Source organism: Mus musculus, chromosome 15, assembly GCF_000001635.26.
Source record: "Mus musculus strain C57BL/6J chromosome 15, GRCm38.p6 C57BL/6J".
Lineage (NCBI taxonomy): Eukaryota > Metazoa > Chordata > Mammalia > Rodentia > Muridae > Mus > Mus musculus.
The window spans coordinates 81,703,620-81,774,189 of NC_000081.6; the positions used below are offsets into that span (position 1 = coordinate 81,703,620).

Below are 70,570 nucleotides of genomic sequence, written 5' to 3' on the forward strand. Positions count from 1 at the left end.
TCAGGGGCTTCAACTCTCTGGAACTGGAGTTATGGATAGTTAATAAGTAAACTACCATGTGAGTGTTGGGAACTTAACTGAATATTTCAGAGCAGCAAGTGTGCTCAACCATTATAAATATAAAATTACATGGGAGGAGAATCAGCCTCATGTCACCTACTGGAAAGGTAAGCAGGCCTCTCACCCCTTCTTCTCTGTCCCATGCCATCCTGCTGGCTTCCCATCTGAACCTCAAGACGTTTTAGAGTCTTCAGTACTTGGTTTCCCTCCCCACTGCCCCATTGTCCACACATTGTGACAGTACTGTGAAGTCTCCAGGCTAGAGTTCAAGTGCACGTTCATAGAACTTGGCTTAACCAGCTTAGCACTGCAGCTCACAGGGAGATGCTTGCCCACACCATCCAGAGCAGAGGCAGCACTGAGGGCCCAGGTGGAGACATTGGCTGCCCCTCTGACTGAGGCGGGACCCCGCCCGCCCTAGGGTCTCCATCCCTATGACACACTTGGTGTGCACACACATGGTCCTTCCACTCTGCACATGGCTCATGAGATGTGAGCTCAGGTCCTCCTGTTTGCTCGCTCTGTCCTAAGCTGGGTCGTCCCCGCTTTTGATGAAAGAAGCTTCCGGGCCTCTGCAACTACACAGATGACGTTTATTTGTGAAGCTCCCAGGCACAGCCCAGACACACAACACAACGGGAAGTAGGAGGTGGCCAAGCAGCCACTTCGGGAAGTCACAGAGCATCTCTTACCCGGCTCCATCCCTATTACACACTCCTGTCTTAGAAAACCCTCAGAGAGTAGGCCCAACATGTGGTTCAGGCATTAGGGGACCTGCCCTTCCCTCCCCAGGAGAAGAACAGGGCTGGGCCAGCCAAGGTGCTTTTTCCACCTGGTCCTAGAGCCAGGTTACCCCAGACAGCTCCCACTCCCCTGGCTGCTCCTCCAAGTCACATGGTTAAGGGCAGAGGTTTTTTTTTTTTTGTTTTTGTTTTTTTGAGACAGGGTTCCTCTGTATAGACCTGGCTGTCCTGGAACTCACTTTGTAGACCAGGCTGGCCTCAAACTCAGAATTCTGCCTGCCTCTGTCTCCTGAGTGCTGGGATTAAAGGCATGTGCCACCACGCCCGGCTGAGTTTTACTTTCTAATGATAGCCCATCTCTGATAGCCTCTGTTATTTAGGCACGGTGGACACAGCACACAGAATTCCCCAGGCTTTGGTGGGACAGGAAGGCAGGGCAGACAGGACAGCCAACGGGGCCTATGGCTAAGTTGGCCTAAGTTTAATAACAAAGCAGCTTTCTACCCTTCCCCTAGGCATCAATTCCCCACAGTGGACTTGGGTTAGTCCAGCAGGGAGATGAAGATCTGCAATCCAGACAGGAAGTACATACCCACACACACACACCAAACCAACACAGTATCAAAGGACCAATATGACACAGGAGACAAGACCCTCTCCCTTCCTCTGGTCAAAATATCCAATGGAGATGCTGGCCGAGCTCAGTCCATCCAAGACCCTCAGTCACTGGGGCAGGGCGAGGGACAAGAAGCAGCTGCCTTTAAATCTAGATGTTGTATAGCGTCTGCAGCAGATTGTGGCGGGCAAAGGAGCAGGTTTCCAGCGCGCCATTGGGCCTGTGAAGAAGACAGCTCAGTGAGTTGCAAGGACACCTTAGGATCCCGAAAGCTCTGTTGTCAGAAAGGTCCACTTTCTGGTGGGGGTGGGGTGTCCTCCGGCCTCTGCAGGGGGCTGGCCTGGGACTCTTGGGACTGACCCCACCCACGAGCCTTAGCTCAGGCAGATGGGAACACAAGGCCTCGATACTTACTTTGTCACAAATGCCAAGAGCAGGGGTGCAAGGGCCTTGGGGAAATAGTCCTGCCTCACCACGTGGTTCAACACCATCAGGGGGCCATGCAGGCTGGGTATGGCCTTGATCTTGTCTTCACTCTGCAAATAAGGGGGGGAAGCTCCAAGGTCACCTGGGAGCCCTGCTTCCTCCCTCAGTGACCCACAGAGCGGGGCAAAGCCTCACCTTGAGCAGACCCATGTGGATGAGCAGCCTGGTAAGGAAGGTGTTGGAATTGAAAGAGGAGCAGCTGAAGGCCTTCTTCATGAGGGCATCTACGGGGCACAAACAGAGTGTGGTAGTAAGCAGGCAGGAGAGGTTTAGATATACGGGTGTCCGGAGCCCCCGACTCTGGCCCTGTCAAGAGGTAGAAACTGAAGGGGGTGCAGGTACAGCTGACTGGGGTCAGAATAAGGGAACCAAGGGAAGACTCAGTTTACCAGCTGGAACACCTTCCCCACCCAGCCTCCTATAAAATGGCATGGTGACATTACCACTTTGTACTGCCTGCACATGGGGCCAGGGCGGTGGGAACCATGAGGGGAGGCTTTGGATATATTAGTGGAGAAAAGAACGTAAGTCTCTATCTGTAAATGTCCCCAGAGAACAGCCTAGGAAGAGGCCTATGTCTCTGCTCCCTCAGTGAGAGTTGGATTTGAAACAGAATGACACAGATGTCACAAAGATTCCAGGAAATAGTATTTTGTGACCACACGTGCAGTCTCTCCCACAGGCGCACAAAGGCCTCCCTGACAGGAGAACTCACTGGGTCTTACAGATTTGACTACCTGGCTTAAGATAGGCAGTGACCTGCCCTGACCCTACCTGGCCTACGTTCTAACTATCTACAACCTTATGCTTTGGGATGTTTCCCAGTGCAGAATTCAGGAGAGCATCTAGGTGTACCAGCCCCGCCCCTCCCCTTACCGATGGCATCCAGCACTGCGGTCTTTACTGAGGCGTCATCCCTGAACACAGATGCCACCTTCAGGAAGGCTGAAACAACCTTCTCTGGGTCGGAGGTATCAGTCTGAGGACAACATAATGGCTGGTTAGACACCAGAGCCCTGACTGCGGCTCTGACTTCATACAAAATGGCTGCAGAAGGCCCTGGCAATCTAGGGGAGTAGTGTGGTGGGCAGCAGGGGTAGGTAGCGGCTTTCCCCAGATGACTCCCTAGAGCCTGGGGAAAACCTAGCCGCGGCCGGGCGTGGTGGTGCACACCTTTAATCCCAGCACTCGGGAGGCAGAGGCAGAGGCAGGCGGATTGCTGAGTTCAAGGCCAGCCTGGTCTACAAAGTGAGTTCCAAGACAGCCAGGGCTACACAGAGAAACTCTATCTCAAAAAACCTAAAAAAAAAAAAAAAACAAAAAAAAAACTAAAAAAAAAAAAAAAAGAAAAAACCTAGCCGCAACAAGTATGAGCAGCGAGTGAGTTAAATACCAGTATCCCTGATGCTGGGGAAAGTAACATTTCTTTACACTGTGTGAAGGTGTGTCTGTCTCCTGCCTCATCTGCTTATGGCCTTCTCTGAAAGAGCTGATGGCACACAGCCAGAGAAATGAACTCTGGTTAAGAACCAGGCTTGGAGAGGACTAACCTAGTTAGGAAGTAGCATAAGCTAAGGCCTGAGTAATAATAATAAACCTCTGTATTTATCGGGAGCTGGTGGGTTAAATAGTCTGACAGTATTTGACATCCAGCATGGTAGCTAGAAATCTATTAAACATAGGCACATTCAGGTATTAGGTCAAGGGAGGCGCCAAAGCCATTTAAGCAGCTGGGAAGAGGGTTTCTTCGCAATTGAGCAAGTTAGCTCAATGTATTTCCTAGGCTATGGCAAAGGTAGCAGGCACACATAACAGTGCATGGTAATGTCTGCTTGACACAGGCTCAGCAACTGCCCAGTCAAGGGGGCCACCAGCCACATATGCTGGCCCGAGGAGCCTGCAGCTGCACAGGGCAGAAGGAAGGTCTTCCAGGAGCTGAAGTGTGACCGAGAAGCCCCAAACTTCTGAACTGGGGATAAGTTTGAAAATAGTTAAAGAAAAGAAATTTTTTTTTTTTTTTTGCTGGGCGGTGGTGGCACACGCCTTTAATCCTAGCACTTGGGAGGCAGAGGCAGGCAGATTTCTGAGTTTGAGGCCAGCCTGGTCTACAAAGTGAGTTCCAGGACAGCCAGAACTATACAGAGAAACCCTGTCTCAGAAAACCAAAGGGGGAAAAAAAAAGATTAGAATGTCAGAGGGCACTTGGACCCCATATAATTTTGTTTGGATTAACAGCATATTTCCAATGATTGCAATTGTGTGTGTGTGTGTGTGTGTATGTATTTTAAGAAAGATCAGTTTAAAGCAGACTTAGATAAGAGATGAGATGGCTCAGCAGTAAAGAGCACTGTCTATTCTTCCAGAGGTCCTGAGTTCAATCCCCAGCAACCACATGGAGGCTCACAACCATCTGTAATGGGATCTGATGCCCTCTTCTGGTGTGCATGGAAACAGAGCACACAAAATCTTAAAAGAAAAAAGGGCTAAAGAAATTCATGTTAAGTTACAAACAACAAAATAAAAATTAGTCCTATAAACCAGAATAAATCCTCAGAGGAATGCAATCTGAAGCCCCTCAGGCTACTTTGAAGGAGAAAGCAGAATGGCTGACCAGAGACGCTTCACACTAAATGAATACAGATTCTGTCGGATGGCGGCATGTTAGGGCAATATCATACAATAACTGACGTTTCATTTTCTAAATTAAAGCACGTACATGTGTTAATACATTATACAATTGATACCTATTCAAAATTTCAAAGGTCTGCCTTGAGTTCTGAAAAGGCTGACTGTGTAATTACATTTATTGTAAAAGATGGCTCAATGAGAGATGCCTTTTCAGAGTGAAGCTGATGCTTCTCATGACAGTGAGACAGCAGTACCTACCCCCACTACTAATTAGCTTCAAACATGACAAAGCTAGCCACCAGGCACAAAGTGCCCTCGCCTGGACTGCAGAGGGCATGCTGTAGACAGACAGGACCAACGCTGCAGTCAGGGTAGGACAATCCTTCCTATCTCCTGCTTCACAAAAAGGTCTGTCAGATATTCTGGGCCGGTAGGCTGAAGACACGCCCCAGCGTTGCAGAGGACCAACACAGACTGAGTTGACTAGGTTGGGAAAGAGCCTGAGCTCTGATACATCTCTGTGTCTTTCCTGGGAATGGGTGGGCTGAGACAGTCTGACCATATGCAGGGAGTGGCCATCATCTGACGCTAAAACTACAAATCAGCCCGAGGGAAGGGCTGGCTGCCATCTTAAAATCTGACACTACACACCAAGCCTAAAGATCTAAGGTTACAAGTTGTCCTCTAATCTCCACAGACATTTAAAAAAAAAAAAAAAAAGTTTTTTTTTGGTTGGTTGGTTGGTTGGTTGATTTTTTGTTTTTGTTTTTTTTTTTTTATAAATTTACTGACCAGCATCTCACTTTATCTATAGCTGACCTGGAAATTTTTTCTTTTTTTTTCGAGACAGGGTTTCTCTGTATAGCTCCGGCTGTCCTGGACCTCACTTTGTAGACCAGGCTGGCCTTGAACTCAAAAATCTGCCTGCCTCTGCGTCCCGAGTGCTGGGATTAAAGGCGTGCACCACCGCGCCCGGCCCTTTTTTTTTTTTAAACAACTAAGGACACATGTGATCTCCTTTTCAAGTTGCCAGGGTAACAGAAACCATGCTTCAGTACAATGTTAAAGACTGCTCCTCCCTGAATGACATCAAGTGAGGCTGGATGGCACCTGAGCTGCACAGATAACCGGGAAAGGGGGTTTGCTCTAGAAGCAGGGAGGGAGGCAGCAGAAGCTCCCGGCACACACATTGTGGGCACGCACAAGTGAATCTGGCAAGACCTCAAGTTCTCCAACTTCAGCTTTTGCTAGGACGTGGCAGGGACCCTTTTGACATTACAGCTCACTGACCAACCTAATTTGGTAAAAAGCGGTGGGAGGCTGGGAGCTCTTACCTGCTGGACTATCAGCACCGAGACCTTGGGACCCAGACGCAGCAGCTTCTCTGGGGAGGGGAATGACAGGAAGGTGGAGAGGTCTGTGGGAGTCGGGGAGGACAGCACGGGAGCTGGCTCCTGAGAAACAGGTGACACAGGGGCTCTGTAGATTCCAAACCCCAGACTCCTCTACCTGGCTGTGCCCGTTCCCGTGCCAATAACATCCTTACTCCAGCCAGCTCTAGAGCCTAGGTCCAGAACTAGCTCTCAGTCACAGGTCCCCAAGTGTATGGGTTCTATGGGGGCTCACCCCAGGTGTTCTGAGGTTTGGGTAAGAGGCAGGATAGCTTTAGCACTCAGAGTGGAGCTTTGCCATGCAAATAAGACAGGTGCCTGGGTCAGCGCTTGCCAGGGAAACCTAACACTGAGAGGCACTTTGCCAGTCAGCTGCTCCACAAGAGTTCAGAACCAGAGACACACATGAACAAAGTGGCACTGGGCTCAACCAACTAACCCAAGTCAGTCAACCCCAGCCACAGTTCTGGACTGCCTCAAGAGACACTGGGGTAACCCACAGCAGGGAAGAGAAAGACTAACTATGTAGCCCAGGGTAGTCCCAAAACTTTTTGACAATCCTCCTATATCACACTCTTCTGAGGCTGGGGTGACAGGCATGAGTCATGTTCAGCTCTGCGTAATTTTTGGCGCTATAATTTATTTCTACATGGAATAAACATAAGCATATAAATACACTTACATTCTGACAAAACACTCAAACAAAAAAGTCCCTCCTGGAATGACGTTCTGAAAACCAGCTGGCCTTTGCATTACTGGACTTAAACAGATGCTAGCTATGCCCCAGGCCTCTGTTCCCAGCAAATAACAAACTCACCCCACTGTTAGGGTCCAGGATCTTCCTCGAGGGTGTAGCCGGCTCCTCCCCTGACCCTCTCTGCGGAGGCTCTTCCTCTTCCTCCTGCTCCTCCTCCTCCTCATCATCATCTTCCTCATCCTCTTCATCTTCCTCCTCCTCATCATCCTCTTCTCCTTCTTCCTCCTCATCTTCATCCTCTCCCTCATCATCACTGCAGAGAGAAGCCAGCTAAAGCCCAGCAGTCCATGTTGACTCAGAGGTCTGAGGTATGAACTCTGGCTAGACCAAGTAGCACTGCACACAGGATGGCAAGCAGGGCCACCAGAGTCTTCACTCCACTAAGGATGGCACCTATGCTACGGACACAGACTCAGAAATGGTCACTGCCCCAATGGTAAAGGAGCCTGGGGTGACACCATCTGGATCTCAGGTGACCACAGAAGGCTCTGAGTGTGGGAGAACAATGTCCTCTCCCCCTGAAGCTCTGCCTTACACTGGAGTCCCAGGCCCAGCCCTGAGAACACACACAGTGTCAACATGAAAATAAAGCCTCCCTAGGAATGACTAAGGCGGGGCAGATGATGCTGCAGAACTAACTTTCCAGTGCTGCCCGCCTCGACCTCTTCCATTCCGTCCTACTGGCCCCTGGGAACTGAGTCCACCCCCTGCAGTGCCTGCTCCTCCCACATGTTCCTCTACTTGCTGCTTCTGCCAAAGACCTGCTGGGAGGGCTGGGGAGAACAGCAGCCCTTCAGGGCCTCCCCACAGACAGGTCTTTAAGATGGTCCTTTACTGAACACACAAAAGCTCTCCTCCATCTCTTTCTCCAACACCCAGCACAAGGTGCCAGCTACTAGGCTGGCAGGTAGCAGGAGACAAGCCAAAGAGAAATAAGAGAAGAACAGGCCTATGCCGGGCAGTGGGTGGCACACGCCTTTAATCCCAGCACTCGGGAGGCAGAGGCAGGTGGATTTCTGAGTTCGAGGCCAGCCTGGTCTACAGAGTGAGTATCAGGACAGCCAGGGCTCCACAGAGAAACCCTGTCTCCAAAAACCAAAAACCAAAACAAACACAAATAAAAGAGCAGGCCTGACCTTTGCTCTCTGGAGCCACATTCCCAGAGTTGCCTACCTGAGGGATGCCAGCACCTTGGCCATATTGAAGCTGTCCATCACCTCCTGAAGCTGCTCACAGCCCTCTTCTCCGAGGGCATTGCCTGATCCAGGAAGGAAAGGAGGGTCAGGGAGGACAGTGAGGGGCCAGGCTCAGAGCTGAGCTGAGGCTCACCCCACAGCCTACCATTGAGGTCCAGCTTCTCCAGCTCAGCCTTGTCGGCCACAGCCTCAGCAACAACCAGGGCAGCATCTCTCTTGATTTCGCAGAACGACAGATTCAGCTCCTAAAAGCAAGTGGAACAGTAGAGAGGCATGTCAAACCTGAGCCAGGAGACTAGCCTTGCTCTCGTTAACTTCTCCTTGAGCAGTGAAAACAGGCTTGGTCTCTCACCTTTGGCATTGGGGGTTGAAGAAAAACAATACCATGAACCCAGTGCAAAGTACTTGACATGTTCATACCAAAGTGAGAAGGCTGAGACCTGGCCCACCCTCCTTCACACCAGACCCCTTATGAACTCATACTCCCCCCACCCCCACCCCCCAGACAAGGGGAAAAGCTAGCACCTTTAGCTTGGGCAGGCCACCACGGACAGCATCTGCGATGGCAACGGCACCCTTAGAGCGCACCAGGCAGTCTCCAAAATTGATCACTTCCACTTGTCGCAGAGTCTTCAGAGTCTGAGGAGGGAGTGAGGGTCTAGGTGATGTGATCATCCTTACACACAATGGCCTGGCCTCAGCATCGCCACACTTCTCATCACTGCCCACTGGCTAACCCGCAACCTCCCCGCTCCCATGTTAGAGGTCTCCCCAAAACATGACTCAAATCTAATCGCATCCCATCGCATCAGGGCTCGGAACCCTCCATGCCTTCCTATTACTTACAGGTAGTTTCAGACTGGACAATACCATAAGGTCTCAAATTCCTTTTCCCTTCATTTTTCCAATACCCCTGAACCGCAGTCATTTAAAATAAGAACCAACTTAGGAAGGCTCCTCGCTAGTCTGTAGACTTCTCCCATTCCACTGTTCACAGTGCCTGAGCCACCCATCCCCATCATTTGTCAGAATCAACCAGTCTTCTATCCTTAGTCAAAACAAGCAAGCTCAAGTCTGAGGTCCAATGCCTCCTCCCCCTGGTGCTAACACCTGCGTTTGTGACATTTACTTACTCTTCACAAGCCCTTCCCACCCAGAGGACACTCAACATTAGGTTGCAGGGACCTTGTAACATGAAACCCTATTCTGTGCAAATGAGAGGGGCTTTGGGGTATTCATCACGAAAGGATGGAAAGGTAGGGCAGAATCATGCTTGCCAATGAGCCCCCAGAGGCCCATGCAGCCTGAAACACCTGCCTCACCTCAGCCATGGCCACCCCACCCTTCTCAGTGAAGGTGTTGTCATTTAGGTTGATGACTCGCAACAGGGGGTTGATGGCAAAGGCCTGGGCCAGGGCTGTGACACCAGGATGGTTAATTCCGTTCTGTGGCATATGCACCTCTTCCAGAGTCCCGATGATCTGTGGGGCAAAAGAGAGTTGAGGGGCTGGTGAGATGGCTCAGTGGGTAAGAGCGCCCGACTGCTCTTCCGAAGGTCCAGAGTTCAAATCCCAGCAACCACATGGTGGCTCACAACCATCCGTAACAAGATCTGACTCCCCCTTCTGGTGTGTCTGAAGACAGCTACGGTGTACTTACATATAATAATAAATAAATCTTAAAAAAAAAAAAAAAAAAAAAAAAGAGAGTTGAGAAGTGTGGCCTGGCGCTCCACTGAGACACAGTGGGAGATGCTGCCAGTGTCCAGGCACAGATCTCCAAGCAAGCTTTTGAACACGCCTACATCCGACCCAGGGAGAAAACAAGGGGTCAGAGATGCCGAAGACTGGCCAGGTTCACATTCAGAATCAAGGTTTCTCTTTGGTCTCCTTGGTGTGGTGGCGGAGGCTTCGGCAGGCGGTCAGGGCTCTTCTCTGGCTGGGCAGGGCCACTCATCCTTCCCAGCTACAGTCTCACTTGGAGGACACATCCTTTCTAGGACTGACACTTTATCCTCTCTGCTTTTGAGTACCGCCACTTCCCCATTTGTTGACATTTTAATTTGTCTCACAGACTAGAGCCTTGAATGTGCTTATGTTGGGCTACACTTCCACCGGCATTTTCTTTCTTTCTTTTTTTTTGGGGGGGGGACAGGGTTTCTCTGTGGAGCCCTGGCTGTCTTAGAACTCACTCTGTAGACCAGGCTGTCCTCGAACTTAGAAATTCACCTGTCTCTGCCTCCCAAGTGCTGGGATTAAAGGCGTGTGCTTTTGTTTTGTTTTGTTTTTTTTTAAATGAAGGTACAGAGCCACAGTCCTTTTCTGAGTTCTGTTAAATGTATTCAATCCCCTTTGTTCTTTGTTCCAGCACAAGCTACCTCAGGAGCAAACACCCGTCTTCCTCAGAGCTGCAGGAGGAGCAAAACCAGGACACATGGTGCAGCCAGCATGTCTGTCCCCGACCAGCAAGCAGCAGAAATGGGAGAGATTCAAGTGTGTGTGGGGGTGTTATTCTATTTTTGTTTACAACTCCAAGTCAAAGTCGGTATTTCAGAAGTCAAAGACAGCAGCTGAAGAACCTGCCAGCTGCATCATCTCCCCATCAGGGCAGAGAGCAAAACCTTGCTCACGCATGTTTTGCTCGGCTACTTTTCTTCACTAAGACAATTCAACGAACAGCCCAGAAATGGTTCTGCCCTGGTTCTGCCCACATTCAGGGTAGGACTTTCCACTTTATATAATAAAGACCCCAACACACTCACACAACACACAGACAAGTCCACCTGATGTAGACTAGCTCCTCACTAAGACTCTCTACCGTGAGGCTGAAGACTAGCCCAGGTCTCACTCCCAGCACCTACACCCCAGCCTCACTGTGCACACGGAGGTGAAACACACAGACTCACCTACACCCCAGCCTCACTGTGCACACGGAGGTGAAACATACAGACTCACCTACACCCCAGCCTCACCGTGCACACGGAGGTGAAACACACAGACTCACCTACACCCCAGCCTCACCGTGCACACGGAGGTGAAACACACAGACTCACCTACACCCCAGCCTCACCGTGCACACGGAGGTGAAACACAGACTCACCTACACCCCAGCCTCACCGTGCACACGGAGGTGAAACACACAGACTCACCTACACCCCAGCCTCACCGTGCACACGGAGGTGAAACACACAGACTCACCTACACCCCAGCCTCACTGTGCACACGGAGGTGAAACACACAGACTCACCTACACCCCAGCCTCACTGTGCACACGGAGGTGAAACACACAGACTCACCTACACCCCAGCCTCACTGTGCACACGGAGGTGAAACACACAGACTCACCTACACCCCAGCCTCACTGTGCACACGGAGGTGAAACACACAGACTCACCTACACCCCAGCCTCACTGTGCACACGGAGGTGAAACATACAGACTCACCTACACCCCAGCCTCACCGTGCACACGGAGGTGAAACATACAAACTCCAAAGAAACACAGACTGGAGAAATGGCTCAGTGGCTAAGAGCACACACTGTTCTTGTAGAAACCCTGACAGTTCCTAACATCCATGTTGGGCAGCTCCACTACCGTGAAGCACAGTGCCAGGGTGAGCAAAGGCCTCTGCCTCTGTAGGCACCTGCACGCATATGCACGTCCTCAAACCCTCTTCCCTTGTAGTTCTAGGCCCTATCAATCTGACAAAAACCAGCCTGTACCTGGGAAGACTTTCTGGGTCCTCCTAGGTGCTCAAGGGCTGCACCTTGTACCTTCCAATTCTCAAGGAAAGGTCCCATGTTTAGGCAGGGTAGAGTACCTCACACAAAGACACCCTCAGCACTTACTAAAATGTACGGAGCCTGAGTTTAAGACCCAGCACCCACAAAGTCCAAACTGTAGGCTCAGTCAGCAAGTGTTTGCCTTGCAAATACGAGGACCTGAGTTCAACCTGTAGGATCCACATGAGGACGCCAGGGGAAGGTGAGGAGCACCTGCAATGCTAGCGCCAGAGGCAAGAGCGCTGGCTGCTGTCCCAAAAGGTCCTGAGTTCAATTCCTAGCAACCACACAGTGGCTCACAACCAGCTGTAACAGGATCTGATGCATTCTTCTGGTGTGTCTGAAGACAGCTGCAGTGTACTCAGATAAATCATAATAAATAAATAATATTTAAAAAAAAGAAAAGCCTGACAGTAGTGGCACACGCCTTTAATCCCAGCACTTGGGATGCAGGGCAGGCGGATTTCTGAGTTCAAGGCCAGCCTGGTCTACAAAGTGAGTTCCAGGACTATACAGAGAAACCCCGTCTCCAAAAACCAAAATCCAACAAAAAAAAGAGAAATTGCCAATTGCCTATGGCAAGGACCCCTAAACCTGAGTACAAATGACACTGTTCAGCTACCTTAGAAATAACAGCCTTCCATCTATATTGGCCACCACAGACTCAGGGCAGAACCCATTCTCACAGCTGGAGCACCACCCAGGTGTACTGTGTCCTAGAACACTGAGGCAGGAGAGGGGGATGGGGGCAGAGCTGGCAAAGATGCTGCAGGGGCCAGCGAGATGGTAACAGTGGTGAAGATCCTTGCTTTGCAAGTCTGACAGCCAGGCCTTCAGTCTCTGGAGCTCACAAAGAGGAGGGAGAGAACCAACCCGCCAAGTTGTCTCTGACCTCTACATGTCTACTATGGCATGGCACCCACATACACCTATAATAAACAGAGTTTGACAAATAGCCAGACAGTGGTGGAGCACACCTGGGAAGCAAAGACAGGTCTTAAGTTCAAGGCCAGCCTGGTCTACAGAAGGAGTTCCAGGACAGCCATGGCTACATAAAAAAAAACATACAGAAAGAAGGTAGGTATGGTGACACCTTTAATCCCAGCACTCTGGAGGAGATAGGGGCAAGTATATCTCTGAGTTTGAAGCTAGCCTGGTGTCTATGTAGAGTTCCAGGCCAGCCAGGACTAGAGACACACCCCATCTCAACCCACCACAACTAACAAACTCTGGCTGTCAACTTGTTATGACCCCTTCTGTCTGGCACAGCAGTCAAAAGAAAGGACTCACCCCAAAAGCTTCTGCCAGTGCAGTGGCTCCGTCATTCTCCAGGCGATTTCTGCCAGCCACAAACACCTTCAGGGCCAGGGGCTTGCCTTGGGCACTGGACTTGCGGTGACACTCAGTCAGAGCTGCTGCCAGAATCTGTAGGGAAAGGTGCAGCTGTGTGCATGCATATCTTGGCCAGGTCCTGATCTACCTGCCTCTCGACTGTTCCCCAGTGAACCACATCTCCTCCAGGGGTAGATGGGGGATACTGCTAATGCGCAATGGACACACAACTTCACAATGTCCATAGAACTTCCATACTTTGTGTTTTCCTACCTGCTGGGGTTAGCTGCAGAGGTCTGGCATGTAGAGGCAGACAGACCAGCTGGATTTTAACCTAACTGTGTATGGATTCCCAGTTATCTCAGAGTTCTGCTAGGTTAAAACTGTCATGATTTGAACCTCCCAGATGAAAGAAGACGACTGTGAGAGGCCAGATTCTTGAGGGTGGTCTTGAACTCACTCTCACTCAGTCATTCAAGTGCCCGTCTTGCTATGTTGTCCAGGGTGGGGATCTTCCTGCCTCAACCTCCAGAATAATTAACAACCAACATGGGCCACAGCAACCAGCAGACTGTGAGTCAGAATGGAGTCTCGATTGTCTCTCCTGTACTCTGAGGGAGTTCTTGTCAGATCATGGACCACTTGCACCATCTGATATCTGACAGTTCTTCTTCTGCCTAAGTCACCCCTATTTATGAAGAGCCCCAAGTACAAAACGGATGATGTAAGCCATTTCAATATGCCAAACAGAAGAGGTTAACTACTTTCTGGTTAAGGATGTAGCTCGGCTGGTACAATGCTTACAGGCACAAAGCCCTGGGTTTGATCTCTAACAACAGGGAAAGAGAGCATCATGTAGCATGCCTGCCATCCCAGTACTTAGGAGGAAGAGCCAGAAGGACTGAAGTCAGCTAGATGCTGAGTCTGAGATAAGGCTGTGATACAAGATACTGTCTCAAAAAACAAAACACAGGACACCAAGAGAGATGGCTCAGAGGTTAAGAGCACTGACTGCTTTTCCAGAGGTCCTGGGTTCAAATCCCAGCAACCACATGGTGGCTTACAACCATCTGTAATGGGATCGGATGCCCTCTTCTGATGTGTCAACAGCTATAGTGTGCTCATATAAATAAAATAAATCTTTTAAAAAACAAAACAAAAAAACAAAACATAGCCAGGCGGTAGTGGCACAAGCCTTTAATACAAGCTTGAGAGAGGCAGAGGCAAATAGCTTTCTGTCTACAGCCTGGTCTACACGGTTAGAAACCCTACCTTGAAAAAACAAAAACAAAACACAAATATATAAGCAGCTTCCTTTAAGTGATAGGTGTTAGACAGGAAAGGAGTGGAACCTGCCACCACTCTCCCTTCACAACACAGGACAACCTCTACAGAGATGGTCACTTGCTCCTTAGCCTGGGATAATTCAAGGCCCATTCTAGGTTTTCTGATCTGACCTGTGAGGTTTGGCTCAGTGGTAGAGCTCTAGGTTCTGGGTTCAATCCTCACTGTCACAGTAAGAGGCCGGGAAAAAAGAACGGAACCCTGGTGAAGGCTCAAACTCTCTACTTGCCCCACCCCCACACGGCTCTTTACTCGGACAGGAAAATGGAGGCGGTATCAGCAATGTACACAAAGCCATCTTCATAAATACACCCCAACCCCCTTAACTGTGTCCCAGCTCTGGGCCTAATGGAACCTCAAAAAGAGAGGGAAAGAGGAGGGCAGTCTCCATCACTGCATGGCTGGTAGTCACAGGGTAAACTTAAGGCACAGCCCCGCCCAGACATAAGCCAATTGTGACTGGGGCTCTGCCTGCTGTTCTGAGTAACAAGAGGTTTGGTACAGGGATATTTCAACACTGAATTCTGCACAGCAAGCAAGTCAGAGCAGGTGATGCAGCAGCGCTGCCTCTGTGTTGCCAAGGTAACTCAAGAACTTGGAATGGTTGCTTAGCAACCTAACCTTCTGGACAGACTCCTTTCCTCACTGGCTGCAGGCTGCTGTCTTTGGGGCTTTGCTTCTCTCTTCTGAAGTGACAGACAACAGCCCCTGCCCCCAAAGGTGGTCTGAAGGGCCAGAACACACACCCCAGTGTAGATGCAGGAAGGGAGCGCCCAGGGCTGCCACCCACCTTGCCACCCCCGATGCCCATGCCACAGTTGTTAAGCTTGAGTTCCTGTAGGGTGAAGCAGGCTGGGCTCTTGAGGAGGGCCTCGAAGCCTCGCACTCCATCGGGTCCAAATGCGTTGTCACTGAGGTCCAGTTCCACCAGCTGTGCTCCTGCAGTGATGAGTCCCTCCCCTAGTGAGATCTGGACAGAGAGAGACTCACTCAGACTTGCAGACTGTACCAGGTGCCACTTCTTTGCCAGCCCCAAGCCCTGTCCACAGGTCATACCCACGTCAGTGGGAATGTAGCACAGTAACTGCCTTAAAAATTATATATTACCATCACTATTATTAATACTGTGTGTCTGAGTGCAGGCACATGTGTGCTTAAATGCAACAACTTCTGAGAGCTGGTTCTTCCCCTTCACCAGAGCATTTACTGCCTGAATTGAACTGAGGTATGCACAGTTCACACTCAAACACAAGCCCCTTTACCCACTGAGCCACCTTGCTGGCCCGGACGCTGGCGACAGCAGATCTTACCTACTATGTTCCTACACTGTAATGGCAATGAGGGGAGCCTGCGAGTAGGGAAATCTGGGAAGGCTGCCTGTAGGAGGTGCCACTGAGCTCACTGAAGATGAGATTCCAGACAGCAACAGAAACCAGAGCAGAGCTACAGAAAGATGGCAGCCTCCTAAGCTGGGCCCCCTGGACTCGCAGGAAGGCCTCATCAACACCTCAAGCTTCAGGGCTGAGTGAGCAGGATGATGTTAGAAACAGGGAGTGGTACAGAAGACAACCCCAGCCGTGCCAGGAAAAATGACCAGAGGTGGCTCTGCCAGAGAAGGGATGGGGGAAAGGGGCAGACATAAGAGTGGGCAAGTAGCCCACAATGGCAGGACTTCAAGAGGGGACACCTTGCCTTTGCCCATACTACCCACAAAATTATCCCATTATCCTATCACTCAACAAAGAATGGCTGCATTGCCATCTTAAGGTCTGGCTCCAGCTGTGCCCTGAGTCTGCTTCTCCCTGGCCCAGTACTGTCACACGCCCCAAGGCTCGCTTGCTTTCTCTCCTTTACATGCCTAGAGATGCATTCTCATGACTGGGATGTGGAGATAACACATCTCCAATGTTGGAACTGAATGACTGTGAGCGACCACGAGAAAGCTGCTCTACTTTCTGCTCTGCCCTGGCAGTTTTACTCAGCCTGCGTTCTAAATCCTGCTTACCCTTCCAGGATAAACACTACGTCCATCGCTCAGGACCCTGCCCCACACAGTGGACCAGAATCCCTTGCCATAGCTCTTAAGGAGGCAGGATGGTAAGAAGGCTTTTCTGAAACCCCACTGTGCTCTACTGAAGGTCTGAGGGTGAGACGGGACAGTCACCATCACTGATCCCATTGTCTTGAGGCCCTGTGCTAGGCAGAGAGACCTAGAGCAGCCCACTGGCGGTCTGTGCTAAGACCCAGGCTGGTTCTCCCTCCTCTCCCTCTCTCTACAGCTCAAATGCTGGGAACTTGGCCCCAGACAATGTGGAACTGCAGCCACTTGAGTATCACAGAAAGCAAAGAAAGGAACTCGGTAACAAAGGAAGGTGCAACAGTCACAGGATACTACTGTACAGAGACGGGATCCTAAGGAAACGGGCCCCTGGGGCACCAGGACTTTGGGAATGCCTTCTCTGAGCAGCATCTCCTCCATCCAAGGCTTGGCCCTGTGAGCTCCTTCACATCCTCACCTGCTCCCATCACCTGCTGGGACACGGGGCAGGAGCTGGGCTAGCCTTGTTTTCACCTGTGAGGCTGAACTGATTCTCCAGAGGAAGCAGATGTGAGGGGGTGTCTGTGTCTGCAGGAAAGCACAACTTGGTCCTTACCAGAGCTGGTGGGATCTCAGACCGAAGCCTTCCTGTGAACATGTCACTCCAGTGGCATCGCTGTGCAGGAAGAAGTCAAGTGTTAGCTGCAGAACCCAGGAGCAGCCTCAGGTGAAGTCTCACACCAGCAATGCCTCCTTGCGAGCTTGGGCACCCAAGAGAAACTACATTTCCTAGTTTCGGTTTTCTCAGCGGAGAATTAGATCAATTTTGGCCACAGCCAGAGGCAAAGAGTATTCTCTTTGATCTGCCCACCCTTTGATGGACTGTGAAGATTCGGGTGACAGAATACCACAGAAGTAAACAGAGGCGTTACCATGGAGAAGCACCTTTTTTCCAGCTCTCCTGGCATCCACCAGGGGCTGGGTCCTCCCCATTTCCATTGCTGGCCCTTTTGTTGTTTTCCATACAAGAGTGTCAGGTAGCCCAAGCTAGCCTCAAGCTATGTAAGTGACGCCCACCTTGAACCCCTAATCCTTTCCCAACCGTCCAATTACTGAGAGTTCAGATTTACACCACTGTGCCCACCAACTAACTTGCTTTTTAGCAAATGGAGAAGACGATGTAGAGCACTAGTGTCGAGCTAACGTCCAGACTGTCGAGTTTTATTTTCTTGTGTATTATGTCTGGTGACTTTCTTTGAAGGCTAGTTAGTTGAGGGGCTGGGGAGACAGCTCAGCACTTAGGAGCCCTGGCTGCTCTTCTCCAGGACCCTGGTTCAGTTCTCAGCACACAACTTCCTAAAGCTTCAGATCCAGGAGATCCTATGTCCTCTCCTGTCCTCTGCAGGTACCAGGTACATGTGTCGTACACACATACATGCAAGCAAAATACCCACACACCTTTTTTTTTCCTAAAATACTCAAAAAGTTCATTAAAAATGATCAGAAAAATGCCACAAAGGCAGGAGTCATTAGCACTTGGTTGCAGACGCCACCTCCCCAGCTCTGGTTACAACAGGAGAGTTTGTAAAGTGGTCTACCAGAAGCAGTGCTGGCCCATGCTCATGCTCCTTGGGAAACCGGGACAGCACTGTGACCAGAAGACTCTCCGAGTTTGCCTTTCACGGGCGCCACCTCCAATTAAGACCCCTGTACTCCGAATGCTACCTGAAGATTGCCTTAATTCAGAAAAAAGGGTAAAACTCAAGGGTGTTCTCAAGTAGTCAAAGGGAGAGGACTATGCGGTATCAGCCACCAGGACATACCGTGGCAAGTTCGAGATCTAAGTGGCGGTTGTGGCAATGTAAGGGGACCTTATCTAGTTACAAGCCTCCTCTGCTGTGCCCTCACCTTCAGCTCAGACTTCTTCTCTAAGGCCTTGGCGATGACTCTGGCCGCTTCCACGCCCACCGTGTTGCCCTCCAATCGTAGAGCTTCGAGGCCGTCAAACTCTTCAATCTCCTTAATCACATCTTTAGCTATGTAAACAGAAGACACCTCAGGCTTAGGCAGCCATGAACCCAGCAGGACGACTCAAGCAGCATTAACTCTCTTACTCCAAGGGCTTTGGAGAAAGGAGAACTGGACAGGCTCACAGCTTCCGAAGGAGCAGAGCTGTGCACACTACTCCTCTATGCTCAAGCAAGCACAGGCCTATTCACTGTGGTGCTAATCAGTTAACACTAGTGACGTTATGAATCGGGGTTTTCATTTCAGGAAGGATGGAGTACAGTCAGGCTTTGAAGTTTTCTATACAGTCAAGAATGACCTTGAAATGCTGATTTTTCTTGTGGTCATATGGCTCAGCTCTCCTCTCCGGGGGTCCAGAGAGGACAACGGCTGGGACTGATCTCTTGGCCTTTTGCAAATCTTGGTCCAAAAGATGGCCACCTCTAATGTCAGGAGACTGGATTCCCCAGAGGCTGTGCAAGGAAACATATGCCTTAAAGGCAAACAGGTCAGAGCCAGGCCTTTATTCCCAGTACACCAGAGGCATCATTGAGAGGAACTCAATGACTTCAAGGCCAGCCTGGTCTACACAGGCTGGTTCCAGGACAACCAGAATTACAAAGAGAGACCAGACCCTGTCTTACCAAATAAATTCTTGGGTCCTTTGTTCAAATCTCTCAAAGATGCTTACATTCTGCCTCTCAAATACCTTGTTTCCCTTTAACATTAAAAGTTCCTGAAAGCTGGGCGTGGTGGCGCACGCCTTGAATCCCAGCACTCGGGAGGCAGAGGCAGGTGGATTTCTGAGTTTGAGGCCAGCCTGGTCTACAAAATGAGTTCCAGGACAGCCAGGGCTACACAGAGAAACCCTGTCTCGAAAAACAAAAACATAAACAAACAAACAAACAAACAAAAGGTTCCTGAAAGGCTAGGGTAAGCTAGGCATTCCTAGTGATCTAATACAATGCTAGTGACACGGAAAAATTAGCCACTGCAATTTCAAAGCCAAACTCAGGGCCTTTCTGCAGTGCTGGGAATCAATTCCAGGGTTTGTACAACACAAGCATTAAATCTCCAGCACTGATGAGTGCCTTAGGGGGTTAATCATGTTCTCAGTCAGTCTTCAAATCTGCAAAATGGAAATAAAGCCTTGGAAAAGAAACAAACAGCATATATTTATTTATTTACACACAAATGTGGAGGTCAGAGAACAACTTGCAGGGGTCAGTTCTTTCCTACCACATGGTCTACCGCCTGAACTCCGATCATCAGGCTAACCTGCCTTTAGCAATCTGTATTTATTAAATTAAGCTCAGTGTCTATTCAGAAGCACAGGAACAGGAAATTGAGCTGGACCTTGCAGTTTGTAAAAGCTGTGACCTTGAATGAGTTAGTCTCATAGAACAGCAGTGTTTCTACCCACTTCCCACAGAGATGATAATACAAACCCAGCACTTGAGGGTTGTAGAGGCAGGAGGATTAAGAGTTCAAGGCCATTCTCTGCCTTGTAGCCAGTTTGAGGCCAGCCTGGTCAACAGAGTAAATCCCCAAAGAGCCAAGGCTGCACAAGGAAACCCTGCCTCGAAATCAAAACAACAAAACAAACCCAGGTATAGTGGTGTGTGCCTTTAATCTTAGCACAACACAAGTAAGGAACCGGACCAAACCGAGCCAGCCGGTGAAGTTGAGGGGCCGAGTGTCCAGTGAGAAATCTGTCCATTTCAAAGTACCGCGAAGCTGTTAGGGACAGACATCTGCACCATCCTAAGGCTCAAAGGTTCCCTTTGGGAGGGGAGTAATTTACAGGTGCATGAGATAATCTGGCAAGTCCAAACCAGTTTCTCTGGTTGGGCCAGAACCCCACGAGGCCTCGCAAGGTCTGATGGCAGACAGACACCTTTATTTCTAGGAAGCAGCAATCGATTCAGTGTTCTCTGAGCTAGCTAAGCCTTGGCCACGAATGGGGAGACAGGAACCTGAGTCCATCTCCCAGGGATGCCTGGCTGCAGGAACTGAAACTTCCCACGAGGGCACTGTTGTTTTACTGCAGTTCCCTCAGGGCCTCTGCCACAAGGAAGACAGATGCCCTGGGATGGGAAGGGGTGAGAAGAGCCCAGCCCTGAAGCCAGGGGCTGAGCTACATGGATGGGTATAAGGCTAGCCTGAGGTATACATTAATGAAACCCTGTCAAAAGAAAAATAATCCCCTTCCCCCAGTAGTCATAGACCAGGACACTGTTTTTTGTTTTTTTTTTTTTGAGTTTTTCCAGACTGGTTCCCCTGGCTGTCCTGGAACTCACTCTGTAGACCAGGCTGGCCTCGAACTCAGAAATCCACTACCTGTTAAAATGGACTGCCAGGACAAATGATAAAGATGAGGTAGCTTAGAAAGCCTGAGGGCTAGCAAGCATGTGCAGCACACACACACACACGCACACGCACACGCGCGTGCGCCACCCCCACCCCCCCAACCTGCCCAGGAACTTACCATCTTCTGCAGTATTTAGTTTGAGACCCTTGCCCTTAAAACTCAGCTGCCCTCCGGCTACCTGAGTTTTAGCCAGGGTCTCTGCCAGTTTGGCAATGTCTTCAGAGGCCATGGCTGCAGTGGCGGGCTCCCCTGCAGGTCTGTAAACTGAAGAAGAAACTGCATTAAAAAAAGATTCTTGGGCTAGGTATGGTGGCACACGCCTTTAGTCCCAGTACTTGGGAGGCAGAGGCAGGCGGATTTCTGAGTTCGAGGCCAGCCTGGTCTACAGAGTGAGTTCCAGGACAGCCAGGGCTACACAGAGAAACCCTGTCTCGAAAAAAACAAAAAGCCAGAACCAAAAACCAAACAAAAAGATTCTTGGGAGAGAAGGGAAGGAAGACTGAAAAGAACCTATATTTGATTGCCATCACCCACAGATGCCTGTTACTTTCCGCTCCAGATGAGACACGGCTGACCTCTCAGGGCACCTGCACTCATATGCATACACACACACACCAGTGCTCACACACACACACAACCAGTGCTCACACATGCATCATGCACACAGTTACAGGGCTAGGAAGAAGGCTCAATGGTTGAGAGGCTGCTCTTGACGAGAGCTAGAGATTGACTCTCAGCATCCTTATGTTGGCTAGGGCCTCCGTGGGCACTGTAGACAAACAGTGCAGACTTATATGCAAGGCAACATACTCAACACATTTAAAAAAAATAGTGGTTCAGCTGGAGAGATGGCTCAGTAGTTAAGAGCACTGGCATTCAATTCCCAGCAACCACATGGCACTCACAACTATTTGTAATTCCTGTTCCAGGGTATCCAACATGTAGGCAAAATACTATGTACACAAAATTTTAAAAATTATTAAAAAATAGTGTTTTATGCCTTTCATCCCAGAACATGGGAGGCAGAAGCAGGTTGATTTCTGTGAGTTCAAGTCCAGCCTAGTCTGCAAAGTGAAACCCTGTCTCAAATAAACAAAAACAACAACAAAAAAACAAACAAAGAAAACAAAACAAAACAAAACAAAACTTTGTAAAAAGGATTCTTCTTGAAACTTAAGGCCCTGGTTTTTTTTGTTTGTTTGTTTTTTTGTTTTTTTTGTTTTGTTTTGTTTTGTTTTGTAAAGATTTATTTATTCATTATATGTAAGTACATTGTAGCTGTCCTCAGACACTCCAGAAGAGGGAGTCAGATTTCGTTATGGATGGTTGTGAGCCACCATGTGGTTGCCGGGATTTGAACTCTGGACCTTCGGAAGAGCAGTCGGGTGCTCTTACCCACTGAGCCATCTCACCAGCCCCCAAGGCCCTGGTTTTGATATCCCAAGGATAACCTCAAAGTGTGTGTGGAGTGTCCCCTGAGTTCTCTAGTCAGGGCTGTGGATTCGCCCCCTTCCTGCCATGGAGAAGAACCCAAGAGCTAACCCACCAAGAGAAATAAATGAATAAATATGTCATTAGAAAACTAACAGTCTGGAAAGGTGGCAGAGAGCTCAAGTCCTGCAAGCCCCTCTCCAAACTGCCCCAGCAGGGACACCCAGTGCAGGGCAGTCAAGCCCCAAGCACGGCTGCCCCGAGAGTCACGCACCTGGCGGATCATCTTGGCAGCGCTCTGTCTGAGGGTCCCACTCCTCAAACAGGCTACAGATGGCTATGGGATCCAGGTCATCCATCCCAAGGAACACCCCACTGCCCATGCTGGCATGACTAGGGGAGGCACACAAGGCTAAGGCCACTGCATGTCGGTTTCAATCCTGGCCAGAGACTGCACTTGCCACAGTGGCCCCTCAGAGGTTCCTAGGAGACCAGAAGTACCTACATCACAAGAGCCGCCCGCCATCACAATAGATCTGTGTGTGGAAAACATCCCAGCTTCTCCAATGTGTTTCACGGCACACTTCTAACAGCGACCACATCAAGCAAGCAACTAACTACTGCAGGGCACTGCTCGAGCCTCCAATTCAGTTTGGACACTGGGATCCCAGGAACTGAGAGCCCAGTCTACAACGCTACCCCACATCCACGAACCCCAGTGTGTTTACCTGTGCTTCTGATCTACTGGTTAGAAACTAGGGTTGTCATGACTCTCCCCATGGGGTCAATTAATTTGCTAGAACTCACAGAACTCAGGGAAAACAGGTTTTTTGTTTTTTTAAGTAAAGTTATTTACTGGTTTATTGTAAAGGACAGGTGTATGTGTGGGTATGTACTGGGGATGGTACCCCAGACTTCTCACATTTAACTATACCTTAAACCCCAACAAACAACTTCATTCATGCATTCATTCATATACAGGGTCTCAATGTGTATCTCTGGCTGGCTTGAATTCAGTCTGTAGATCAAGGTGGCCTCAAAGTCAGAGAGGCCTCAGCTTCTGCCTTCCCAGTGCTGGGCTTACAGGTGTGTGCTATCATGCCAGCAAACGGTATGTAAAGACTACAAATGAACAGCCAGATAAACATAAAAAATGCACCAAGGAAAGTCTGAGAAAAGTTAAAGCCCAGAGCGTCCACGCACAAGACTCTCCTGTGTACAGATAGCTGGGAGCCTGCCGGGCCCTGTCCTTTCTGAGGTTTATAGACTTTGTTACATAAGCATGATGGTTAAATCACAGGCGTTGATGATAAATCTGAGTACCACTCTCTAATTCTGTTTAGGTTTTTCTAATGACTTCCTCCACCTACCCTAGTACTAACCAAGGGACTCTGAGCCAGCAGTCAGCATTAGGATAGGTGTTTTCTATGCCAGGAAGTAGGACTATAACCAAATATATATTTCATAATGTCACCACCAGAGACAAAGTTGCCCACAGCTGGGAGCTTAACAAATTAGCAGAATGGGAAAGTAGGGCTGGCATACAGCTAAGTGAAGGGACCTATCAGGCATAGGGGGCTGTAGGTTCAAGCCCCAGCACTACCACAGAGAGGAGAGAATGGATAACTCCATGTTCCCCAAAAGAATGTGGCAGGAGGGTTGGGGATTTAGTTCAGTGGTAGAGCGCTTGCCTAGCAAGCCCAAGGCCCTGGGTTCGGTCCTCAGCTCCGGGAAAAAAAAAAAAAAAAAAAAAAAAAAAAGAATGTGGCAGGTAAGCAGGGTGTGGTGGTTTGAATTAGAATAGTCCCATGGGCTCATATACTTGAATTCTCTCTCTACCTTTAGATTGAGTTATAGCTCTCAGACATTGCTCCAGTTTCATGAATGCTACCAATGCCCCTCCAATGTCCTGGGCCTCAAGACAGCCTGCCCATATGAGACTTTCTCTGGGCTTGGCCAGCTGCCCATCATCTTTACTTATTTTACCCCCAAACACCCTGATTTATTAGTCAATAAGCATAAATTACAAGTCAGGATTAAAGCACTCAGCAAAACACTGTATTGAGCACCATGTACTGGATACTGTTTGAAATACCAGGAGAACAAATATCACACACCCCTTGAAGCTTATAATCTAAAATCAAAAATATTTTGCATGTTACTGAAAAAGTACATGGAGCTGAGGAAGGGGCAGTTCAGTGGTAGAACTCTTGCCCAGTATTTGTGAAGGGCTAGTTTCAATCTCTAGCACCACAAAAAATAAAATAATAAAAAAAGGCCAGGTGCTGGGGCACACCTATGATCTAGTATTTGGGAAGGGAGTCAGAAGGATCAGGAGTTCAAGGCCATTCTCAACTACTAGAGGAGCTAAGGTCAGCCTAGACCACAGGAGACCCTGTCTGAAAAAAACAAAAAAAAAAACAACAACAAAAAAACCAACCAACCAACCAAACAAACAAACAAAAAAACCCACACAAACCACCAGGAAAGGGGCAAAGAAGAAGGTGGTTTTTGCCAGTTTTCTTTTGGGGGCAGAGGGTAGGGTTTACAATAGAATGACTAAAGGTGGTGTATGTAAAGAAACTAAAGATATCACTGACTGAGCCAAGCAAAAATCAAGGGAAGAGCATTCCTACAAAGGGAGCAGAATATGCAAAGGCTCATGGGCGACAGGAGGGGCCATGGTCAGAGCAGAGGAGAAAAGATAACAAAGGACATTCTAATTACTGTATCAGTATGAGTGACCAGGAGGGTCCCTGGAAGGTTTCAAGCAACTAAGCGTACACCAAGCTGTTTTTGACAGGAACAGGGTCCCAGTATAAGGCCTGATATTCGAGGGCTCAAAGAATGACAACACTGAGAGGTAGTCTCCTCAGACCAAATAAGCTAGTTCAAACCAAATTAAAGTATAAAGGCAGGTTTATTGGGGACAGCGCTCTAGTGGGTTCACTGGTCCCAAAGAAGGAAAGTCGCCTTGCAAACAGGGAGACAGAGGGGTGGGGGAGAGAAGGAAAAACGAGCTCACATATGCAGAAAGTGAGAGAAATGCAGACAGAGGAATGGAAGGGTAAGTGAGAAGACCAAAATGTCAGGATTATATAGTGAAGAGCTTCAGGGGAGAGAAGCAAGCCCAGCCCCGGGACTGGAAACTTCAAGTAGGGACTGAGGGATTCTGGGAGAACCTGGAGGCCATGTCCGCTTTGGTAGGTTAAATAGGCACCTTAGCCAGCTGTCACGGGCCAGAAACCCAACAAACACGAAGATGAGTAAAAATCTATCTGGAATTCAGCCACCTCTTACAGTTCCACGATGGGACAATGAGATTAAAAACTGGTGGTGGTAGGTAGGGCTCCAGGTGGAAGGGACACACAGACACACACACAAGCCCTCCCCAATTCACTTTAAAGAATGACTAACCAAAGCAAAACAGGGATGGTATTGAGCTATCCAAGGTCAGCAGACGGCCTGGGAGAGAGCAGGCACAAACGGTCAATACACAAACGCCCTCTCCTCCTGGGCGGCCGCGTGGGGGACGTCCTCAGGTGCACGGCCATCCATCGACCCAGCCAAGCGTCAGCAGTGACTCATGCCAGGCTTCCCGCGCGGACGTGGGCCGACTGGGTAGGCAACGATGGACTGCGTAGCCCCACCCGGCACGCCAGCCGGCTTCCTACCGCCTCCAGGTGAGATGGATGGCAACGGGAGGCGCCACCGCCGAGAGGAAGCTGTGGCTAGTGGCCACTCTAGGCCTCAGTTTCCCCAAACGTACAAGGGGCAGCGGCGCCCAGCGTCCCATCCCCCAAAGCCGGGCGCAGCGTGATCAAAAGGGTAGAAGCAAGGCGATCGCTTCGCCCCACCCAGACCCTGGTGGCCCAGGCAAGTGACAGGAAGAGCGTGAGGGCCCCGACTCACCACAAATTAGCGGCACCGCGGCGTGGGGGGACGGAACGCGCGCGTCGGTCACTGCTTGAGAGTCCGCGTGGGGGCCAGGCCCAGTGACCAGTCTGCTTGCCTCTCCTTGCTGCCGCGGCTCCTCGTTTAGCTCGTGCACACCACCTGCTCCACGATCCCCAGCGATTATGGCGGCGGAGGAGGATTTTTGAAAGCCGGCAGTTTCTTTCCTTCGATTTGATTTGTTCAAGCCGGAGCGGGGTTTTGCCGGGCCGGCTTGCGGGGCCTACTGGGAAAGGAAGTCCTGTCCTCCGGCGCTGGCATGGCGGGACGCGCGCGATGAACTACAATTCCCATGATGCAGAGCGCTCGGACTTCGCAACCCTCCTCTCCGCCCTCTCGGCTTCTGGCTCTTTCTCTACAGTACTCTGTGGGATGGTATTTGACGGAAGCGCCCGCAGACTACAAATCCCGACAGACCATGCCGCGAAGTAGCCGCACCCTTCCGTAGAGGTTAGCGCTCATTCATGCAACTTTATTGACAAAGGCGAAACAGTGAATCACTGGATCACTTCAGCATTGATAGGGATCTACTTGCTAAAAGAAATGACTTTAAAAACAAATTCTAATTCCCCTGAAATTGAAAGGAAACTCCAAAGATAATTTTTAAAAATGGAGAAAGTCATTTTGTAATAGAGACAAACTCCAGGCATCGCCTTAACCAACTGGTTCATATTAACATCAATATGAACACAGCATGGCGCACTGATGACACAGCATGGCTGTCCATTCTTCAAATGGATAAAATTAATCAAATCAGAGAGAAAGAGACGGAGAAACAGAGAGCCGGGGAGGGTGGGGAGAAAGAGAGAAAGAGAGAGAGAAAGGAGAGAAACAAAAGCCAAAACCATCTTCCAGAATAACTGGTCTGTATTGTTCCAAATTCTCCTGTGCCATTCAATTTGAAGAATGTTACTCCTTAAAGCCTATGGAAGCCGGGCAGTGGTGGCCCACGCCTTTAATCCCAGCACTCGGGAGGCAGAGGCAGGTGGATTTCTGAGTTTGAGGCCAACCTGGTCTACAAAGTGAGTTCCAGGACAGCCAGGGCTATACAGAGAAACCCTGTCTCGAAAAAAACAAACAAACAAAAAAGACTATGGAAAACGGTTGCTCTGGGGCATAGCTCAATGATAAGTGTATGCATTGAGTTTGAGTTCATCCCCAGCCCTAAAAATTAAACAAATAAATATGAAACAGACATGTTTAATAAGTGAAATACCCGGGCCTGGGTTTCATCTTTCACGGGGCAACAGAGATTTGCTATAAAGGACAATACTAAAATAATTAGCAAAATGTGTCTGTATAGTAAGTGTTACTATCAATATAAGGTGGGTTTTTTTTTGTTTTTGTTTTTTGCTTTTTGTACTGTGGAGTATGTGTGATAGTGTGAAATAAAGTAAGAGAAGTCTTTTTACTCTTCCTGGCATGTACTTCTAATGTCCTTGGCAGACACCCAACCATTGTATGCTGCAAAAATCAGTGAATGCTGGGTGTGTGGGAAAATACTCTATATGGAATCCTTGTCTGTCTGATTGTTGAATGAGAGATTGGGGTGACATGTATTTTCTTCTATATTTTCTTTCTTCTTGGAGAAAACTGCTGAAATGATTAGAGATAAAGAGACATGATGTTTAAAACTTATCCTCAAAGAGTATTATTATTATTTTTTTTTAAATGTGTGGAGTAGGGCTGGAGTGTTGACTCGGCAGGTAAGTCACACATCCAGAAGACGCAGGTTCAAGTCCCAGCACCCACAGGGCAGTTCACAGAAGTCTGGAACTACAGTTCCAGGAGATCCAAAGCCTTCTTCTGACCTCAGCATGCATTGCATACATGTAGGGCACAAACATACTTGCAGGCAGAAACATATAATATATATATACTTTTTTGTTGTTTTTTTTTTTGTTTTGTTTTTTTTTGAGACAGGGTTTCTCTGTATAGCCCTGGTTGTCCTGGAACTCACTTTGTAGACCAGGCTGGCCTCGAACTCAGAAATCCGTCTGCCTCTGCCTCCCAAGTGCTGGGATTAAAGGTGTGCACCACCACTGCCTGGCTTATACTTTTTCTTTCTCTCCAGCCCCCAATCGATAATACTTGAAAATAGGTTTTCCCCACGTATCCCTGGCTGTTCAAGAACTTGCTCTGTAGTCCACGCTGGCCTAGAACTTGGATATCCACCTGCGTTTGCCTCCTGAGTGCTGGGATTAAAAGTGTGCACCACCACCACCACCAGGGTAACTTTTTTGACCGTTATATAAAGAAAATGTTAGTTATAATTGCTTCAGGTCCTCTCCAAGAGCAGCATGTGCTCTTAATGTCAGCGCTGTCTCTCCAGTATGCATGAAGTTTGTTTGTTTGTTTTATGGAAGGTTTGCACATTGTTTACTTTTAGACAAGATCAGTCTTAAACATAGCCCAAGCTGTCCTAGAACTTAAGATCTCTTGACTTAGCCTCCCAAGTGCGGGGATGAACACACTGCAATACCTTGAGAACTGAAGCGGTGATTAATGCCTTCCTTTATTGACTGTGTTACGGTCGTCTGTCTGTCACTAGCTGATCTTGTGTGTGAAGTCACGCTCCTCTCTTTTACAAGGATTGTTATTTCATGTGTACGGGTGTTTTGGCTGCACGGATATCTGTCCACTATGTATGTGTGGTGCACACTTGATGTGAGCTGCCACACGGGCACAGGGAATTGAACCCTGGTCCCTCTGGAAGAGGAGCAAGTTCTACATGCTGAATGCTATATTCAGCCTCTTCAAAAAAATTAAATTGTATTATTTTATGTCTATTAGTGTACTGCTTTCATGTACATCTGTGTGTTTCTTGTACCTTGTGCCCATGGAAACCAGAGGATGTCAAATCCTCTGGAAATAGAGTTATAGACAGGCTCAAACCACCAGGTGGGTGCTGGAAATCGAAACCAGGTTCTCTGGAGGAGCATCCAGTGTTCTTCAGCACTCAGCCATCTCTCCAGCCCTCCTCCACTACCACTACTTCCAGTGAGGAAAACTTTTTACATTTATTTTGTGTGTGTGTGTATGTATGTGTGTGTGTGTGTGTGTGTGTGTATGCATGCGCGCTTCAGGCTTGGCATCTGGCAGCTTTTCCCAGTGACTTATCTCAATGGCCTATGACGTTCTTTCTTTCTTTTTTCTCACTCTCACATTTGAGAATCTAAATTCAAGGATGAGTTCGAACTCCTGATCCTCTGCCCTTTGCTCTTAAATATTAAAATTACAGAAGTGCCCCATAATGTCTAGTCTGTGGTCTATTTATTTACTTGAGACAGGGGCTTATTGCAGTTGCTTTTCTCTTGCTGTGATTTGTGTGTGTGTATGTGTGTATGGTTTTTTTTTGTTTTTTGTTTTTTTTTGTTTTTGAGACAGGGTTTCTCTGTATAGCCCTAGCTGTCCTGGAACTCACTCTGTAGACCAGGCTGGCCTCGAACTCAGAAATCCGCCTGCCTCTGCCTCCCGAGTGCTGGGATTAAAGGCGTGTGCCACCACGCCCGGCTTCTTGCTGTGATTTAAAAAAAAAAAAAAAAAGGGGCAATTTAGGGCTGGAGAGATGGTTCAGCAGTTAAGAACACTCGCTGCTCTTCCACAGGACCGAGGCTCAAATCCCAGTATACACATGGCAGTTCGCAACTGCCTATAATTCCAGTTCCAGGGCATCTGACACCCTCATACAGACATATGTGGAGGCAAAGCACCAATGTAAATAAAATTTTTAAAGTTTATTTTTTAAAGGCAACTTCTAGAAGAAAGAGTTCTTTTGGTTTTATGGTTCTGGGGGGTACGAGTCTGTGATGTCGGGGAAGAGCAGCAGAGGAATGGGCACACCATACTGGCAGGAAGTGGATGTTGAAAGCCCCGATCTTTATGAGCTCACAAAACAGAGAAGGTGAACTAGAAATGACAGGAGCAGTAGGTAAACTCTCCCAGGACCTTACTTCCTGCTGCAAGCTCACACCTCCTAAGCCTCCACAAACACAGTAGAGGACCAAGGATTCAAATGCCCAAAATGGATCTAGGCATTTCTCATTCAAACATCACTTTCCAGCCCCCTGGCTCCCATAGGCTCCTTGCCTTCTCATAATGCAAAGTGCATTCAGTCCAACTTAACTAGTCCCCATATACTTTCAGAGTCTTAGCACTATTTGAAAGACCAAAGTCAGCCTGGTGGTGGTGGTGCATGCCTTTAATCCCAGCACTTGGGAGGCAGAGGCAGGCAGAGCTCCGAGTTTGAGGCCAGTCAGGTTTAAAGATGGAGTTTCATTGGGAAGTCCCCTAAGGAATAAAGACCTTGGAAATAGAAAAGTTTTGGTTTCCCAGGGAAGCAGAAGCGGTTCCTCGGAGGAAGCTCCTGACAATAGGCGGTCAATCCGAGAAGGCTCAGACAAAGGTAGGATAAGCCTCATCAAATATAAAGAGACTAACATAGCAGCCAATCAGAAACTGACCTATGTAAAATAACAGGCACCTACCAATGAAGTTTTAGATTACCTAACCCTAGTTAGAATCCCCTAGTTCTCTATAAAAAGTCCTGTGAACCTTTGTCTGGTGGGGTTGGGGAAGGGGTGTCACAATTTTGATGAACGGTTGACCCCTGCGTGCTGTTAAATTCTGCAGAATAAATGCTCTTTGATGCATACTATTTGTGTCTGGGGTCTTCCTTTAGCAATTCTTGGACTCCAACAACAGGACAGCCAGGACTATAGAGTAAAACCCTGTCTTGAAAAACAAAGGAGGTTGGAGATATGGCTCAACAGTTAAGAGCACTGACTGCTCTTCCAGAGGTCCTGAGCTCAATTCCCAGCCACCACATGGGGGCTCACAACCATCTGTAATGGGATCCGATGCCCTTTTCTGATGTGTCTGAAGACAGGGATAGTGTACTCACATACATGAAATAAAAATAAATCTTTAAAGGGGAGTAAGTGTCCCTTTTTTAAAATAAAAGAAAGGAAGGAAGGAAGGGAGGAAGGAAGGAAGGAAGGAAGGACGGAAGGAAGAAGGAAGGAAGGAAGGAAGGAAAGAAAGAAAGAAAGAAAGAAAGAAAGAAAGAAAGAAAGAAAGAAATCAAAACAAAACGCAGATCACATGCTTCCAGTATGGAATAGCACTAGAAATACATTACCTTGTTTGTTATTTTGTTTGTTTGTTTTGAGACAGGGTTTCTCTGTGTAGCCTTGAACCAAAGCAAGGCTGAAAACCAGCAGTGCGAACTTGGAATCTTATAGCTGTCTGGAGCTTTTTTTTTTTTTTTCTCCCAAAAACATTTTAGCTGTCATTTATTTTATTCTATTTTATGTGCAAGAATATTTTGCTCAAACGTTTGTGTATCATGTGTATGCCTGGTGCCAACAGGGTCAGAACAGGGTTTCAGATCCCCCGCAACTGGAGTCAATGATGATTTTTGAGCCACTGTGTGGATGCTGGGAATTTACCGAGGTCCTCTATAAGAGCAACAAGTACTCTTAACTGCTGAGTCATCTCTCCACTCCTGATAATCTAGATACCTCAATTCCAAAGATCTTAAATGGCTCTGCCCTTCCAGCTTTGTTACTTTTTGTTACTTTCAATCTCTTGCAATCTCTCTCTCTCTCCCTACCTCCCTTCTTTTTTCTTTTCTTTTCTTTTTTTTCTTTTTTTTTCAAGACAGGGTAGCTCTGTGTAGCCTGGCTGTCCTGGAACTCACTTTGTAGATCAGGCTGGCCTCGAACTCAGAAATCTGCCTGCCTCTGCCCCCCCAAGTGCTGGGATTAAAGGCGTGTGCCACCACTGCCTGGCTCCTTCCCTCCTTTTCTGTCTTTCCTTCCCTAGCTCTATCTCTCCCTTCCCTCTCTTTCTCTCTCTGAGTAGCCCCCACCCCCTGCTGGTTCTATTTCCAGTGTGGTGTGCATCTCTTCTTGACAGTTATGCCACGTCTTTAGCATCTGCAGGATCTTGGGGGCTCCAGTGCACCCCGACTTCACTTCCACAGCTTCACTGAACAGCCTTTCAGGTCTTCCTGCTTCTCACAGCCTTCACGCACCTTCAGATGCACACACTGCCTGGGCTCAGTGGCTCTCTGAAACCACAGAGGATGAGCTCTAACACCTTCAGTCTTGTATCCTTCCTGGGTCCAAAGCCAGAACCAAAAGGATGACACTGCCAAGATCTGCCATCAGCTTGAGATGTAGACCCCTTGAACTAGATTACTTGCAGCTTTTGTTTGCAGTTGCTTTCTAGGACTAGAGAACCCCTTAGGCCTTTCCCTTTCACAGACTGGCATGCTTCGGAGGGTGAGGTGCCCCCGAGGGCGGCATGGAGCTGATCCCATCTCTTGCAGCACAGCCCTTGGCTGCAACATTATATTTAGTGGTGCCCTTTTTTCTTTTAAAAATGTATATGTTGTACTTTTTCCTGGGAAACTTGTTCTTTTTTCATTGTAGAACTGTGTAACTGTTGTTAATAAGAACTTTGTGCCAGGTAGAGTGACTCTTGCCAGCCTTTAACCCTGGTGCCCGGGCAGAAGAGTCAGAAGGATCAAGGATGGCCTTCTCTACACAGTAAGTTCCAGGCCAGCCAAAGCTGCATAGTGAGACCCTGTCTCAACAAACCATGCTACTGATTGAATATTAAGTCATCTTGAAATTGTCTCTGCCCAAAGAATTAGTCCACTGCCTTTTAAGCAAATTCTCAGGTCAAAAGCAAAAAAAAAAAAAGCAGCCTTTAATATCACAGGAATGGCCTCCAGCCCCATGGCTAGCTAGTATTGTTCTCTTCGGAAACATCTGGAGCCTGCCCTCCACAGTCCACATTGCTCTCAGCACTCATCTTCGGGGTTCTCACGATGCCACCCCATTAAGCTTTGCTTAGAGCATTCAACTGCTTTTCTAGTCCAACGTTCCAAAGTCGTCTTCCATTCCTTCAAGAAACAATATGGCGGGTTCTCTCCAGCAATTGCCCACCCACACTCAGGACCTACTACTCCTGTACTAATTAACTTTCTGTTGTTGTGGTAAAGCACCATGACCAAAGAAACTTAAGGAAGGAGTTTATTTGGGCTTACAGTTTGAGAGGTGCACAAGTCTGTTCTGGCAAGAAAGCCTCGGGCCTGGCAACCGGAACTCAATGTGCCACAAGCATGAGATTAAACTAGAAGTGGTGTGAGCCTTTAAACTCCCATAGCCCACCCCCAGGGACATACTTCCTTCAGCAAGACCACGCCTCCGAAACCTTCCCACAGGGCACAGCACCACCACCAGCAGAGGACCAAGTATCCAAATACCCAGGACTCTGGGGGATATCTCTTTCAAAGCACACTAACCATGTAACCGTGTCTGGCCTGGAACTCAAGGTGATCGGCCTGCCTAGAGCTGGGGCTAAAGACATTATGTCTGGCTCCATTGTCTTATTTTTAAATTAACAATTATGCGAACATCAATGCTTTACTTATGCTTGTGGTGAGCCTGCATCAGGGTTCTCTGATAGATTATTTCTTCACCGGTGAGATGAGTCAATTCAAGCCAGATTAGATTATATTAAAGACAGGTTTATTGGGAAGCTCCTCTGGTGTGCAGAGAGAGAAGAGGAGACGTGAAGAGGTAGAGAGAAAGAGAGCGAGCAAAATGTCTGAATTATATATGGAGGACACTCTGGGGGAAGAGCAGCCCAACACCTGGGCTGAAAAGTTCAAGGTTGGGGACAGGATATGCCAGGTAGGGACTGAGGGATGCTGGGAGAACTTGGAGGCCAGGTCTGCTTTGATAGGTAAAATAATGTGCTTCAGCCCCAAACCAAACGTTCCCCAGTGACAGAGAACTAACCGGAGAGATGGATGGAGAGATTGTTCGTAAGGAACTGGTGCACATGAATATGGAGACTGATAATCCCCACTCCACCCCCCATGCTCTGATGAGGATCGAGCCCAGGGCCTTGCACGTGTTCTGAATTAATTAAGCTCTGTACCCAACTCTGTGACAAGTCCCAAGAAAGCCTCGGGCTTTGCATTTACCAAGTTGGAGACTCAAGAAAGTTGACGGTTTCATTGCAGTCTGATGGGTAGGTGCAGGGAAGAAGTAATATTTCAACTGGAGACCAAAGTCGGTAAACAAAATCCAATGTCCCAGCTTGAAGACAGAGGGGACTTTCCTCTCTGCTTTGATGTACTGGCTAGACCTCCCTCCGATTGGCCAAGACCCCTCCTCCTTACAGAGGGCAATCTGTTTTACACAGTCTGTCAATTTCAATGTTAAACTCATCTAGAAAATATCCTCACTGAGATGCCCAGGACAATGTTTGGCATTGTTTGTTTGTAAATGTCTGGGTACCTTCCAACCTGTTCATATTATACGTAAAATTCCCCACCACAGGGACAGAGGATTGAGTTCAGCAGTACTGTATGCTTCCTGTGTGTAAGGGCCTGTTTTGTTATTAATCCCCCAAACCACAATAAAACATATAAATAATAAAAGTAGTCATCAGGGCTGGCGAGATGGCTCAGTGGGTAAGAGCACTGACTGCTCTTCTGAAGGTCCTGAGTTCAATTCCCATCAACCACATGGTGGCTCACAACCATCCGTAATGAGATCTGACTCAGTCCCTCTTCTGGTGTGTCTTAAGACAGCTACAGTGTACTTATTTATAATAAATAAATAATTCTTAAAAAAAAAGTAATCATCAAGGGTCTGGAGAGATGGCTCAGTGGTTAAGAGCACTGACTGCTCTTCCAGAGGTCCTGAGTTCAATTCCCAGCAACAACATGGTGGCTCACAACCATCTGTAATGCGATCTGGTGCCCTCTTCTGGCCTGCAGACAGAACACTGTATAATAAATAAATAAATAAATAAATAAATAAATAAATAAATACATAAATACATAACTCCCTTAAAAAAAAAACCAAACAAACAAAAAAACAAAAAGTAACAAAAGTAACCATCAAGCCAGATGTGGTGATCCATGCCTTTAATTGCAGCACTTAGGGGTAGAGGCAGGCAGATCTCTATAAGTTCAAGGCTAGCCGAGGTTATATAGTATGACTCTGTCTCAAAAAAAATCATCACAGGAGGAGAACAATCACTATAATGAGGTTTCCAATAACAATGAACAACATACATGACAGCATATACCATGTAGCCTAGGTATGGTGTAGGCCCTCTCTTCTAGGTTTGTGTAAGAACACTCACTCTATAATGATTGCAAGATGATAAAAATCACCTAGCAATGCATTTCTCAAAGTGTGTCTCATGTTGCTAAGCAATGAGAGACTACGCATTATCTTATCTTAGGATTTCCCCCATGCTAACTCAGGTTGTGTTAACAAAGTACCATAGGCTGGGGGTCTTTAGTGACATAAAGCATTTATTCAGATCTGGAGTGTTGAAAATCCAGGATCAGCAGGGACAGACTCTCGGTATACTGACAGCCTTCTTCCTTGTTTACAGATGTCCCCTCTCTCCCCTACAGTCTTCCCCAGTGTCTCCTCTTATAAGGGCACCAATCCTATTCATGAGAACTCCACCCACATGGCCTGATTGTTGCCCAAAGATCTCAATGTATGGGGTTAGTCCAACACACACCCAATTTACAGATGAGGAAGAAGGAACTTAAGGCTAAATGGGTCCTTCCCTAAGCGTCATCAAGTTAAGACCTTTTGTGGGAGGTATAGACCTGGGACTGTGCTAGAGATGTGGAGACTTGGCAGCTTCTTAAATGTGTAAACGAACCTGAACAGGACTTCAAACAAGGTTGGCATGTGTGGCATGTGTGGCATGAGTTGGAGCTCTCCCTGGAGATAACAGTGTCAAAGCCTGGCACAGAAGGCACTCACTGAAAGGATACATGAATGATATACTTGTCAATTTCTCAAGGCCAAGCCTTGGCTTCCTAGCTCTTGTGACTTACTCATGTGACAAGTCCTTGGGGGTAATGAGTGACAGACCCAGAATACGATGATCCCCATCATGGTACAGTGGTCACGGCTTATGGGACAGGTATCAAGTCTTCGACTGAATTGTGCCCGAATCGTCCTTAGATGTGTGACCTTGACCCAATCACTAAATGCTTGTATTTGTTCCTCACCTCCTCACCAGAAAGTCGTGAGAGGACTGAGTTAGCCATAGCCAGGCTGACTCCATGACAGGCTGCAAACTGACAGTTTGGGAGACTAGGCTGCAAGTTTCTGTTTGCCAGAAATGGTAACTTGCATCCAGGAACCAGTGATCAGGCAACCACAGCCTTGGGCAGCCAATCAGAAGACACCTTGTCATCGGGAACAGGTAGCTGGAATGAATAAGCAAACCCCCAGGAAGGCCTCCAGAGTCTTAACCAATTGCTGAGAATTAGTCAGACCCCTAGAGATGGAGCTAACCAATCAAGGTAAAAGAGCACATACTCACCCCTGGAAGTCTGTGAATAAAAGCTGGGCCTGCATGCCCACTAGGTGTCTCTATTCCCAATGGGGAGACCCTTGAATCCAGGAAATTCCGTTGAATAAATGCTCTTTGCTTTTGCATAAGATTTGAGTGTGGGGTATCATTCTTTGGCAATTTGTGGACCCTAACTGTAGGTAAAAAGCAATCCCTGTCTTATAGAGCTTTTACGATGGTAAGAGACTTAATATATTGATGATGGAAAGATAGCTCAGTTGTTAAGAGCATGGGCAGTTCTTCCAAAGGATCTGGGTTCAATTCCCAGCATACACATGACAGCTCACAACTGTCTATAACTCCAGTTCCTGGGGATCTGATACCCTCACACACAGAGACAGTGCCAGGGGATCTAACACCCTCATGCAGACAGACAGACATACAGGCAAAACACCAATGCACATTAAACAAACAAACAAACAAACAAACACAGACTTGATATATGCTTATCTTTGCTCAGGATAAATAGGTGGTGGCTGTTAAGAATCTCTAAGCTTGTGGGGCAGTGGTGGTGCACGCCTTTAATCCCAGCACTTCGGAGGCAGAGGCAGGCAGATTTCTGAGTTCAAGGCCAGCCTGGTCTACAGAGTGAGTTCCAGGACAGCAAGGGCTATACAGAGAAACCCTGTCTCGAAAAAACAAACAAACAAACAAACAAGACTCTCCAAGCTTTGATGTGAGGACATGCAGGCTCACAGGGAAACGTCAGGACTCCTCTAAAACCAATCTCCTGGTGTGAGATTTTTGGTACTTATCTTCATAGCACCCCACCTCTGGTTGGGGTGTCTCTGACAGTCCAGTTTAACAAACTGACATCATATTGGAAAATTTAGAAGCTAGCATCCAGCCAAATCTTCCTTAATTGACAGACATTCCTCTTTGAAGGATATCTGGTATTTCATTGGCAGCTTGGGATGGCAGCATCTTCAGGCCTCTTGCCAGCTAATTCATTTGAGGCAGGATGTAGTAATCCAACTGGCTTCTGTAGCCTTATCCCCGAAATGAGTGCTATTAGCAGCGCTGCCTGATGTAGTAAGCTGTCAGGAATACTTCAACGTAAATTGCACAGGAGGTTTGGGAACTGGCATTGTTCAGTCTTTATCGTGGGCTAGAATTTAGACTAGTTGAGGCTGGCCTTAAATGCCTGATTCTCTTGCTTCATACCTCCATACATAACAGGTGCATGCCACACTGGTTTTGTTTGTTTGTTTGTTTGTTTGTTTTTAAATCTTGGTTTTGGATATGAGGTAACTGGTACTGTGTGATTGTTCGGTGTGCTTTGGGGTGTGTGTGTGTGTGACAGCTAGTGAACAAGGGCAGAGCAAGAAACCTTAAGTATTCCTAATGTTAGCCACGTGATTCTCACGGCTTCACCCAGAAACCCCCAGCTCCCACACGCACACTAAAGTTGCTACACTCAGACTGCCTCTTCTTTGAGCCCATAATCTTGAGTCTATCTCAAGCAAGCCAATGCTTGTTTGCATAGAAACACCAGTGACATATGAGAGCAACTGTACTCTGGCTCTGCTTCTGAGACTGCTCTCTCTCCTCCTCATCCTGGGCCTCACAAGGTAGTGAGGAGGGAGGAGGTGGTCACACTGGTAAGAGCTGAAGAGCTTTTCAAAGTAGGGGAGCAGGCAGGGCGGGGTAACACACCTTTAATTCTTTGAGAGGCAAAGGCAACTGGATGTCTGTGGGTTCAAGAGCAAGTTCCAGGATAGCCAGGGCTACACAGAGAAACCCTGTCTTAAAAAAGAAAAGAAAGGGGCTGGAGAGATGGCTCAGCCTTTAAGAGCACCAACTGCTCTTCCAGAGGCTCTGAGTTTAATTCCCAGCAACCAAATGGTGACCCACAACCATCTGTAATGGGATCTGATGCCCTCTTCTGGTGTGTCTGAAGAGAGCAATGGTGTACTCATGTACATAAAATAAATAAATAAATCTTTTAAAAAATCTTTAAAAAAAGAAAAGAAAAAAAAAAAAAAGAAAAGGAAAGGAAAGGAAAGGAAAGGAAAGGAAAGAAAAGGGCTGGGCTGGAGAGATGGCTCAGCAGTTAAGAGCACTGATTGCCCTTCCAGAGGTCCAGAGTTCAAGTCCCAGCAACCACATGGTGGCTCATAACCATCTGTAATGAGATCTGATGCCTTCTTCTGATGTGTCTGAAGACAGCTACAGTGTACTTACATATAATACATAAATAAATCTTTAAAAAAAAAGAAAGAGAGAGAGAGAGAGAAAAGAAAAGAAAAGAAAAGAAAATAAAAGAAAAGAAAAGAAAAGAAAAGAAAAGACTGGAGAGGTGGCTCAGTGGTTAAGAGCACAGTCTGTTCTTCCAGAGGTCCTGAGTTCAATTCCCAGCAACCACATGGGGGCTCCCACCCATCTGTAATGGGATCTGACGCCCTCTTCTGGTGATTCTGAAGACAGCTACATGTACTAATGTACATACAATAAATCTTTTTTTTTTTTTTTTTTTTTTTTAAAGATTTATTTATTTATCATATGTAAGTACACTGTAGCTGTCTTCAGACACCCCAGAAGAGGGCACCAGATCTCATCACGGATGGTTGTGAACCACCATGTGGTTGCTGGGATTTGAACTCAGGACCTTTGGAAAAGCAGACGGTGCTCTTAACCACTGAGCCATCTCTCCAGCCCACAATAAATCTTAAAACAAAAAGAAAAGTGGCTGGGCAGAGGGTGACTTTAATCCCAGCACTGGAGAGGAGGCAGAGGCAGGCTGACCTCTGTGAGTTCAAGACCAGCCTGCTCTATAGACTGAGTTCCAGGACAGCCAGGGCTACACAGAGAAACCCTGTCTCTTTGTACAGGGGGTGGAGGGTTGGAAAGAAAGAAAAGACAAGTGTATGAGCATTCGTTCCCTTTCCAACATGCCCTGAAAGAACAGTTACTAGGAACCCAGAGGCCATGCAGGACACACAGACTCTGGAGTCAGACCTCTCCTCTTGGACAGTTTCATCCCTGAGCTTTAGTTACCCACCTATAAAATGGGCATGCTAAGACCTGTGTTCCAGGATTCTTTTGTGGATTGAATAAGCTAACACAACCCTAGATTCTTGTCCCTCTTGAGCACCTGCCGTAGCGTATTTAAGCCAAAGCTCCCAAGGGTTTGACTAGCACAACAAGTGTCTGTTGAAGAGATAACATTTGTAAAGATGAAGTCTGCCAGGCTCGCAGCTGATTTGCAATAGATTAACTATACATACACACTCATGTGCATAAGATGGAGAGGAGAAAAAAGAGAAACTGCATCCTGGGAATGGGTACTTCAGGAATCAATAGAGCAGGTACTTACTATGTAAGATAAACACTGTGTGGAGTCAAAAGATCTGGATTCAAATCCAGCCTGTCTATTGGCAGTTCTGTGGCTGCACCATGGACACTCACAGATGCTCTGTTTGTTTAGTCTCTTTTTTATCTTGGTCCTTTTTAGCAACCTTAAATACTACCTTCTAGAAAGATCTCCAACAAAGTGGCTTTCTATGATAAAATTCTACTTAGGCTCTTTTGAACTTTCCAAATAAGTCTGAACTTTTGGGTTTGTTTATTTATCTCTGGATTATTTAATTTTATTTTAATTTTGCTAGGCAGTGGTGGCACACGCCTTTAATCCCAGCACTTGGGAGGCAGAGGCAGGCGGATTTCTGAGTTCTAAGCCAGCCTGGTCTACAGAGTGAGTTCCAGGACACCCAGGGCTGCATAGAGAAACCCTGTCTCAGAAAATAAATAAATAAATAAATAAATAAGTTAATTAATTAAATTTATTATCATTATTTTCTTTGAGATAGTGTCTCTCTATGTAGCTGACTGCTCTGGCTAGGTAGACCAGGCCTGCCTCTGCCTTCCAAGTGCTGGTGTTGAAGGTGTGCTTCACCAAGCCTGGCCCAATTGTCCAATTTTTAGCAAGCATGGCTTAACTAGACTCCCCTACCTTCCATCTGGGAACACCACCAATATACGCTCAGGATCCTCCTCTTCCACTATACCCCAAGGTGATGTTCCAGTACCTAACCTATCTTGAAGAGATGGCTCAGCCATTAAGAGCACCTGCTGCTCTTCCAGAGGACCCATGTTACATTCCCAGCACCCACACAGTGCTCACAACCATCTGTGACTCTAGTTTCAGGAACTCCTATCCCCTCTTCTAACCTTTGCAAGGCACTAGGGACACACATGATGCCCATGCATATCTACAGCCAAAACACTGGTACACACAAAATAAAAACCCGACTTTAAAAACACTTAAGAACCCTGTTGGGTGGAGCTAACAGCAATCACATTATACCTCAAGTTTTCTGTCTGCTGACCCTGCCTTGCTCCTTGCTCTATAAATTCCCGGTTCATGCTGAATTCAGGGCTGAGCCCAGTGTCTCAGCACCACTGCAAAACCCCACTGCAATGGTCCCTAAACCCATCATGATAGCCCTACCTTGAATAAAATCAGCCAGGCTTTCTTAAACAAGTGTCACTGATTTCCCCCTGCGCCCCCCCGCCCCCAACCCGCTTTTAACTTTCTATACATGAAACCCTAGCCAAAAAGGAGATCCTGACCGAGGTCCTTATCAAAGAAAGGGCACAACATGACCAGATGCTTGGAGATGCCTTCCTTCATCAAAACACCTGGAAAGCCAAGTGTAGCTTTACGCTCGGTTTGAGGGGTGGAAAAACAAAACAGAGGTCGGTCCAGCATCCGCCCAGAAATGCAGAACTGCTAGAAGGAAATCCCAGAAAAGGAAGAGCAGTTTTAAAAGAAAATCAAGGTGAATTCCAGGCATCCCTCCACTGGGAAGGGGGGCTTGCCGACTCCCCCCTCCCCCCCAGGTGCGCAGCCCGCGCCGCCCACCCCGGGCGCGACTAAAGCGAGGAGGAGCTGCGCTCTCTAGGACCCGAGGAGGGAGAGCTGCAGGGAGACGGAGCCTCCAGCGGGTGCTGCCGCGAGCGGCCGGCCGAGGGGGCTGGAAATGAAAGTAAAGCGCTCCGGAGCCACATGGACCGAGCTGCCCGGGCGGCGGCGCCGGGAGCAGGATGCGGCCGCCCGTAATTAAATAGCATTTACTCTTATTATTACTAATAATAATAACGTAATCATACCTCTAGTCATAGCATACCATTTATCGGGCTCGGCGCAGGCCCGCGGGGAGCGCAGCCCGGCCGAGGTGAGTGCTTTGGCGCGGCGGAGCCCCGCGGGGCAGAGGCCGGGCCACCGCGTCCCCGGCGGCGCGCAAGGTTGGGGCGCGCGAGGCTGGGGCGCCCGGGCAGGGCCGGGCAGGGCCGCGCGCGGAGGAGGCGCGGGAAGCCCCGGCCAGGCCACCTGGAAAGGCGGCTTTGCAAGAATAAAGCAATAGCACCTCCATTACCACGAACTGGGTTTTTCTGGGGGGAGGAATCTGTCTGCAGATTCCCGTACCCCTGCCCCAAAGTTTCAAAGTTATTGTGTGGCCGGGCACCTGCCGCCTGGGAGATTGGGGCTGCACTGCAGCCCCCAGGGGATGCCTTGGGATTTTTCTTCCGTGGTGTGGGGCAATCTCCCTTGCGTCTGGAGGTTTGGGTGTGCGCGCGGATGTTTTGCGGATCCCACTGCAAGGAGGTGGTCCGAGGCTGGCAGTTAGGGTCCCCCTTTCCTTTTGTATTCGCTTTGAATCCGCAGTGCCTAGAGGTAGAGGGGCCGCGGCGAGGGCCGGGGACAATGGCCGGCTGATGGGTCGCCCCAGTCGGTTACCGCGGCCACGCGAGTCCGGGGATCCGGGGCCTGCGGGCCCAGCCCTGGGGGAGGGGGCGGCAGGAAAGGGGGGCGCGGTCTGGGTCTGCTGAGCAGGAGGGCATTTCCGGTCGTGGCATCCGTCACTGGGCTCAGAGGCCTCCTGGGTGGGCAGTAACCAGGCAGGGGATTCACGGGGACTGCTGGGGACTGGGATTGTGGCGATTGAGGGGCGCCCTGGCAGGGCTGGGGGCCCTGGGGAAGCAGAGTCGACCCCGCCGCCACTGCCCTCAGCGGACACAAGGTCCCTTCTGCGATCCATAACTCTTTTTCTTTCTATCTTAGAAACCCTCAGGTTCAGGTGTTTGTAAAGTTCCTGGGTTGAGGGTCCTTCGCAGAGACAAAGCCTCCCTCCCCCCCACACCGCAGGAGTGGGAACGTGTAGAAAGAGTTCATTCTTGACAGAATAGGGTGGCCGGGGTGCCAACAGTGCCTTGATGGAGAAGACTGGGGGCTGGAGGGGCTGAAGGGGCTGGGGCTTCAAGTGGGGGAACTGGGGAACAGCTGCAAAGTGATGGGGGATTGCGGGTTTTTTTGTCGTCCCCCCCCCCCCCGGTTGTTAGCCAGGACTTAGGTGCATGGACACAAGAATCAGAACCCCCAACTTCTTTCCATTTTCCGGAGTGCCTGCAGTTCATCCAGTTTGATGGAAATAACAGAATGCAGATCCTTGAATTTTTACACAAATGCGATAATTATAGTACATTTAGCAGCTATGTTGGACATGAAATTCCGGCAGAATCTTTCCCTCTACTACCAAGACTTCCCCCACCGCAGATACAACCATATCCTCCCTGATGTCTTTCGTACTTCTTTTTCCCATCGAAGTCTGCTGCAAGCTAGCCGCGATGCTAGGCCCCAACCTGGGTGAAGCAGGTTCTAGAAGGGGTTTGTGTGTGTGTGTGTGTCCTGAGCTGGACATATGTGGGTTCTTCTGCCGGTCATGGCAGTTAAACCAGGTAGACATTTAGCCATCCTTGTTTTCCAGACTAGAGAATTGGGTATCTTGCTGGAAATTTATACAAGAGAGCTAGGCTTCCTAACTAGTTATCTGATTCCAAAGCGCCATTTGCAGGAGGAGATCTCAGGATGAGAGAGTGACTTTATGGTTCTGAGGTTGCCATAACGTCTTCTTAATGGTTGGTGTGAGCTATAACCAACTTAGGTAGGACAGTTCAAAATGTGCCTTGTTGAATTTTATTTATTTATTTATTTATTTATTTATTTATTTATTTATGGCTGTTGAGTTCAATGGGATGAGCTTGTCTCTTGGGTCTTCTGTATGGGACAGTCCACTCACCAGTGGGTTTGAGGCATTTAAAATGATAATATGTGTCTATGTATGTGTAATATGTGTATGTGCATGTGCCCTCGTGGTAGGTCTGATACACACCTCCAGCACTTAGGAGTTAGAGGCAAGAGAATTGTGACTTCCAGGCCAAGTTGGTCTACATAGTGAGACCTTATGGGTTTTTTTGTTTGTTTGTTTGTTTGTTTTGTTTTGTTTCATTTTTTTAGTTTTTTCAACATAGGGTTTTCCTGGGTAGTATTGGCTGTTCTGGAACTCCATTTGTAGACCAGGCTGACTTCGAACTCAGAGGTCCACCTGCTACACCTGACTTGAAACCTTGTCTTAAAAGAAAAAAAGGGGGGCGTGGGGGGAGGTGACTCAGTGGTTAAGTATGTTTGCAGAGGACCTGGGTTCATTCCCAGAGCCCATGCCATGCAGCTCACAGCTGCCTGTCATGTCAGCTCCAGAGGATCCCATGCCCTTCCTGCTGCTACCTGTATTTGCTCTCCAGTGCACATAACCACATAGACATAAATGGAAAATAAAGCTCTAACTAGGCATGATCCACACCTTCATCCTAGCACTTGAGAGGCAGACACAGAGACAGGCAGATCTCTGAGTTTGAGGCCAGCCTGGTCTACAGAGTTAAGTTCCAGGACATCCAGGGCTACACAGAGAAACTGTCTCAAAACAAAACACACGAAACAACCAAACCCCTCCAAAAAAAAAAAGGAAAGGAAAAAAGAAAGACGAAAGTATGTGTGTATATATGGTGCTTAGTGCTTTTTTAAGTTCGTTTATAACAAAATGCCTTTTACATATGTGAGCTCATCTGTCCATCGTAGCAGTTATGTCAAGTAGACTTTTTCATTTCTTTTTTTTTCTTTTTCTTTTTTTTTAATATACTGGGCTGGAGAGAAGGCTTGGAGGTTAAGAATATTGCTGCTCTTCCAGAGTAGAGGTTCGCTTCACAGCAGTCCTTAACTCCACTTTCAGGGGATCTAAAATCTCTTCTGGCCTCTGAAGGTACCAGGCACACAACATGGTACACAAATATATATGCAAGCAAAACAACCACATACACAAAATTTAAACAAATAAAAATTTTATACCCATGCACTTACAGGGAGGGAGTGTGCATGTGTCATGGCATGTGTATGGCGATCGGAACTGGCCGGAGTCCATTCTCTCTTACTGTGTGAGTCCCAGGGGTCAAACTCAGGTTGTCAGGGTTGGTGGCAAGCACTCTTCCCCACCGAACCATCTTGCCTGTCGTGGTGTAGGCGTTTCCTAATCTTCCTTTTATAGATGAAGAATGTAAGGCTAGAATTGGAAATGTCCACAGGACTCCTGAGTAGTTTCCCCGTCTCTGAATCTTCATTCTTTCCCAGAGTCCTGTGCAAACTAGCAAGTGGAAAGTCCCTCTGGTAAGCTTCTGTGAGGTAGGTCTGAGTCTGAGCTCCTTGTAGTCTGGCTGGAACTAGAAAGGGAAGTTCAGTAAGAAAACGGGCTGGACGAGCAGTGGTGGCACACGTCTTTAATCCCAGCACTTGGGAGGCAGAGGCAGGCGGATTTCTGAGTTCGAGGCCAGCCTGGTCTACAGAGTGAGTTCCAGGACAGCCAGGGCTACACAGAGAAACCCTGTCTCAAAAAATGAACAGTTGGACAGTGGTAGAGACGGACACGGTACTCTCTTCTGGGGAACCTGTGCTCGCACACAGGTGTGGCCATCCTCACACACGTACATATCTGCACACACACAATTAGTCTTTTAAAACTGAAATCAAGAATTTAGGAAGAAAAAAAAAGAGTTCTATAGTTAGTGTACTAAGAGGAGGCAAGATGGCACCTGGAAATGTTGAGGAATGTTTCCTGAAGGAGGTAGAGCTTGGGATGAAAGAGTGGGGCGCTCAGCCAGGGCGGAGGACACAGAAGGAAGGCTTAGGTTAACTTTTGTTATTTCTGTGCAGGGCGATTGACATCGTCTGTCTTTCATTTTTTTCTTTAATATTTTAAAAAATTTATTTATTGTTTTGTTACTTTCGAGGCCAGGTTTCTCTGTGCAGCCCTGGCTGTCTTGAAACTCCCTCTGAAGACCAGGCTGGTCTCGAACTCAGAAATCTGCCTGCTTCTGCCTCCCGAGTGCTGGGATTAAAGGTGTGCACCACCACGCCTGGCATTATTTTTTTACTTATATTCTATCTGATTGTACTTTGTGAAGGGTGACCACCTGTGGCTGCATTTTACTGAAGAAGATACTAGGGGACTCAAGATTTTTGAGGCCACCCCAAGGTCACCTAACTGAATTTGAACCCAGGCCTTTCTGACTGTTCTGTCGAAAGTGCTCCTGCCTTCGTCTCCACCATCATGGAAACAAAAACAAGGGCCAGGAAAGTAGGAACTGGCAAATGGCACAGCCATAAAGATTCACATGGGGAGGGTTAGGTTAGCAGGTGCCTCAAGGCTAGAGTTCTCCTGAGGTGACCGAGTTCCTGCATCCCACAGACAAGGCAGCATGGCCCCGAGTGTGGAAATCTGAGTAATTCCAGTCCTTAGGATCTTTTTGGGGCCTCCATTATCACTGTGGAAGAGCTTGGAGCTTGCGCACGAGACAGATAGGAACCTTTAACCTGAGCTTCCCATGGACAGGAACTGGCTCTGATCCCGCCTCTGCCTCCAGCCGCGGTGGACGTGCCAGGAGGACACATTCAGCCATTATGTTGTCAAGTTGAATTATCCCCCAGTGTGAAGGAGGCAGGCTTATTTCGCCCGGGGTGGAAGGTCTTACTAGAAGAATTTCTATGTGAATGCTTGAAAGATAGCATAAGAAAGGCCCGAGAGAGGCCGTTGTGAGCAGAGACGGACTGTGAGCAGAGACGGACGGACAGAAGCAGGGACAGATAAAGCCTGAGGAATGTGTCACCTGGTACAGCCACAGTGTAGGGATGGCTGTGAGTTCCAGTTGAAGTCTGGCTCTGTTGCCGCCAGCCCTCTGATGGTCTGCACTTGAGTTTCCATTTCTGGAAATGAGCTCTGAGAGCATTTGTTTTTCTTTTCTTTTGAATTTTAAATTTTATTTATTTATTATTTTGAGGCGGGGAGGGGGGGAATCTCACTAAGTAGCCCAGGACATAGCTATAGAGACCAAGTTGGCGTCAATTTCTCAGTGACCCTCTGACCCTGTCTCTCAAGCACTGGGTTTTCAGGCATGTGCCAGCGTGTTCTGATGAGTCCTGAGGTTTGCTGGTGTTTGATAGTAATCCCGGAGAGCTAAATGAGAGAGCTGGAAGGTCAGGGTTTGGGAGGAGGCTCGCTTGTTAGAGCATCTGCTACCCTTTTAGAGAACCCAAGTTTGGATCCCACCACCCATGCTGAGAGGTTCACGACCACATGTAACTCCAGTTCTAGGGGATCAATGTCCTCTTCTGGCCTCCATGGGCACCAGCAGTCAGGAGCACATACCCACACATAGACAGATACTTATACACATAATTTAAAATAAAACTTTAAAAAGTAGAGAAAAGGAGTCAGGCAGTGGTGGCGCACACCTTTAGTCCCGGCACTTGAGAGGCAGAGGCAGGCCAATCTCATGAGTTCGAGGCCAGCCTGGTCTACAGAAAGAGTTCCAGGACAGCCAGGGCTACACAGAGACATTGTCTTAAAGAGGGAAAGAGGGAGGGAGGAAGGGGAAGGGAGGGAGGGAGGGAGAGAGGGAGGGAGGGAGAGAGAGAGAGAGAGAGAGAGAGAGAGAGAGAGAAGGTACTAGGTATGATGGAATTCCTCATTTAATCCCATTCATCCTGATCTACAGAGGGAGACTCTGTGTTTTGTTTTGTGTTTTAAAAATGGGTCAGAGGGCTGCTAACAGGGAGTGGAACCAGCCCAGGAGAAAGCAGTTTGTTGTAGTCAACAAAGATGAAAAAGGAGTGGAGGAGATCTGAAGACCGCTTTGACATCAGCCATGGAGATGCAGAGTTCGGAGTTTGCCCAGCTGGTTTCCTGCCTTGCTTTGGGGGTTACAGTTAATTAAGTTGAATGAATCTCAGAAGAGACCTTGAACTTTGGACTTTTTTTTTTTAAGATTTATTTATTATATGTGTGTACACTGTAGCTGTCTTCAGACACTCCAGAAGAGGGCATCAGATTTTTGTTACAGATGGTTGTGAGCCACCATGTGTTTGCTGGGATTTGAACTCAGGACCTTTGGAAGAGCAGTCGGTGCTCTTAACCGCTGAGCCATCTCTCCAGCCCCAACTTTGGACTTTTAACATTGTTGCGACTGCTATAGACTATGAGGACTTTGAAAGTTGGACTAAATGCATTTTGCATTATGCTATGTTTAAGTATGTTTTTGAACAAGTCTATGGGGACCAGGGAGTGGATTGTGATGGTTTGTATATCCTTGGACCAGGGAGTGGCACCATCTGAAGGTGTGGCCTTGTTGGAATAGGTGTGACCTGGTTGGAATGGGTGTGTTGCTGTGGGTGTGGGTATAAGATCCTCACCCTAGTTGCCTGGAAGTCAGTCTTTCACTAGCAGCCTTTGGATGAAGACATAGATCTCTTAGCTTCTCCTGTGCCATGCCTGCCTGTTAGCTTCTCCTGTGCCATGCCTGCCTGGATACTGCCATGCTCTCACCTTGATGATAATGGACTGAACCTCTGAATCTGTAAGCCAGCCCTAATTAAATGTTGTTTTTTATTTAAAAAAAAAAAAAAAAAAAAAGGTCAGAGGGCTGGAGAGATGGCTCAGTGGTTAAGAGCACTGACTGATCTTCCAGAGGTTTTGAGTTCAAATCCCAGCAACCACATGGTGGCTCACAACCATCTGTAATGGGATCCAATGCCCTCTTCTGGTGTATCTGAAGAGAGCAACAGTGTACTCATATAAATACAATAAATCTTTTTTTTTTAAATGGGTCAGAGAGAGATAGCTAGGTGGTCAAGAGCATATGGTCGCCCTTCTAAAGGACCTGAGTTCAAATCCCAGCACTGACATCAATTGCTTGTAACTCCCGCTCCAGGATCCAGTGCTCTTCTGGCCTCTTCAGAGACCTGCGCTCATACAACCTTCCCACAGACCTGCACATAATTAAGGGTAAAATTAATTTTTAAAGATGTATTTACTTACTTTTAACGTGTTGGTGTTTTACCTGCATGCCTGTCGGTGTGGGGGCATTGAATCCCCAGGAGCTGGAGTGGCAGAAGATTGTGAGCTGCCATACGGTGCTGGGAATCAAACTTGGGTCCTCTGGAAGAGCAGCTAGCATCTCTTCACCAATTAGCTACTCTCTAACCCCAAATAAAACAAATCTTAAAAAAAAAAGAAGCTAGAGGGACTTTAAAAACTTTTACTAATTTAGCGATACCACCCAGTAATGCCCCTGCGGTCAAACCCAGCTTATGAGTTTATTTAATCCCCCCAAAGCATCCTGTGATATCCTATAGATATGTGCCTTGATTATCCCCATTTTAGTGATAATAGAAGAGCGCTCAGGCACAGAGTTTACATGGCTCTGTTTAAAAAAAAAAAAGTGCAAAACACACTGAATCTGTCTCCAGTATGGACCATAAAGGGTGAGTAGAGAAGCTGGTGGGTTCTGCAGCGTAGACCTGAGACACAGAAGGTGGGGTGTCCGCTGGGGAAGGCTGGCTGCACCCTGCAGCTGGAGACTCGGTGGGCTGAAGGGACTACTCTGTCAGCTCTGGAGCCAGCACAGAGGCCAGCTCCTTTGGTAGTGTTTAATGGTGCAGAGCAAACAGGCTCCTTTTCCTCCCTGTGACAGCAGCAGCCACAGAACTCCTTCCCACCTTATGTATTTCCCCGGGAGTCTGTTTCTGTGCAGGCAGGGGGATGGCTTCTGCGGGAGTCTGTTAGCATTGCTGAAAGCCCGCTGTGGACAGGATACAGCGTTTCCGTCTCCAGAACCCATCTTCTCTACCAGCACCATCTAGGTGACTTCTTCAGGGACAGTTCTTGAGCCTTGTGTCAGCGGTTGGGATGGGGACAAGGACAGCAGCTGCCACATACTTACACAGCGCTTGGCTTTCTGTGTTCTCTAGTATCATACGCACTTAACTACTCCCCGAGGGAAGACAGTTAGCATTGCTGGCCCCATTTTGCAGGTGAGGAGCCTGAGGCTCAGAGAGACAAGGAACACTTCCATAATCGTATAGATGTCAATAGAGCAGGAGTCACAAGCAAGTCAATAGGACTCTAGGACCCAAAGTCTTTTGGTAGGGTTTTTGTTTGTTTGTTTTGTTTTATCATTGTTTTTTTTTTTGGGGGGTGTTGTTGTTGTTGACTTTTCAAGACAGGGTTCTCTATATAGCCTTTGGTGTCCTGGAATGCACCCTGTAGACCAGGCTGGCCATGAACTCAGATCTGCCTGCCTCTGCCTCTTGAGTGCTGGGACTAAAGGTGTGCCTGGCCTCGTAGGGTCTTATGTAAACCAGGCTGGTCTCAGACTTACTGTGTAGCTGAGGTCAGACCTGAAGTCCTAATTCCCCTGCCTCCATTCCAAGGGCTGGGGAGATGACTCAGTAAAGGTGTGTGCTCACCACACAAGCAGGAGGATCTGAGCTTGATCCCCGGCACCATAGTAAAACAGCTGGGTGCAGACAGCCTCTGATAAGAGCATTTGTCTCACAGTCGTGAGCGGTTTAGATCCCTGCACGCACAGCAAGCTGGTGTCTTTGCAGACTCCTATAACCTCATCCGAGGAGGATTACTGGTGCTTACCGGCTTCTAGCTTAGCCAAGAAAATGCGAACCTCAGCTTTAGAGAGAGATCCTGCCTCAAAGAAGCAGAGTGACAGACACGTGCATCCCTCCCCCATCCCTACCTTACCGTTACCATTACATCAACACCAAATCCAACCAACACCCCTAACCCAACCCCAGTTCCACCCCCAGCCCTAACACTGACCCTAGCTCTACCCCTACTTTTACCATTAAATGTAACCCTAACACTGAGGCTATCCATAACCCTAACCTTAATGCTCGCCTAGTGAAAAAGAGCTTAACTATTCAATTAAAAACACCATAGGGGCAGTTTCCTCGAATGTCCATTGGAGAGATTAGGACAAACGGTTTATACATGGGCTAGTAATGGGAGATAGGGAACTTCTAACGCCTTCCTTCAGACACAGACACGAAAGTGTAGGGAAGTAAGGAAGGACAGTGTCCTATGGGTAAAGCAACCCCACGCCCACTGTAGAGATCACTGAAGTCATGCACACACATCTAAAAGGTTGGGGTGGCAATGTATCCCTGTAATCTCAGTCCTGGAGAGCAGGAGACAGAAGGATCCTGGGACCTTGTGGCAGTCAGTCAAGATACACACAAGACGGGTGTGTGTATCGCACCCTTTGAGAACCTGAAGTCTATAACTGCCACACACAAGATGCCATTGGATTGCTTAGCCTCTTTCTTTTATTTGGGGAGGTGTCTAAGAATGGACCCCAGAGTCCCTGGCTGCCACTGAGCAGTTCCCAGTCCCCAGCCCAAATCTTTTTTTTTTTTTTTTTAAAGGCAGGATCACATGCTATATAGCCCAGGCTGGCCTGGACTTACAATGTAGCCCAGGTTGACCTCAAATTCTTGGTACTCCTCCTGCTTCAGCCTCGCCTAATGCCTAGCTCAGTTCATTTCTTACCTATCTGGACTGGTAGTATTTCCTATCACCAACGTTTATGTAGTCATTTATTAAGTTATTCCCATCAGGGGCTGATTTCCTGTCACTAACAGTGTCTCAGCAATCCTTCAAAAGATGTGTCCCTGGCTTTCAGAAGACAATGGATGCTGTCGGTTTTCCTCTACCCACAGAGGCTCCTGGGCCTAAAATGTGACTCTGAAAGGGACCAGCAGCGCCTCTGGTTCTCTGAGGCTAGCGGCTGTATCCTCCGGCCAGCTTGAGGTTCTGAAGTACCCCTGTCAGGCAGGAGGCAGTCTGCCTGTGAGCCCCACGGTGGCGGGCGGTCTACCCTGGAGCAGCTGTTCTCTTGTTGCATCCCATAATGTGCTGTCCCCCGACAGGCAGAGGGACACAGAGCAGGGTGGAGCAGTGAGTCCTACCTTCCTTTTGTTCCCAACTTCAGCGGCAGGCACCCTGGCAGTGCACACACAAGTATCTTGTCACCGTTCTCAGCCTCTATCTCCTTTTCTGTGCTACTGTAACATTTGCCCCCTGTTTGGTGGGAGGGTCCAGAGATGGATGTCAAAAGCTGTGAAGATCACCCCGTGTGAGGTAATGTCAAGAGTGCTTAGTGACCTCCAGAATGTTCCTGCATCTTCTCCAGTCTCTGTCTCAATCCAGCCCGTATCGAGCGCCTCCTTGGGTTCTCAAATTCCTCTTGTCATCCGCCTTTCATGCAGCAACCAAAGGGAGCTCCTATAAGGGAAGCCCTGTCACTCCTGCTGGAAACCTTCTAGAATTTTCTGAGTCGCTCTCTGGTCAAGCTGCAGCCTGCACACACACACACACACACCCCGCTTCCCCCACCTCCTATCTGCCCCTTGTTTTCCTTGAACCTGTATAGCTTGTTCCTACATCACGTCCATTGCTGGTCTCTGCCTTCAGCTGGGTGCACACGAGTCCTCTGTCCTTCCGTCCCTCAAATATTACAGCCTCTGAAGGGTCTTCACTCCCCAACGTCCCACATTTCCATTTGTTCCTCGCTCTTGCCTCTGCCTGCCTTGTCGTGTGCATTTAACACCGACTCATTGTGTGAGTATGTGTGTTCACGTGTTGGCAGATGTACATACGTGTGCAAGCGTGTGTATATATGTGAGAATGCTCATATGTTGGTTGTCAGGAACCATTCATCTACTGAGGCAGGATCTCATTGTCCTGCAGCTCACCTAGGAAGCTGGAGTGGGTGACCAGGGAGCCCCAGGAACTGAAAGACTCCGAGAGGAGCCCCTCGCTCAGGCCTCAGGACAATAGTGAACACCCAAGAACTCATGAGAGACCAAGCTTGATGCAAACCACATGAGATTTTATTCGGGGAAAGCCAGAGCTCTGGGGACGACTCATATCCCACACAGGGGTAGAGGAGTCGACCTCAAGGGGAAAGAGGATCCAGTTTTTATAGGCCCTCAGGGGGGAACGGAGAAGGGGGGAGTAGGGGATTTCCAGATCTAAACAATGTCTATTCTAAAATGATTGATTCCTCAAGAAATGGGTATGGGAGGGAAACAAGGAAAGAGTCTAATGAAGGTGCAGCACTCCAGATTGGCCCCGACTATGGTTGCTGGGGAGATTTTCCGACTCTTTCCCAGCAACCAATATCACAAACACCTGGCAGTGAGGTGCAGCAATGGGCACACACCTGGTCAGAACATTGGCAGACACACAGGTTCGAGGAGCGGGGAGAGCATTGTGCACCTCTATTTTTCTAAATCAGTGAAGCTAGTTCTACTAACCATTAAATCTATTTTGCCAATTTCAGGGCTTCTGTGACCTTTTACATTCTGTCAGGATCTTTCAGAACCCAAACGCATCTACCTCCCCAACTCTGGGATTATAAACACACATCACTGTACCCAGCCTTTTTACATTCTTTTTTTCTTTTCTTTTCTTTTTTTTTTTTTTTTTTTTTTTTGGTTTTTCTGTATATATAGCCCTGGCTGTCCTGGAACTCACTCTGTAGACCAGTCTGGCTTCAAACTCAGAAATCTGCCTGCCTCTGCCTCCCAAGTGCTGGGATTAAGTCGTGCACCACCACGCCCAGCTTGCCTTTTTACATTCTTCTTCTTCTTCTTTTTTTTTTAGAAAACTGCCTTTATTCTATTAGTTGGGAAAATTAACTGGTAGAGAAAAATGTTTAGTCAGCTGGAGAGAAGAGACACCCCCAACCCCACCCACTGCCACCCATAAGAACTGGTGGCTCCTCTGGGAGGCCTTTTTACCTTCTTAATTCACTTGCATGTATATCAGTGTATCCCATGCAGGCATCAGATCCCCAGCCTGTACTTACAGACTGTTGAGAGCCACTGTCTGGTGCTGGGGTTGAACCTGGTTCTCTACAAGAGTAGCAAGTCTCTGCAGAGCCCTCCGGCCCTGTGGCCAGCTTTTAAATGTGGGTTCTGGGAACCAGGCTCAGGTCCTTGTGCCTTTGTTATGTACTGAGCCAACTCCCCAGACCAACATGGCACCTGCTTTTCTGCTTGCTCACCTGTGGAAGATCTATGAGGGTTGGGGGCTGGAGAGATGACTCAGTGGTTAAGAACACATACTGCTCTTGCAGAGGACCTGGGTTCGGATCTCATCACCCACATGGTAGCTCACAGCCTTCCATAACCCCAGTTCTGGGGGACCCAACAGGCATACACGTGGTGCACATACAACAGGCATACACGTGGCGCACATACATGTATGCATTTAAAAAGTTCACACATAAAGTAAAATAAGTAAGTCTTTTTAAAAAATGACCTATGAGGGCAGTGTCCCAGTACTGGTGACAGGACAGTTCCTTTCAGGTGAGCACTGTTTATGTGTCGAATAAAAATAGCAAGTTGGTCACGGCCCTCACCAAAAGAGGGCCTAGCCAGAAACTGCAAAGTCAGTGCTGTCTAAAGCGCTCAGTGCAGCAGGAAATACATCCTGACCTGTTCTGGGAGAGGCACGGGAGTCCTGCGGGGTGGCTATGACCCGCTCCATCTTACAGACAGCAAAACTCAAAGCATGGTAGACAGAGATGGGATTTAATCCCAGGGCCGATGGCCACTGTCATAGCCTGCCTTCCTGTTGCCGCTGGGCACCAGAGTAGGCAGTGTGCCACAATGGATCAGAAATCCCTCCCCTAGCAGGGGCTAACTGGCTAACTGCTCAGGGCACGAGAAGACACTGTTTGGCATTGGGGTCACTCTGAGTGGTGACTTCTGGGCAATTCATGTTTATTTATTATTATTATTATTATTTTATTTATATATTTACTTTGGTTTTTCGAGACAGGGTTTCTCTGTGTAGCCCTGGCTGGCCTGGAATTCGCTCTGTAGACCAGGCAGGACTTGAAATCAAAGATCCTCCTACCTCTGCCTCCCGAGTGCTGGAAGTAGGGCGCTACCTACCACCAGTGGTCACCTTATGCTTGCTTACAGTTTCCAAGGGTGACCTTCTGCTACTCTTACTTTATTTCCTCTTTAAGCTTAGATGACAGCTTTATTAAAAAGTTGTCAGGGGCTGGAGAGTTGAGTCAGGGGTCAATAGCACCACTAGTTTTCCAGAGGACCCAAGTTTGGTTCGCAGCCCACGGGGTGAAACTGTCTGTGACTCCAGCTGCCTCTGGCCGTCTCAGGCAGTGCCGCTCACTTACACGTGCCTATACACTGACACAGATACCTCAAAATCATAAAAAATGAGTAGTAAAGACATAACAAGTTGTCATGCATGGTGGCACACCCCTTTAAACCCAGCATTTAAGAGGTGGGTCTCTGTGAGTTCGAGGCCAGCCTGGTCTACATAGTGAGCTCCAGGCCATCTAAGAATACCTAGAGAAATCCTGTCTCAAAAAATAAAAATTAAAAAAAAGATGGCCAGTTTCAAAGAAAGCAAACTGCAGTCTACCGAGGCCTGTGAACACTATTTCACGTTCGCTTCTTAACCTAGTTTCTTGGTAGGCCCTGGGGTGGTGCCAGCAGCTTGGCCTTCCTCAGCAAGAGTGTGGCCTTGGGCCAGCACCCATCAACTCTAAGCCTTATTGTTCTGTGAACAATGGGATGATAAATCCTACTTTTGAGATGATTGTGGGCACAAATGATTCTTTTGGACAGAGTCTTTTGTTTCAGTGCCTTCTAGATCACAGTAAAATATATGGGATTGCAAGGAAAAACAGTTCCGTTCTCCCGATGGACTTTGTGTGCGAGTGCGCACACAAATTTGTATATGTACCTGAACACATGTAGTGTGTGTGTACACACATGTTTGCGTATATGTACTGATGTACATGTATACATGTGGAGGACAGGTGACATTCCTTAGGAGTCCTCTGCTTTTTTTTTTTTTTAAATGTGTATGAGTGCTTGCCTGCATGTATGTATATGTTTGAACCACATGTGTGCCTGGTGACTGCTCCACAAAAGGGGTGCCAGATCCCCCAGAATTGGAGTTACAGGTCATTGCGTATGGGTGGCCCCATTTCATATGGGTGCCGGGAACGGGACCCGGATCCAGATCGTCTGCTAAAGTGACACGCACTCTTACCTGCTAAGCCATTTCTCTAACTTAGATGCGCTTTTTGAGATAGGGGCTCATTGGTTCGGAGCTCAGTGAGAATCTGCCTGTCCCACGTTCCCATTATTGGGATTACAAGCGTGTGCCAGTGTGCCCACCTTTTTCTTTCCCCCATGGTTCTGGGTCCTTGTGCATATAGGCAAGCACTTTACTGAGCAGCTATCTCCCCAGCCCTAGACCTTCATTATCAGTTCATTGGATAAGGTGTGTTCATTTACCACTATGTCTAGTGTAGCTACTGTAATTTGAAGTGATAAGCAGGAACTCTCTCTCTTTTTTTATCTGTAGTAACTGAGACGCAGTCATAAAAGAATACAATGTTGCTGGCCACCGTGTAACTCAAGGGCATGACCAACAGTGTATTGCCTGTGTTCATAGTTGGGGGGAATGCTAGCTCTCAGGAAGGGTTTTCTCATCTCCATTCATAGTACCTGCTGTAGCTCTTATTTGACAAGTTGATCTGTGGAAATAAAGCATGCCCCTCCCTGTTGTCCATGGGACAGGGAGGCCAGGAGCAGGCAGACATACTTCAAGGCTATGGGCACGTATCAAGAGATCTGTGCAGGCCCAGGTTGCTGGCTGGTAGGGTTGAGGATGGTGTAGTGAAACTTTTCCTGCCCTGACTGGGCAAGCCATCGAGGACCACTGCTGCCAAGAGTTCTTGGGGGACGACAGAAGCTCCGGTGGCAAGGTATGTGGCCAGCCTGCATTCTGGAGGGACTGCTGCTCTTTAGTTAAACCTGAGGTCGTGTATATGTGAGGGCACGGTAAAGACAGGCTGTGGGAGACCTGTGATAAAACGGGGTCCCGGGGCCAACTTCCAGGGTTCGAGTCCCAGCTCTGTCATTTTTCACAGGGGAACCCGGGAGGCTGTTTTACCCCTCTGTGTTTCTGTTTCTTTATCTACAAAATAGGGCTATATTTGCTCCTTCGTACAGAGTACTGTAAAGACTAAGGTGATGTTTCAGGCTGTCAGTGATGACTAATGTCAACCTACTCAGTCCTAGGATCCCTGGGCCCCTCTGACCACTGGCTCCTAAGCAGTGTTTCTCTGGGCTTCTCAGAGATGAGTCAGGCGCAGCTTCTGCCTTCAGGAGCTATGACTGGGGAGTCAGGGACAGACACGTGACTGCAATCAGCTAGGACAAGCATGGCGGTTATGACAGGTATAATATACATCAACCACACAAGGTGCCAGTGTTGGGGAAAGCAGTGAGCTTGGGTGGAGTTGGGAGAGAAGCTGCCTGGTAGAAGAGACATACATCACAGTTGAAATTTAAAGAAGCACTGGGTATGGAGGACCATTCAGAGGAGGCAGCCTGGTGGTCCACCATTGCTGGTGTGTGACCTTCCAGGCCTTGCTACAGGACCAGGGGAGGTCAGGCAGGCCCTGCTGTGCTGCAGATACCAGCTAAAGAATGTGGACTTTGTCCTCTTGGCAAGGGTGTCATAGGAAGTTTTATTTGTTTGTTTATTTAGCTTGTTATTCTCAAGAAGTTGCAAAAATTGTACAAAGAGTCCCCTTCAGTCAGCTTCCCCTAACAGTGGAGTCTTGTGTAGTTGATGTATATTATTAAAACCAGAGAACCAGCGTTGGTACATCACTACTCGACAGCTTATTCAGGTCTCACAACTCTGTGTGTGTGTGCGCGCGTGTTTGTATGTGTGTGTTTGTGTGTGTGTGTGTGTGCGCGTGTGTATTCAACACAGGTACATTCACAGATTTTTTTTTTTTTTTTAAAGATTTATTTATTTATTTATTTATTTATTATATGTAAGTACACTGTAGCTGTCTTCAGACACTCCAGAAGAGGGCGTCAGATCTCGTTACGGATGGTTGTGAGCCACCATGTGGTTGCTGGGATTTGAACTTCGGACCTTCGGAAGAGCAGTCGGGTGCTCTTACCCACTGAGCCATCTCACCAGCCCACATTCACAGATTTTGAGAAGGGGAATGACATCGGTGTATGCATTAGACAGATGTCCCTGGCCCCCAGAGTGGTAGCAGATTGTAGGGGCCTCTGGTAAGAGATGATGACGTCCCGCAAGACGCCTGTGCTTGGAGAGAGGGAAGCTGGGGAGGTTTTTGCCACACATCAGGAGATGCTTAGGAGGTTAAAGGTGGCGGGAGCTGGGGTCTAACGAAACCAGATGACAGTCAGAGCTCTGGCTAGGGCAGTAAACAAGAATGGAGGAGGGAGGAGGGGAGGAGATGCTTCGTTCAGTCTGGAATGTGTTTAGTGGGAAGAAGCCAAGTGCAGCTGGGATGGGCATGAAGATTGTGTGGACATAGATGTAGGGTTTTGTTGTTGTTCTTTTGATTTGTTTTTTTGTTTGTTTGTTTTTGGTTTTTTTTTTCCCAGACAGGGTTTCTCTGTATAGCTCTGACTGTCCTGGAACTCACTTTGTAGACCAGGCTGGCCTCGAACTCAGAAATCCACCTGCCTCTGCCTCCCAAGTGCTGGGATCAAAGGCGTGCACCATCACTGCCCAGCTGTTTTTTGGTTTGGTTTGGTTTGGTTTTGGGTTTTGCCTTCGCTACCCTGGAACTTACTCTGTAGACCAGGCTGACCTCAAACACAAATAGGCCTTTTTAAATATTAATTCTATTTTATGTGTATGAATGCTTTGCATGTAGATCTGTTCACAGTATGTGTGCAGTGCCTTCAAAGGCCAGAAGAGGGCGATGGATCCCCTGGAGCTGGAGTTGGAGCTAGCACTGAGGAGGGGCTGGGAACTGAAATTGGGCCTTCTGGAAGAGCTGCCTGCTCTCCCTGACCTGCTGAGCCATCGCTCCAGCCCCTCAGGCATGGGTCTGGGTGTGGGTTGTGGGGTTCTCATTAGAGGTCATGGGTAACCTGGGCAGCAGATGTCCAGGTGCCACCACCCAGAAGGTGAAGCTGAAATCTTTGCTGCAGAGGAGGGGTACACTTGGCAAGAGGGTGGAGTCTTGAGTCACCAGCATGCTCATGAGATCATGAAGTGCAGCAGCTCGTCTGGGGATTGCACAGGAATCAGGGGCACTGTCCCTTCCATGGAGTCTCAGAGACATTGGCCTTGAGGCCTGGACAGAGAAAAGCCCACCCACAGAGACAGCAGAAGGATCCTAGAGGTGGGGGGGGGGGGGGGGGGATGTGCAGATGCGGCCTAGAGTCCAGGAAGAGGCAAGTTAAAAAACCCTGCTACCTCAGCAGCAAGGGTGGAAAGCTGCTTGGCTAAAGACGTGAAGCAGAATTAGGTGAGGGCTGGTTGCTGAGTTAGGGTATTGAGTGAGTCAGGGGGATGTATGTAGTCAACTCTTGTTTTAACTGCAGTCATGACTGGGAGAGGGGCATCATGGATTGTACCCAAGGGAGACAGAAACTGGAGTTACTGTGAGCCAGGGGAGACTGGAGCATGGTGGTCAATGGACAGGTCCTCCAGCTGGGCCTGCTTGACAGCGAAAGTGACTGTGATGTGCGTAGGCTCTAGGGCCAGGCTGCCAGGGTTGGCATTCCATATACCAACTCCGTCATTGTGGATGTAGCAGTGAGCTTTTCTGTACCCCTGATGTCCTCTGCAGAGTGGGGACTGCCAACAGGATCTACCTTAGAAAGCTGTTATGGAGCTTTAGGGGAGCGAGGTGCCCAGGATAGCCCCCTGGCCCCAGGGGAGCCACTCAGCAGGTGCAAGCACTTCTGTGAGTGTCATCTCTCTGGGTGCAGATCTTCTTTTATTTATTCACCTGTAAAATAGTGGGGCAAACGAGCTAATGACTGTTCATTCATTCTACCAGCATTAGCTTACTCTGTGCCAGGACCATGAGATCTTCCAGAGGCCCGCACAGTGCCTCTTGAACTAACGAACTGTGTCATGGTAATTAACTCTTATTCTTACCTTCTCCTCGCCCACCCCTGTCTCAGTGCTGGGATCTGAACCCAGAACCCTGACTTTGTATGCTGGAGCTCTCAGGTTCCTGGTTCCCACCTGCTACCTGCCCTACTAAGTTGGTCCCAAGTCAGTCATCTTACTTTGTATTTCAGATTTTGCCTGTGGGGGAGAAAAAAAAAATCTCATTACAGATGGTTGTGAGCTGGGATTTGAACTCAGGACCTCTGGAAGAGCAGCCAGTGCTCTTAACCTCTGAGCCATCTCTCCAGCCCTCAGCCCCGTGCTTGTTTTGTGTTATTGTTGTTGTTGCTGCTTCTGGTGTTTGTGTGTGTGTGTGTGTGTGTGTGTGTGTGTGTTCAATGAGATAAGATCTCAAATTGTAGTTCAGCCTAGAATCAGGCTCTCTGTAGAGTGGTTATAGTAGTTGAGTCTGGCCTTAAACTTCTGGTCCTCCTGCCTCTACTTCCAGAGCTGGGATTATAGGCATGTGCACAACACCTGGCATAGAATATACACATAAATATATGTGTATATATACTATATGTACATTATAATATGTTTATTACCACTGTGTGTGTATGATGTGTGTATGAGTGTGTAGAAACGCAGGATGCACACTGTTGTGTGGCAGTCAAGGGACAACTCTAAAGAGTCAGTTCTCTTCTTCCACAGTGGGATCAAGTAGTCAAGCTTTCTATCCCACAGGTAATCGGAATTCACAAAGCATTCTGAGGTCTATTCTTTTTTTTTTTTTTTTTTTTTTCTTTTTGAGACAGGGTCTCTATGAAGTCCTGGCTTTTCTGGACTATGTTGACTAGGCTGGCTTCAAGCTCACAGGGATCTACCTGCCTCTGTTTCTGAAATGCCAGGTTAAGGGTGTGGCTCACCACCCCAGCTTTGTCTGGGTTCAAGTGAGGGTGGGAAGAGGGGATACAGTGAGGATCCCTCTCTTTCTAGTTCCCATCCTTTGTAGCCAGGGCTCTGCCCAGGGTGTTACCCTGGGTCACCTACTGGGCCTCTCACCACGCGTTAGTATGCATTACTGTGGCTCTTAGCAGAAGTGTCACTGTGACAGGGAGGAGTGGATGAGGGCCCAGTAAGTGTTTATTGCTAGACCTTTCTTGTGGTAGCACCATTAAGAGCCCAGGGGTTCTCTTTAACCAGTGCCCACTTGGGTGGCCCTACCAAACCTCTACCTGCCGTGTTGCTTTGTGAAATGGAATCTACTCATTAGTTTTACCCTAAGGCCTTTATACACAGCAGGAGACCCCTCAGTGATCCATAAAGACCCTGGGATTGAACTAGGAGAGGCTTTCCTACAGGAAATTATGCCGGACAGACATCCGCCTTGGGGCTAGGGACAGATGTCAAATACCCTATCAAAGCTGAAAGGGTCGGCCTCTTGTCATTTTTGAGGGAGGAACTGGTGACCTGAGATAAGGTGTCCTAGAATGGTCTCCACTTGCTGGCTGCATATCTTTTTGTTTTTGCTGTTCAAGACAGGGTTTCTCTGTATAGCCCTGGCTGTCCAGGAACTTACTTTGTAGACCAGGCTGGCCTTGAACTCAAAGACCCACCTGCCTCTGCCTCCCGAGTGCTGGGGTCAAAGGCGTGTCCCATCATGCCCGGCTATGGCTGCAAATCTTATGAACCATTTGAACATTGTGTCTTTATCCATCAAATATTGGTCTGCTATTCATGACTGTAACCCCAGGGATACCCATCAAGATTGATGAAAGGTAGCCATGAGCCCTGGCCCATCTTGCTAGGAGAGCTCAAGAGCAGGTGGTCACCCAGAAGGCTCCTGTCCAACGCTGACATGTCTGCTTCCATTTACTCTTCAAATTCAGCTGGCTGTGGTGGAGGATACCTATAATCTCAGCACTTGGGAAACAGAGGCAGGAGGATTACCCAAAGCCAGAGGCTGGTCTGGTCTACGTAACAAGTGCTATGCTAGTCAGAGCTCCATAATAAGACTCATCCTAAAAAGAAATAGATAGGGCTGGGGAGATGGCTCAGCAGTTAAGAGCACTGACTGCTCTTCAGAAGGTCCTGAGTTCAAATCCCAGCAACCACATGGTGGCTCATAACCATCCATAATGAGATCTGACGCCCTCTTCTCGTGTGTCTGAAGACAGCTACAGTGTACTGAGATATAATAATAAATAAATCTTAAAAAAAAAAGAAATAGATAAATAAACCCAAAACAACCAACCATACTAAAGGCCAGGTCAAGCCCCGCTGCCCAGAGCCAGGAGCGGTCACTTCAAGTGTTACCCTTGTCTACTGACTGCAGAAGGCTGCCTTCAAGTGCAGCCTGGGCACTGTCTGGCCCGGTCTCTAACTCAGTTGTGAGTCTGGCTGGGGTACAGAAATGGCAGCTTTCTCATTTTATGTAGATAGCCATTGCTGAGCTGAACACCCTGCAGAGGGATTCTCATTTTGCAGTAGCCTGTTGATGAAGTGCTTGTCACACACCAGACTCTTAAAATTTACGATTTCCTGGGCGCTGTTTCTGTTTGCGATATCTGTTTCCTGAGTCTAGAGGAGGAAAGAGAGATTTCACAGGGCCGGTCCATACAAGAGGGCAAAGAGGCGGGCAACTCTGGGCTGTGGAGATCACGCCTATCGCTGAAGCAGGGCTTCTTTACCTCCTGGCTTCTCGTGCAGCCACCTTGGAATTGATGCTTGAGGTGACAGCAGGCTGTGTTTGTGAATGAGTTGGCTGGATGTCAGGACTGGGGACGGATATGGAAGTGTTTCTGCCTGCAGTGGGGAAAGGGGGTGGTGGTCCTGGTAGTGGACATCAGGGAGGTTGGTCAGGCAGCCCTCCAACTCATTATCCTCCTGCCTCAGCCTCCGAGTACGGAGATTACAGGCACGCAAGCACTGCACCTGGCCCAGTGTAGGGAATCTTGATTGTCTGAAGAAAGGAGACTCTTCAGACATCAAACACTGGGTCAGACAGGATCAAATGTGTGACTTTGAAGGACCCTCCCCAGGGTGTACTTGGGAAGGCTGAGGGACAGTGAGAAAACTTGCCCAGTGTTTGGGGACAGTACCAGCTAGGGGTAAGGAGGGGCAGAGGCCAGTTGGTGGGCAAGGCCTAACCACTGGGGGCTCAGCATATGTGATCATGGCCATGCCATGTGGTGCCTGTGCTCAGACCACAGAGATTTCTGCCTTCCACAGCTTCCCCTACATGGGACTGGGCCCCCATTGCATGGCAACAGGTATGGCCTTGTCCTCCCTGCCAAATTGTACTTCCAGGTCAAGCCTGACCCTGACCCGTTGAAGCGATCCAGCTAGCTCCCAGCCAACACTCGATGAGTGAGCATTGGTAGTGCTGTTTCAAGGACTGGAGAGAGATTGGTGCTAGGGAAGGCGGGGAGCCTTTGCAGGGGGCCCAGGAAGGAGTATGGCAGTGCGGGTGTAAGGAATTGTGAGAGGAGTAGGCTGCAGGAATGAGGGGCTCACTCTGCAGACAGAGTAACCAGAGCTATCATGGCTGGCCTCCCGCCGCAACACTGAAATACAGTCAGGTGTCTGACCCCAAGAACCACATGCCGGGTATCTTGTAAGAGGTGGGGTGGGTTCAGTATGATGTCACACATTTTCCTGTGATGTTTGGACTATTACCTATGCCAGGAACTCTGTATCTGTCACCCCCCAAAATGTCACCATAGCCAGTGGGACAGGATCTGCCATCAGCCCCATTCCCCACTTGAGACACTGAGACCCATGATCACAGTAAGAGCAGATGTTGGACACCCATGTCTGAGGCTGAAGCCTTTCTACGGTCCCCTGACGTCTCCAACACAGTTAGTGTCAGTGTCCCATAAATACATCCATTAGTTTCTCGGTGTATGGAAGGCTCCTTGGGGTAACAGCTATGTCCCCATCAGCTTAGACATCTCCAGACCTGCTGCACTGTCTGTTGAAGACATGGCTACAGGCGTGCTGTGGAGAGAGACGAACACTCCCCTCCCCGACAGGGCCTTCCTGGGCTGAGCTCCACACCCTGGCCCAGGCAAGAGGTGCATCCTAGGTAACCACCAGGGCTCATTAAGGGAAGAGAGATACAGTGGTAGCCTTAGCCACCTGGCAGCTTATGACCCCCAGCTGTGTGAGGGTGAGTGGGCTCACAGGAGCCTGTGGCAGGTGCCTGTCTGTATACAATCAGGTGCCCCTCATATATAAACAGCTACCAGCTAGTGTTGGCACTTGCTGTGCTCCTTCTCCTTGGTGGTCTGACGTTCCTGGTCACTGGTAGCATACATGACTGAATTTAATGGTAAAACAAGGTTTTCCCTTGGAACTTGAGATGTTCCAGGCACTGCTCATGCCCACCCATTGTGTGGTGAAGGGCAGGAGGCCCATGAGTACATACCCCTTGCCCTTCAAGTTCACCACACAAATGAGACCAGTGGATCACAGGTCTGCAAGGTGGCAGCATAGTCCCTGAGATGGCCTGCCACTCTGTAAAGACCCCCTTTAAACCTTTAGCATGGAATGAGCAGGAGGGAAAGAGCCCTTCTGACAGGCACAGGGTAGGGTGGGTTAGCAGCTACTCCCCACCCCCCAGCCCTGTCACCCCCACGCGTGCACGCGCGCAGCCTGTCTGATTGATGGACTTATGCTCTCCCTGCAGACACTGATGGAGAGGCAGAAACGGAAGGCGGACATCGAGAAGGGGCTGCAGTTCATCCAGTAAGTGGGCAGTGGGCAGGGGGGTCCGGCTCTCCTTTTCCTCCTGGCTGAGCACTGCTCAGCGTGCACTGGGATGCGGACAGGTGGGACAAGCTGGGAACAGGGCCCGATAAGGTGCCTGTGCTGCCTGGCTCTGGCTGCCCCTGGATCTTGTCCAGTATCATTCTACCCTGGCCCTTCACTTGTTTTTCTTTCTGAGACAGGGTTTCTCTGTGTAGCCCTGGCTGTCCTGCAACTCACTCTGTAGACCAGGCTGGCCTCAAACTCAGAAATCCACCTGCCTCTGCCTCCCGAGTGCTGGGATTAAAGGTGTGCACCACCACGCTGGGCTTACCCTGGCCCTTTTCATCTTCTGCCCCCTTGAGCATCAGTTTTCCCCTCCACGTGGGACCAGGAGACAAGCCCTGCCCTTCTCCCAGGCTGACACAGTGCAAGCTCTCCTGAGCCAATGCCCTCCTCCAAAGGGAGCTGTAGTCTTACCCACAAGAGAGAATGTGTAGCCATTGGCCCTGAGTGGGTTGTTAGTGTCTGGTTGAGGGGTTGGCTGCTGTCACTGGGCCTGCCGCTGACTAACTGAGCAGACTCCTCTGGGAGAGCAGGGAAAATGGAAGTCCTTGCATCAGAACTGAGTGACTCCATGCTGTCCGGTCACCTCTTACTTCAGCCACAGCTGTCTGAGGCCTACTCTTGGTCCACCTCAGCCCTGAAGTGCCAGCCTCAGGGCTCCTCATGGGACCAACCTGGGTTCACCCTGTCCTGTGTCTCTCTTTTCCCACTAGGTCAACACTACCCCTGAAGCAAGAGGAGTATGAGGTGAGTGTCGCTGTGGTGGGTGGATGCGGTGAGGGCTGCTGTGCTCAGGGCAGAGGGCTGGGACTGAGCCAGGCTGGATGGAGACCCGCTTAGTCCCCTCGGACCTGCCTTGCGCAGGCTTTCCTGCTCAAGCTTGTGCAGAACCTGTTTGCCGAGGGCAACGACCTGTTCCGGGAGAAGGACTACAAGCAGGCTCTGGTGCAGTACATGGAAGGGCTGAACGTGGCTGACTACGCCGCCTCTGACCAGGTGGCTCTACCCCGGGAGCTGCTGTGCAAACTGCATGTCAACAGGGCAGCCTGCTACTTCACCATGGTGCGTCCACCATCCTCCAACCCCCTACCCTAGCCGGGCCCCGCCCCCCAGCCTTGCCCTACACGCCCTTAGCCTAGGCCCCGCCCCCCAGCAGTGCCCTACACGCCCCTAGCCTAGGCCCCGCCCCTCACCTCTTCTCAGTTCTCTCCTATTTTAAAAGACAGTGTCTCATTATGTAGCTCCGGGCTAGCCTGGAATTTTCAGTGTATTAGACCAGGAATTTTGTGTATACAACTCAGAGGGGAACACACACTTGCCTTTATCTCCTATGTGCATGGATTAAAGGCATGCACCACCACACACTGGTTTGAGTTTTTTAAATATTAATTTTTATTTTATGTGTACTGGTGTTTTACCTACATACACATATCTGTTTACCATGTATGTGCCTGGTGCCTGTGGAGGTAGCTCTGTCAGTAAAGCACTTGCCTTTATTGCTTTGTAAGCACGGGGGAACCTGAGTTTGATGCTTGATTCTGAAAATACATAGTCATACACACACACATAAATATATACATATACATATACATGTACATATATGATGCACATCATATATACATATAACACACTCATATATACATATAAACATTTATACACACATATATTCATAATTCACCCCCTCACACCCTTCCCCATATATATGTGTGTGTGTGTGTATGTGTGTGTGTGTGTGTGTGTGTGTGTGTATGTATATCTACATATATATCTCAGATAGATAGATAGATAGATAGATAGAATCCCATTGGAGCTCATTGTCTAGCCATTTCTTTCATTTTTTTGGTTTTTTGAGACAGGGTTTCTCTGTGTAGCCCTGGCTATCCTGGAACTCACTTTGTAGACCAGGCTGGCCTCAAACTCAGAAATCTGCCTGCCTCTGCCTCCCGAGTGCTGGGATTAAAGGCATGCGCCACCACTCCCGGCATCTAGCCAGTTTTTATGTTGTTTTTGTTTTTTGTTTCATTTTTCGAGACAGGGTTTCTCTGTGTAGCCCTGGCTGTCCTGGAACTCGCTCTGTAGACCAGGCTGGCCTTAGAGATCCGCCTGCCTCTGCCTCACAAGTGCTGGAATTAAAGGCCATGTGCCTCTGTCTGGCTTGTCTATTCAGTTTATCCATTCAGTGAAATCAGGTCCACTGAGAGATCACGTTACATGGATATCCTTGGGTGCACAGACCTACAAACATATCCATAGCCACAACAACAACTACAACACAACAACAACATCATCATCAGAAAAACGCACTAGCCATCACCCCCCTCTCCCCCAGATGAATTTGAGGGTGAGCCTCTCCCTGACGGCATTTCTGAGAGGTGCTTCTGTCACTCTGAGCCAAAGGCAGACAAGTCAACAGATGGGTCACCAGGCAGGCTCACTGTTGTAGAACCTGAGGCTCTCTCCAGTGTCCTGCCAGTAGCTGCCACAGCTCATCATCCTTACACCATGTGTTAGTTAGAGGTTTATTCCTGTGAAGAGACACCATGACCAAGACAACTCTTATAAAGGCAAGCATTGAATAGGGACTGGCTTACACTTTCAGAGGTTCAGTCCATTATCATCATGGTGGAAAGCAAGGCAGCGTGCAGGCAGGAATGGTGCCAGAGGGGCTAAGAGTTCTATATCTTTTTTTTTTTTTTTTTTAAGATTTATTTACAAGCTGGGCGTGGTGGCACACGCCTTTAATCCCAGCATTTGGGAGGCAGAGGCAGGCGGATTTCTGAGTTCGAGGCCAGCCTGGTCTACAAAGTGAGTTCCAGGACAGCCAAGGTTACACAGAGAAACCCTGTCTCGGGGAAAGAAAAAAAAAAAAAAAAAAGACATATTTATTGTATGTACATGAGTACATGTAGCTGTCTTCAGACACACCAGAAGAGGGCATCAGATCCCATTACAGATGGTTGTGAGCCACCATGTGGTTGCTGGGATTTGAACTCAGGACTTCTGGAAGAGTAGTCAGTGCTCTTAACCGCTGAGCCATCTCTCCAGCCCAAGAATTCTACATCTTGCACTGCAGGCAGCAGAAGGGACTGTGAGCCACACTGGGCAGAACTTGAGCATAGGAGACCTCAAAGTCTACCTCCACAGTGATGCACTTTCTCCAACAAGGCCACACCTCTTTTTTTTTTTTTTTTAATTTATTTACTATTATATCTAAGTACACTGTAGCTGTCTTCAGACACACCAGAAGAGGGCGTTAGATCTCATTATGGATGGTTGTGAGCCACCATGTGGTTGCTGGGATTTGAACTCAGGACCTTCGGAAGAGCAGTCGGTGCTCTTAACCACTGAGCCATCTCTCCAGCCCAAGGTCACACCTCTTAATAGTGCCACTCTCTATGGCCAGACATTCAAACACCTGAGTCTGTGGGGGCCACACCTATTCAAATCACCACACACCATCAGAGTCAAGGCTGCCCTCGCTCCCTGAGCTGGGCCTTGAAGCTCTTCAGCTTGGTCTCTGAGCCCAGACCCCGTGCTGTTCCTCTGCAGGAAAGTGAGGTTGCTTTCCATCCCAGGGGTCACAGGCGCTGACCATTGGACTGCTTGGTTGTCTCTCAGGGCCTGTATGAGAAGGCGCTGGAGGACAGTGAGAAGGCTTTGGGCCTGGATGGCGAGAGTATCCGGGCACTGTTCCGCAAGGCGCGCGCCCTCAACGAGCTGGGGCGCCACAAAGAGGCCTATGAATGCAGCAGCCGGTGCTCCCTCGCGCTTCCCCACGTGAGTGCCGTCTCCCAAGCATCTGTACTGCGCCCCCCCCCATCCCTCCCACCCCCCACCCCCCCACGGCCCATGCGACCACGTCCTTCTGTGCCTCGGCTTCCTCCTCTGCCGCGGGAGGTTTGGGATCCTGATGCGGTGCTGACAGGAGAGCCAGGGCGATGTAAAGAGACCTTGTCAGCCTTGAAACTACCTAGTCTCATCCCTAGCACTGCTAGAAAATACGTAAACACTAGAAACAGCCTGGCTCTGTGGGCTGTGCCTATAATCCCAGGAGCTCAAGGCCTGCTGGAGCAACACAAGGAGTTCCCCATTTTAGAGATAATATGGAAAAAGATTAAAAAAAAATTCAACTCATTTGCCTCCCCCAAAATAAAAGGGAAAACAAAACAGCCTTGTGGTTCCCAGAATGTGACTTAGAAAGCCAGCAACAGCTCCCAGGGACACACAAAGATGTCCAGGAGCACAGCTCGGAGCTCCGGGCAGCCTAGCCCACCAGGTGTATCTAAGCCTGTGTCCTGCCTTCCACAGGATGAAAATGTCACCCAGCTGGGCCAGGAGCTGGCTCAGAAGCTTGGACTGCGGGTACGGAAAGCCTATAAGAGACCCCAGGTAGGTGAGATTTGGGGTCGGCTTAAAGAAGAGGGGTGAAGGGAGGGACTAGGGACTATAGGGACCCTGAGTAAGGTAGCCAGAGCCTGGTAAAGACAGAGGAAGCAACAGCAGGTGACCTTCCTCCCTATTGGCCGAACACCCTGGAATGAGCAGTAGGACCCTGGGGAAGAGGAATGAACACAGCCAAAGCTCCAGCTCACTGCAGACACCAGCTGTAAAAACACAGCCCTGCCGCTCGCCCTAGCCGACTTTAACCAGGCTGAAGATGGCCCAAATTGACACTGCCGTCCTTCAGTTTCGCATTCTCAAATGCCCCCTCATTGTACCTGTCCGAATGTTAGTGTCGGCTGGACTCCTTCACATTGAATACTGTCGTCCGCCGTGTGTCTGGAAACTGCGTGACGCAGAACATATGGCTTGAGTTTCTCTGGCCCGACCTTAAACACATTAGTGCATGTTTCCACCCGTTTCCGCATCTGGAAGGCAGATAATTACACCCACCTCAGGAGCTCAAGGGAGGACTGAAACAAGAGAGTGTATGAGATGGTGCCTGGCAGATCGCAGGGATGGGTGTGTGTTCAGATCCTCTGCCCAGGTAACCCTTGAAAGATGGAAAAACAAAAACAAAAACAGTGTTACTCTGGAAGCCAGAGCCAGAGGCAGTGGTAGTCCTGGGGGGACGGGATGGACCACAGCTGATGTCAGGGTCTCTGTGTTGTCTTGGCTGATGTCCACAGTCTTAATCTCTGCCCACTTCTCCCCAATTTCTGGCAGGAATTGGAAACGTTTTCTCTGCTTAGTAATGGCGCTCCAGCTGGCTTAACAGATCAGGTAGGGAGGGGTCTGAGACTCCAAATGTTTCTCCAACTTTATACCAGCCTGTCTTCTTCATCTATTCCCAAGAGCTCTGGGGTCATTAGGGTGACCCCAAGCAGTAGACCACAAACCTTCCCATGTCTGGCACAAGGCCCCCCAGCCCCTGGCTACTCTTTACTGGTGCATCTAGCCACATCCACAAAGGCCAGGACTGGTCACAGTGATGGGGCTCCGTGAGGAGGCCAGTCGAAGTAGAGATGATAAGGCCAGGCTTGCCTCAGTCCAGGAAGCATCTGAGAACTCAGGAGCAGGCGCCAGGTAGTGTCTAGGCCTGCTCCTGGTGTCCTGTGGTGCCTACAGGAGAAATGGCACAGGGTACATGATACATGGTCACACATGGGCTTCCTTCAGCTGCTGCATTCCTCACGGGCTTCTCCAGCACAGGACTCGTTTTCTGGCCAGTTGGTCACTCTGTATGTGTGCCTAGAACTAGGTGGCCAGGGCTGTGCTCACACGCTGTTCTCAGTATTTACAAGGCACAGTAGCCCCGGAGCTTACAGTGCAAGACACCCTGAAGACTGTAAACTCGTGGTGCAGAGCAGTCTCACCCAGCTGGGGGGATAGCGTTAGCCAGGTAGACAAGCAACAGGATTCACAGGCCCGTAGTCAGGAGAGCAAGGGACATTCCTGAGGCCACTGGTAGAGTCAGTTCCTCCTCAGGGTTCAGGAGAGTTAGCTCTGAAGCCGCATGTGTGAGGGTCAGATCCTGAGAACACCCTTCTTGGCCTTTTATTGCTAAGTGGATGTTACTAGTAGGGTTCTGTGCAAGAGGACTGGGAGAGAGAAACATGGACAGAAAGGG

At 48.7% G+C, this 70,570-nt stretch overlaps 2 protein-coding genes across 9 annotated transcripts in view; one reads left to right on the forward strand and one right to left on the reverse strand.

Annotated features, from left to right (window-relative positions):
- Window positions 1-628: 628 nt before the first annotated feature.
- Window positions 629-27,179, reverse strand: Rangap1 (RAN GTPase activating protein 1). 7 transcript variants are annotated; one of them, NM_001358622.1, is made up of 17 exons: window positions 26,093-26,300; window positions 22,455-22,663; window positions 20,867-21,013; window positions 18,280-18,407; window positions 16,988-17,047; window positions 15,124-15,303; window positions 12,948-13,082; window positions 9,200-9,358; window positions 8,403-8,516; window positions 8,023-8,122; window positions 7,855-7,939; window positions 6,742-6,934; window positions 5,868-5,987; window positions 2,782-2,884; window positions 2,041-2,129; window positions 1,834-1,955; window positions 629-1,639 (listed from the first exon to the last, which is right to left on the reverse strand). In NM_001358622.1, exons 2-17 carry the CDS (start codon window positions 22,561-22,563, stop codon window positions 1,570-1,572), a joined length of 1,914 nt encoding a protein of 637 aa, NP_001345551.1. In that variant the 5' UTR covers window positions 22,564-22,663; window positions 26,093-26,300; the 3' UTR covers window positions 629-1,569. The 7 variants fall into 7 exon arrangements, 5 of the variants coding, with proteins under 5 accessions (NP_001345551.1, NP_035371.4, NP_001139646.1 ...); NM_011241.4 differs by lacking the exon at window positions 22,455-22,663 and adding an exon at window positions 25,598-25,645; NR_152441.1 differs by lacking the exon at window positions 22,455-22,663 and having other exon boundaries at window positions 5,868-5,917.
- Window positions 27,180-41,478: 14,299 nt separating this feature from the next.
- Zc3h7b (zinc finger CCCH type containing 7B) overlaps window positions 41,479-70,570 on the forward strand; it is a 51,172-nt gene continuing 22,080 nt past the window's right edge. The window contains exons 1-7 of one of the 2 annotated variants that reach the window (NM_001081016.2): window positions 41,479-41,727; window positions 64,376-64,434; window positions 65,214-65,247; window positions 65,365-65,562; window positions 68,119-68,277; window positions 68,809-68,889; window positions 69,667-69,723. In NM_001081016.2, the coding sequence (NP_001074485.1) occupies window positions 64,382-64,434; window positions 65,214-65,247; window positions 65,365-65,562; window positions 68,119-68,277; window positions 68,809-68,889; window positions 69,667-69,723 (582 nt within the window). In that variant the 5' untranslated portion in view covers window positions 41,479-41,727; window positions 64,376-64,381. Of the gene's footprint in view, window positions 41,728-53,240; window positions 56,546-64,375; window positions 64,435-65,213; window positions 65,248-65,364; window positions 65,563-68,118; window positions 68,278-68,808; window positions 68,890-69,666; window positions 69,724-70,570 lie in introns of those variants that run through there. The other variant, XM_017316520.1, reaches the window with a different exon arrangement.

What these genes read in the sequence shown, in the direction of transcription:
- Rangap1 (NM_001358622.1), bottom strand. Translation starts at nt 22,563, where the DNA reads ATGGGCAGTGGGGTGTTCCTTGGGATGGATGACCTGGATCCCATAGCC. An exon ending in CTGCCAAGATGATCCGCCAG is followed by an intron (nt 21,014 to 22,454) that starts GTGCGTGACTCT and finishes TTTCTTCTTCAG; the next exon opens with TTTACAGACCTGCAGGGGAG. An exon ending in CTCTTGGCATTTGTGACAAA is followed by an intron (nt 1,640 to 1,833) that starts GTAAGTATCGAG and finishes TCTTCTTCACAG; the next exon opens with GCCCAATGGCGCGCTGGAAA.